General features: G+C 36.0%; 2 protein-coding genes across 2 annotated transcripts; both read left to right on the top strand.

Moving 5' to 3' along the window:
• The first annotated feature begins 105 nt into the window (after positions 1–105).
• LOC133866702 (glutamate receptor 2.2-like) lies at positions 106–10,195 on the top strand. The gene is made up of 5 exons (XM_062303318.1): positions 106–453; positions 3,228–4,564; positions 4,686–4,998; positions 8,865–9,271; positions 9,354–10,195. Exons 1-5 carry the CDS (start codon positions 189–191, stop codon positions 9,954–9,956), a joined length of 2,925 nt encoding a protein of 974 aa, XP_062159302.1. The 5' UTR covers positions 106–188; the 3' UTR covers positions 9,957–10,195.
• Positions 10,196–54,315: 44,120 nt separating this feature from the next.
• Positions 54,316–69,679, top strand: LOC133865402 (glutamate receptor 2.7-like). Its single transcript, XM_062301802.1, has 5 exons — positions 54,316–54,667; positions 56,319–57,655; positions 57,741–58,053; positions 68,382–68,788; positions 68,887–69,679. The coding sequence occupies exons 1-5, from the start codon at positions 54,403–54,405 to the stop codon at positions 69,418–69,420; spliced, it is 2,856 nt and encodes a 951-aa protein (XP_062157786.1). The 5' UTR covers positions 54,316–54,402; the 3' UTR covers positions 69,421–69,679.
• Positions 69,680–72,089: the final 2,410 nt, after the last annotated feature.

Here is a 72,089-nt window from a genome sequence, read left to right as displayed (position 1 = left end):
AGCTGTTAGAGCCTGCCAGATCAGTTTTATATATATCTTAAGCGACAATAATTTAGTAGTTGGTCGCTTTCATCTTATACGCTTACGGCTTACGGCTTACTGTTCTTACTTTTCAAGTCCTACCTCTCTTAATAAGAGTTCGTCTGACTCAAGGCCATCCAAAGCTTCCAAGATATTCAAACATAATCATGAACATCAATACCAGATTCTCTTTTTCTCTTTTCCTCTTCATTATTATTTCTGAAAGCTTCTTTTTGGCCAAGGGACAAAACACGACGGTCCCAGTTAACGTTGGTGTGGTTCTTGACTTGGATACGTGGAATGGGAAGACGGGGTGGAGTTGCATCAATATGGCTCTTTCAGACTTCTACGCCTCTCATTCTTACTACAAAACTAGGCTGAGAATTACCGCCAGGGATTCCAAAAGCGATGTTGTTGGAGCAGCTGCTGCAGGTTCTCTCTCTCTCTCTCTCTCTCTCTCTGTGTGTGTGTGTGTGTGTGTGTGTGTGTGTGTGTGTGTGTATGTGTTTTGTTTTACGTAATCAATGACAGCTTTTTGTTTACATTTTTTCATTCATTTCCTCCAATATATTCTTAACGGGATGAAGCCACTATGTATTTAGATATCGTTAAAGCTTCTTCACCCCAATATAGAGATTAGATTTAATATATAATTCGTTTTGGTCGTTCGATCTCCTTTAAGAGAGTTTTGGTAAAGCCCCGATTATACAAAAAGTTCAACTATATGCCAAAACTCAATTCATATATATATGTTAGATCGATTCTTGTTGAAATTGATCTAATTAGAATTTTTATTATGTGGACGAAATCGGGAACATCTGACTGGGTTATTGTTATCATAGAAACAGAGAAGAAGACCAAAGTATAAAAAAGGCTTTTTTTTTTTTTTTTTTTTGACATGTCTACACGAGAGGGGGAGGGGAGATTCGAACTAGTGATCTCCGCTTCATGAGGTGTGCTCCCCAGGCAATTGAACTACTCCCAGGCGATTGAACTACCCCTCGAGGACAAAAGGCTTTGTTACTTACAAGTGATTCAAAATGTATATGGTGATAAGGCTTATTTATAATGCATATATATGACCTGAAAAATAAAAAAACATACAGTATATATATATATATACTAATCAACCACAAACAAACAATACTAATCAACCACAAACAAACAATCACCCAAAATATACAACATACAACATACTAATCAACTACAAACAAACAAAAAACAATAAAGCAATTGACATAAATATTTAGTGATGAAGTGAAAACTCTTTGAACTCAAAGACAAAAACTACTCCGGGGTAGCCATCCCAGGAAATCAATCTAGTAACAAAGAATCTACGAATTACAAGGTATTAATACTCACAAAACATTTACAGTCGCCACACTCTTAAATTACAATAGTTAAAGTCATTACGTAAGAAATGATAACTTTTGCTTTCATTTTTTTCATTCATTTCCTCCAATGTTCTTCTTAACGGATTAAAACTCTTTTGAGGGTTACAACAATGGATTAATGGGATATTGAAGCCGTTGCATGTGCATGTAGATACCGTTAAAGCTTCATCACCCCCAACACATAAGTGTTAAATTGCTAGTACTTGTTTTAAAAGTTATTTAATTGAAATGGGGTGAATAACTGACAAAGTAAAACTCTGATATCACGTTAAATCATCATTTGTTTCAAAAGCTTATGTTGATAGGAAGAAGTATATTTAATCATTTAATCAATACTTTAATAATAACAACTTCATAAAAATTAGATTTAATATATAATTCGTTTTGGTCATTCTATTTAGTATTTATAATGGTAAAGAGCTTTGGTGGTTCTACTCCAGAAGAACTAGCTAGTTTTATGTCTGATAAATCATAAAACTGGAATGTAGAAATTAAAAACTGCACTTGTTAATTACTTGTTAAAATTTATGACCAAGGAACCCCGCCATTTTCTTTTAAGAGAGTTTTGGTGAAGCCCGGATTATACAAAAAGTTCAACTATATGCCATCGGGAACATCTGACTGGGTTATTGTTAAGATAGAAACAGAAGACCAAAGTATGAAAAAGGTTTTGTTACTTCTAATTAAGTGATTCAAAGAAAAGGGTTTTTTTTTTTTTTTTGTTAAATTTATTTATTTTTTCTAATTGATAACTGAGAAGGGTTACAAAGGGGAGTGGTAAGGCTTAATTATAAAGCATATATATGACATGAAAATATACCGCATACAGTACATATAGCTAATAGCTGGTACAATGTATATATAGGCCAGATTTAGTAAATATATATGCATGGCAAGAAGATCTTGAGGATCCTTACATGTGATACAGACAAATATCGCAAGAGATGATGCTGACTTTATCACCTTGAATATGGCAAAATATAAGAATAGGAGGATATCTTAGTGAACATGTATATCTGCAAGCTGATTAGCAGATCGAGGCAATAGATTTAGGCGAACTAGCATCCTAGTATATAGATGAAGTCGTAGAAATTAATGATAGTTGATCTGTGTGTGTATAGTACACACGTGGAAGACTTAATTGTGGGTTATTTAAATGGATCTCTGACTGTCATAATAAATGGGTGAGCTGGTGGGGTCTGAGTGATACCCATGTGTTGCAAGATTACTCCTGTAGCCAAACAAGTTTTCTAGAGGTGGTGTCAACATTTGCGTAACAACTAATATATAATCACTTTTATATCAACTTTACCAAATGAGAAATGTTATAAATACTAAGAGTGTATGCGGTTGTAAAAATTGTCATTAGATTTAAAATTTAATAGTGATTAATCTAAAATCTAATATCGATTTTCATTGCATTTGAGAGTGTAAGAGTAGTATTTCTCTTACAAAATACTTATTTGTGAAGCTTTAAAATAGCCGCAAATACTATTTAATTTTTCTTTTTGTATGAAAATAACCTTTCAGAAACAGCTCATGCCAAGCTTAAGGTGAATACATATGAAAACTTTCATTTCCTGAAAACTAAATTAAGGGATAGGTTGTTATATATCATGAAGAGTTAATAAAAGATTGACTTGATGTTTTATATCATATATCATTACATTAAATCTCTAATCTTTTTGATTGCTTATCAAGACCACTGCACTTCGGCAATTATCCATTGATGTAAAGATGGTTACTAGATGGTCGATCATTTAGAGTTCGATTTGACATTTAATCAAATTTTTCTTTGTTTTCGAAACACAGCTCTGTACTTGATAAAAAATGTAGAACCGCAAGCCATCATAGGGCCACAAAACTCGATGGAGGCCAACTTTGTCATCGATCTAGGGAAGAAAGCCCAGGTGCCCATTATATCATTCTCAGCAACAAGCCCTTCTCTTACTTCCTTGCGGAGTCCATACTTTTTTCAAGTCGCTCAAAATGACTCATCTCAAGTGAAAGCTATAAGTGCAATTATTCAAGCTTTTGGATGGAGAGAAGCCGTGCCAATCTATGTAGACAATAGTTACGGGGAAGGTATAATACCCTTCTTGATTGATGCCTTGCAAGAGATTGATGCCCGTGTCCCCTATCGAAGTGTCATTCCTCCATTGGCCACGGACGACCAAATTGGTCAAGAACTTTACAAGTTGATGACGATGCAAACAAGAGTCTTCATTGTGCACATGTCACTCAATCTTAGTTCTTGGCTTTTCACCAAAGCAAATGAGATTGGAATGATGAAAGAAGATTATGTGTGGATCATTACCAATGGGATAGCCAATTCATTTAGTTCGATAGAAGCTTCAGTCATGGATTCAATGCAAGGGGTATTGGGTATAAAGACTTATGTTCCAAAAACAAAAAAGCTTAAAAATTTTACAATTCAATGGAAAAAGAAATTCCAACAAGACAATCCAAACTTTGTCAATGTTGAATTGGGTGTTGTCGGCCTATGGGCTTATGATGCTGCTTCCGCACTAGCCAGGGCAGTTGAGGAAGTTGGGATCACAAATCTTGGCTTTGAAAAGACAAATGTTTCAAGCAACTTAACTGATCTCGAAACTATTACGGTATCTCAAAATGGCCCGAAACTTCGTAAAGCATTATTGGGTGTAAGATTTACAGGCCTTACTGGAAATTTCAGTCTTGTCAATGGGCAACTACAATCATCAACTTTTGAGATAATTAATGTGAATGGTAATGGAGAAAGGGGGATTGCATTTTGGACTCCAGAAAAAGGATTGGTAAGAAAATTGAATTCGATGAATGCAAGCACATATTCCACTTCAAAGAACAATCTAGGACCTATTATATGGCCTGGTGATTCAAGCTCTGTCCCCAAAGGTTGGGAGATTCCAACAAACGGGAAGAAGCTGCAAATAGGAGTTCCAGTGAAGGATGGTTTTAGTGAATTTGTTAAGGTGACGCATGATCCTAGCACTAACACAACAAAGGTCACTGGGTATTGCATAGATGTCTTTACTGCTGTAATGGAAACATTGCCATACACTATTAGTTACGAGTTCATTCCCTTTGCAAAGCCTGATGGTGGAAGCGCCGGTAATTATAATGATTTGGTCTACCAAGTATTTATTGGGGTCGGTAAACATCATCTTACTATTTTTAGCAACTAAGATGACATTATTTTCCTTTGTTCTTTTCCCTCATAAATGCACTTATATTAATAAAAATGATGGAAGTAAATAATTTTCTTTACAGAAGTTCGACGCTGTAGTAGGAGATATAACAATCGTAGCAAATAGGTCTAACTTTGTGGACTTTGCATTGCCATACACGGAATCTGGAGTATCAATGGTTGTGCCAGTCAAAGACAGCAGGCCAAAAAATGCATGGGTGTTCTTGACGCCTTTAACTTGGGACCTTTGGATGACAAGCGGTTGTTTCTTTGTCTTCATTGGCTTTGTGGTATGGTTTCTTGAACACCGAATAAATGATGATTTTCGCGGGCCTCGCTCGCATCAGATTGGGACAAGCTTATGGTATGCCTTCTCCACCATGGTTTTTTCACATAGTAAGTTCCCTTTACCATATTCTAATTTATTCTTCTATGATAGTAACCAATGATTCAAATACTTAATACAAGGCCTATGCAATATATACCAGCATTACAAACTTGTATGCCTATTACAACTCTAAAAACTTATTTAATAGAAACTAGAAAGGTATGAAATTTCCATTCTTCTAGAATAATTTACTACTTATCCAGCCTACTGAACTTCCTGCTATTGGGTTGATGTATATATATTGCTCACACTCTCTGTTATAATCTCTCAAAGCAAATAATAGTTTTGTAATAGCCAACATGTTTTTGTGGTATGAGATTGGGTTAGAGAGGATTATAAGTAAATAAAATATGATTAATTAGGATATTAGAGTTATTAATACAAATTCTTAGGGTGAGTATATTGGGGATAAAAAGTCAATTAGCGTTTTAAAAGTGTTCAATCAAATATGGAGAGACCCATAAAAGATAACACGTATGATAAAATAAGAAATTTCTATTAAGAAGTCAGTAGTACACAAGAATGATACAAGTGTACTCAATTACCAGTACAAACTTTTTCTCTTAGGCTATGATGTACACACAACATCCTTTCTCTCTTGATTTGTGACACACAATACTCACAACCAACACACAGTAGACACTTTCTCTCGTAGTATGACACACACATCACAAACACTCACAAAGTACTCACACACTTACCACACCTCTTACCACTTATGCATTAATGGCATCACACTCTTTCTTAACCTTTCTTTTTCACACACAATAACATACATTGGTTGCACCTCCTTATATAGTCGATGTTAGTTGACTTTTATGGACATTCCAACTAGTACTTGATTCGACTTAAATGAGCTAGCCATGATCTATTAGGAAGAAACGTGAGAAAGAGTTGGAAAAGGCAGGTGGTTGAAGGCTGTAAGAGGTGAAAAAAAGGAAAGGAAGAACCGTGTAGAGAAAGAAGAGCAAGATCGAGAAGGAAAGCAAACTCATTAGAGGGGACGAGAGGTGTTGGTCAATGAGATCTGGTTGCTGGAGAAGAGATGGAGTGGAGGGAAAATTATGAAAGAGAGAGGCGAGGCGATGCTGCCGTTGTTCAATACTCCCCCTCATCACACAGCGACTCTCCTCAATGTAATAATTCATGTAGGAAAGCATTCTTCACATCAATTCTCTATAGCTTCTATAGTTTACTAGTTGCCAATATTGGAAAAACAAGTTGAAGTAATCTTAACCACAAGACTAAAGGTTTATCAAAACCCAATCCATATTGTTGAGAGGATCCCAAAGCCACTAGCAACACCTTATACCTCTTACTTAATCCATGTGGACAAGTCTTCACTTTATCAACCCTATCATATGAAATAGGTGTAACATCCTTTGATTTTGGAACTATACAGACTATGATTATCTTTAATGCAAATACTTCTTCTACTTTCCTCCATGTTGTGCTTTTAGCTTTTTCTTCAAATGCAACACTCTCTTCCTCTTTTTATTCTTCAATAGTATAAAGTACTGGATCTGGTGTTCTATGCACACCAATCTTCCATGGGCTATTCTCTCTTTCTATCTTTGACTCTAGCTTCATTTCACCAATTAATGGTATATGTCCCTCTATGGTTTTAGGATTGGATTGCATGATATTTTTTGGTTCCCTCTACTTTTACTCATGTGATTGGAGTTCACCTCAAAGTCAATGATCTAGCCTTCATCATAATTGACTACATTGAGTTTGGTCACTTCCAATGGTTTTTCCTCCAACTTAACTATAATAGCACCTGTTACTATTTCATCGATGATAAATTGTTGTTTAATAGCTTTCTAGTTGAACTCAACTTCTTCTTATGAGAAAATTCATCCTCAAATCTCGTTATGACAAAGGACGCTTGAAAATCCTATTAAGCTTCATTATAATACATGTCTTTGTGACAATTCGATCTCACTAAATTTCCTTCCGCTAAATCTTTCTTAAGTTGATACTCTCGAGGATAGTGTCATGTTTGACACATTTAAAGCATTTAATAATTTGATTCAGACGTTTAGTTTATCTTGAATGTTGATAATCTCTTTGCCAATTATTTTGAGTTTCCCTTGATTACGAACTCCTTTCCTTATGTTTTTCCTCGTCTTTTTCTTTCTTAAATGTGGCGCATCTTTGTCCTCTAGGTCGACGTATCCTGGTACCACTAAAAAGTGTCTCTTCCTCGTTATTCAGTGAGATCCAAACCAACTACTTGGCCAAAGTTTTTTGGTTAGCTAAAGATTTTTCATCTCCACAAGAAAACGGTTGGCCAACCTTGAACGACTATTATAAATCTTCAATATTCCGGACAACCCATGGATAATAATCCTTCTAATACGTTTTTCATTAATTTTAATAGTAGGATCTAATTCAAAAATTTCACAATAAAGAGACTTTGCCTTTGTAAAATGCCAATTAATTGTGAGCTCTTATTGGGTCGTAGATATTAACTCGCTCTCTAGAAGTTGAGGTTGCATACAATTTTTCTTCAAAAATAAAACAACCAAGTATATCCCACTCTTCGCTATATGTGGTGGCCTTTTTGAATCTGCTTCAGCATCTCCTTCTCAATTGTTATCTTAATCACAAGCATACATTGACATTCTCTATAGGAGGTGATACTACCACCAATAATCTCCGAAAGATCTTGTCCCTACAAATATGACTTCATGCATGTTTGCAACATGATATAATTCTAATTATTAAGCTTCTCCATTGCACTCAAAAAGTGGAGATTTTCCATAGTAACTTGGTGTGATCTAACACACTCCCATGTAAGCTTGGTCCCAAACTAACAAGCTTAACAATCCTAGATTGTGTACAAAAAGAATCTCCTGATGTGGTGCAATCTAATGGTCCCTGAATACGTAGCTTCACAATCTCTAAATATGCTTAAACGATCTCACGAATAGAATGTCAATGTGGTCCCTATCCATCTAGACCCTGCAATCCTTAACTGCGCTCAAATAAGAATCTTACAAACATAACTTTTAATGCAGTTCCTGGCTGTCTAGCCCTAATACCAGTTGAATCAAACATGAAAAGAACAAAAAAGGATAACACAATAAAATAAGAAATTTCTATTAAAAGCTCATCATTACAGAAAGATAATACAAGTGTATCACAAAAAACTTCTTAATTACAAGCACTCATTTTTTCTCACCTCTTATGACACACACACACACACACACACACACACACACACACACCTCTCACCACTCACTCATACATACATACAACACCAATCGTGTCCTGGACCATACAGTTTTTCTTGGGCTTTGTTTTTCATACACACTGTAAGACCCCAAATTTTATATAAGTTAACAAATGGAATACTCACATATTCCATGTAGTGCTACTACTTTTCTTAACACTTGTAGCAGAAGATTTCATGTTTTTTTCTTTTGGAACTACAAACTCAGTTTCACCAACAACGTAATATACTAGAACTTTTAAATGAAATAACATTCTATATATGAAACTTAATGCCATTATATAACTTACCTTAAATTTTGTGTACAAAAGTCAAAAGATGCCACATGTGACATTAATATCTAAAGTTGACATGACAGAAGTTAGCACATCAAAAGGGGAGGCCTCCTACTAATCTCATGGATTAATGTTGATCTATTTATTGTTACAATGGATTAATGTAGATATTTTGGTTGTTGAATTATTTTGCTTGATTAGTTGTCGATTGTCTAGAGAGGCCCAAGCTCTATAGGTGCAAGCCTTTCTCACATGCCTGGCTCATACGGTTGGGTTCATAGCTTGACAAGTATTCTTTGATTAGTTGCATTTGAAATGCATTTATGTTCTTTCCTAAAACCCTTTTGAGCTTAATTTACAGGGGAGCTAGTGTTAAGCAACTGCGCTAGGTTTGTGGTGATTGTATGGGTTTTTGTGGTACTCATACTCACTCAAAGTTATACTGCGAGTTTGACGTCACTCTTAACAGTTCAACAATTGCAACCAACTGTTACTGATGTCAAACAACTTATCAAGAATGGGGAGTATGTCGGATACCAAGAAGGTTCTTTTGTTTTAGGAATGCTAAAAGAAATGAACTTTGACACAAGTAAGCTTCGGCAATATAATTCTACAGATCAATGTAATGAACTTTTGTCCAATGGAAGTGCAAATGGTGGTATAGCTGCTGCTTTTGATGAAATCCCTTACATGAAGCTTTTTCTGGGTCAATATTGCTCAAATTACACCATGGTTGCATCGATATACAAAACTGATGGCTTTGGCTTTGTAAGCTCTCTTGTTTCTTTTGTGTGTGTGTGTACGCATGTAGTTACTCATGCAGATTCTTTATTATTTTAATGACTTGCAGGCCTTCCCAAGAGGTTCCCCTCTTGTTGCTGATGTTTCAAGGGCAATCTTAATTGTGACCGAAGGAGACAAAATGAAAGAGATTGAAAAGGCATGGCTGGGGACAGAAACCAATTGTCCAGACTCCAACACCCAGGCTTCTTCTAATAGTCTCAGCCTCGCTAGCTTTTGGGGCCTATTCCTCATTGCCGGTCTTGCTTCCTTATTAGCCCTAATAATCTCTGTAGGCAAGTTCCTTTACAAGGAGAGGGAGGAAATCTGTAGGCGTCTTAATGCAAAAGTCTCATTAGGAAGAAGAATTCGACATACATTGAAAATCTTTGACGAAAAGCGTACTTTTAGAGGGAGAGATCTTGAAGACAAAAGTGGCATTAATGTTGTTCGTAGTACATGCACAAGTGAAAGCCCACCAAACTCTAACTGCCCACCAACTCCATCAAGCCATTCAACACATGTCTTAGGAGATCAAGGAACGCCTTCTAGAGAATATGCTGATCTTAGTCCAATGGGTCAAGTGTCTCAACCACCAGCAGCTATTGAGCAAATTGTCGACCCAACTCAAGAGGGAACAAGAATCCCAGAAATAGTTCACGAAACCAGTTAATATATAAGTATTTTTAGTCTAATATGACAATGAAATAACATTTCCTGCTATTTCATCAATGATTAATTGTTATTTGATAGCTTCCTAGTTGAAATCCACTCATTCTGAGTAGACTTCATCTTAAAATTTGTTATGACAAAGGTTGCTTGAAAATCTTGTTTAACTTCTTTATAATACATGTTTTGGTGATCATTCGATGTCACCAAGTTTGCTTATGCTAAATCTTTCTTAAGTTGACAGTCTTAAGGATCATGTGCTTTTCTACCACAGTTAAAGCATTTAATGATTGGATTCATATGTTTTGTTTTCATTGAATGTTGTTAATCTCTTTCCTGACTATTTTGAGCTTCCTTTTATTGTGAAAGTTCTTTGTTTATCTTTTTCCTCATCTTTTTTCTTTCTTAAATATGGTGCATCTCTATCGTCTGGGTCGATGGGTCCTTTTACCACCAAAAAATGTCTCTTCCTCATTCTTCACTGAGACCCAAACCAACTACATGGTCAAATTTTTTTGGTAGGCTAATAAATTTTCCATCTCCTCAAGAGAAGTTTGGGTTGGCCAAACTTGAATGATTATTATAAGTCATTGATATTCGAGATAGCCCATGGCTAATAATCATTCAAATACGTTTTTCATTAATTTTATTAGTTGGATCAATTCAAATATTTCACAACAAACAGACTTTACCTTTTTACAATACCAATTAATTGTGAGGTCTCATTGAGTCATGGATATTAATATATTCTCAAGTAGGGACGGAGCCAGAAGTTCTTATGGGCAGGGGCCAATGGCCAAATTTTATTTTTTTGGTAGGGGCCAAACAAGCTAAATTTTTATTTTTACCCTATATTTTTTAAATTTTTTAGAATTTTTTTTTCTCCACCTAATAATTTTTTTTTTTTTTTAGGAAATTGGGCGGGGGGGGGGGGCATGGCCCCTGCCAGCCCCCCCTCCCTCCATCCCTATTCTCAAGAAGCTAAAGTCGCAAATCATTTCTCTTCAAAAAGAGACTGACCGGGTATATCCCAAGCTTCTTTGGGTGTGGTGGCTTGTACAATATGCTTCAACATCTCATTCTCAATTGTTATCATCTTAATCTCAAACATAAATTTACCATCATTAATCCTCCAATTCTTGAGCCCCTCAATATTTTCTGTAGGAGCTAGCTTAGTGTCATTACCACCAATAATCTCCGAAAGATCTTGCCCTTGCAAATTTGACTTCATGCATGTTTGCGACATACTATATTTCTAATTTTGCCTCCAGGACGGCAGGACATGGTAGGTGAGTGTACCAAGCTCTGATACCAATTGAAAAATAAATATATAACTTCTAATACCAAGTGTGTGTTCGTGTGCAACAAAATATCTTAAATGCGGAAAATAAAAGAGACAAGATATTTGTTAACGAAGTGGAAACTCTATGAAGAGAAAAATCACTCCGGGGCAGCCAAACCCAAAAAATCCACTATCCAAAGACAAAGCAAGTTACAAAGCACTCGTACTCACAAAACCTATTGCAGTAGTCATACGTTTAAGTATAACACGAAGCCCATCGTGAACGCTTTCCAACCAAATCTTCTACTTGAAAAAGGTCTTTGATGGAATCTTTTACCTTAGGACCGACCCCTAAGATAGACTTCACACGAACAAAGAGCAAACACCGACAACGGCTAGAGAGCTAGCGGATCTTCAATTCTCCCTAAACACCCTTTCTAAGCACTATGGAATTCTATATTGAATTCTTACAAATAACAAGCCTAGAGCCATCTATTTATAGGCTTCATAAAACATAATTCTAGACAAATTCAGACTCTGGCTATGGAGCGTCCGGACAGAATTTAGCCTCATCCGGATGGTTTTCTGTGACTGCCTTTCTAGAATAGCTCAATTCTTCCCATAACAGGACCACGTCCGGACGGCTTGGCCGAGTGTCCGGACGGTCTTCACTGTCACTCCTTTCTTCGTTCGTAAAGGAAAACCAGAATATTTTGGAACGCTGGGTAGCGTCTGGACATGTTGCCACATCATCCGGACGTCTTGTAGAAACTTCCCAAATAGTGTCGACTGAAATCCAACTACATATAGAAATTGGAGAAGCTTGACCTAGTGTTCGGATGATGTTGCTCTGACTTCCGGACATCTTCAACGCTGAAGCTTTTAGACACTGAGGGGCATCTGGTCGCCTTCAAAGGCTTGTTCGGATGGTTGCACAAGAACAGGTTGATCTGACTTGGAAAATGCATGGAGTCTTCATGGACATCTTCTAGAATTTTGTGACCAGTCACATGGCTTGAAACGAACACTGTCCATATAACTTGAAGACTTTGGATAAAAACCGACAAACCTGTTTAAAAAGCAACCGTTACATAAAGTGTTTTTGTCATCCAGAATGTTGCCAACATAAAATACTAACATGGTCCAAATAAAAATACTCCCTATTTTTGTCTCAAAAGGACAAAAAGGGTAAAGAGAGTATAGAAAAACCACAGCTACAAAATACCTCCCCTTGATGTCTCAAAAGGACAAGGGTAAATAGAGTACATAAAAACCACAGACAAAAAGTTTTAAAATCCAAAAACAATGGAGATAATAGAGAAGTGTCTGCAAGTAGCCCAAATAATTAGAAGTTTGTAAAACAACTGATAGAGAGAGGAACCAAAATCCTCCAAGTACCAAATCCTGCTTGTTAGTTTTTGTGTTGGCTGCATTCTATTTGACAAAATCACTATTATTTAATGTTGCTGTTTTCACAGGGATGCCATATATTTCAAAATCTTCACAATAATTAGAGTTTATGTTTCTAATATGAAAAGAGCCTCATTATGACAAGTTGCAAGTGTCACAAGCTTCAAGAAGGCTATTTCAAGTGTTCAAGGAAGATTCTGTACAGATTTCAACTCTGAGAAGTCGGATCCTATGTTTCCATCCGGACAACTCAGTAAAGCGTCCGGATGCTCATCAGTCAGTAACATCCCTCCCGAACGACGTGGCAATACCTTCTGGCCACCCATCAGTGTCAAGAAGCTTCGAACAGCTCAAGCTTGCATCTGTCCGGACGTCATGGCAACACATCCAGACGTTATTTAGCCCGTTGGTCTAGTCAATTGCTTGACGCCTTGGTACATAAACCTCAGTTCATCCGTTGTTCTCCTCAATTCACTGACGCCTTGGTACCTAAACCTCTAGTCCGTTATTTAACCCATTCATAACTCATAACTTTACCACAGTATAATCATGCAAACAACATCATATACATAATTCCAACCAATGCATGTTAAACATATCAAATGCAAAACCATATGCATACAATTAAATAAAACAACAATCACTAGTCATTAAAGATTAAACCACACGTATCATCCTCAGTGAGTAAGAAATACTCACAGTAATTCTTCTGGCTTCAGAAGAGCGTTCACAGATATAATTGCTGCAATATATACATATATAATACAAGCAAATAGTGAATTGGTATAATTCACTAAAAATGCATTTTAATCCTATTAAAATTGATGTAGTATTTTGTTTACCAAAATATATCAATAATAAATAATCACTCGCAATAGGACGAATCCTTGTAGGATAAGGCTATAGAGAGGGTGTCGAACCTCAAGGACTGCAGGGGTGTTGCTATCAAGTTTATGAAGATTAAAAATAACTAAGAAAAGATTGTTGAATTTGTAATTAACTAAAGTGCATAAAATAAACGTAAAAGAGAATTGAAATATAAGAGAGAGAGAAAGAGTAGAGTATTGACTTCACCACTATCCACACATCAATGGTTACTCATATTTAATTAGAGAAATTCAATCTATGCATGTTATAAATAAACAAGAAATTACCTTATTAAAGCATAAATATAATCCATCTTCAGTTGGCACGGATCGTCCACCTAACCACTAAGATGCGGTACGACCCGTCTTCCCTAGGCATGGATTAGCTACGTCTTTAATAGGATACATACAATCAATAGAAAAGTATAACCCATCTTCGGTTGGTACGAATTGTCTACCTAAATTACACTAAACTAGGGTGTAGTACGATTCCTCTTGCCTAGGCATGGCCTATCTAATCCTCTCGATCATATGTCAATTGAATCCGTTGTATAATCATGATTCTCATAATCAAAGAAAATAAGAATGATTTGAGTTTGATAAAGGTAAAAAGCTTTCTAAGACAAGAGAAGAATTCTACCAATATTGATTATGAATTGAAGAACAATTGCATTAAAAGATGAAGAATAATATCAAATTGTAGCAATTCTCATAATTATACAACCAACATGCATAAACCAAAATTCTCTAAATTAAAATACAATCAAACCATTGTGCTTGGATAGGGCTACATCAATACCCTGCAAAGGTTTTTAGCCGCTCATGAAGTTGCTGCAATGGCCTCCTGCCATGATTACTTCTCTTCAACTCTTCAAGCCTTCAAGAAGTTTTTCTCTGAATTTGCTCCAGGTATCAGTGTGTCTTTCTTCAATGTTTAGAGGTCTATTTATAGAGATTAGGAGAGGCCTAGAAGCTCTTGTAGTTCCAGAAAAATCATCTCTTGAGTCTTCTTGTCCAAGTAGGAGATTGAAACTTCAATCCAAGTAGGAAAAGGATTCCAAATTCAGCCAGAATTGCGGTCCTTTATTGCGAGGCGATTTTGATATAGTAAACTTCCGAATTTGGGAAAGCCTATTTCTAGGGGTGTAAATCCGGACCGGATATAACCGGCCGGGAAATCGGATCCGGGCATTAACCGGCTCCGGGAAACCGGGAAATCCGGTTGGAACCCGGGTACCCGGAGCCGAAGCCGGGTATTTATTTCAAAAAATTCCGGTTATACCTGGGTACCCGGCTCCGGGTAGGTTAATTAATTAAAAAAAACAAATTACCCCCTGCCCTTTTATCCTAAAACTACATGCATAGGAAGAGGGGGAGGACTGGAGGAGCATTTCATCATTCCTCTGTTGACTGTTGCCCTAGGCTATCATCCAATTCAAGTGAATCAAGTATCAAAAGATTCAAAACCCTTCAATTGCTCACTGCCGCTGCTCCATTTCTCTTCACCTTCAGACAAAAATTTCAAATCATCTCATCTCATCTCATCTCATCTCTTTCTCCATTTCATTCTCCAATCTCCATCACGGCATCACTGATTCACGGCATCACATTGTTCAGCCGCAGAGCCGCTCGCCACTCCTCGCCGACTGCTCGCCGACCGTCGCCAACTCCTCGCCGACTCGCCGCCGGCGCCTACCAGGTAACCAGACGTCTTTGCTTAGTTTCTTTTGTGCATTGATATGGTTGCTTAATTTTTTTTTTCCCCTGAGTTGGAAGACCTTAACCAAGGAATCAGCCTTATCTAAGCCGATTTAACATTTAAAAGGGAATTTTTTTGTTGATGACAGTTGGTGGCAGAGGTTTTGGGTACCTACTTCTTGGTCTTTGCCGGTTGTGGAGCGGTGGTGGTGAATTTGGACAATGACAAGGTGGTGACTCTGCCGGGAATATCAATAGTATGGGGGCTGGCTGTGATGGTTCTGGTTTACTCTGTTGGCCACATCTCCGGCGCCCATTTTAATCCTGCGGTCACCATTGCCTTTGCCACTTGTAGAAGATTTCCGTGGAAGCAGGTAAACCACACCAGAGAAAATTTGTCATTCTTGTTTGGGTGCACTGCAAGAAAGCGCGTTAATTAACAAGTTTATTTTTGCAGTTTCCAAACAACCCACGTTCCTTTCAAACAAACATTCTCCAACTTGTTTTAAAAAGGCATGTTATTAATTGTTATTAACACCCAAATGGGTATGTAAAAAATTCATGTATTTTCAACTAATTTACCAAAAAAAATTACTTCAATTTTGATGAATTTTCCAGCTGTGACAAAAACCCATGATTCATATGCCTTAGGAAAATGCTAATCACATTTGCGATATCACTTTAAAGAGATTAATAGAGCTATATTTGGAACTTCCTGAAATCACTTATAAAGCTTATCATTGCCTAGTAAGAAACCAATATGGACTTTTGATCTTCTTGAGCTTCTTGAGGTATCACATTCGGTCAATGCTATTTTGATCTTCGCATTGATTAAGGTGTCTGAAAACCTTATGGTTTGAATGATTTTACTCTCCATCTCAAAGGGAATTCGCTAACTCCAAAATTTAGTGCTTTGGATGAGATATATATATATTAGAATTTATATTTTGCAGCTGTATCATATATAAATACTCCAAAAACCACAAGTAGAATCCAAACACGAATTTTTACTCTCCAGGAAATACTATAAAACAACTGTACAACAAGTCATCACGCCTAAAGCACTCACACAAAAATCACTAATAAACAAGGGACTGAACAGGAAGAAGAGGATTAATGACTCACCCAACTGAATGACCCTTCCATTGATTAATATCAATTAGACCTTCTTGTAAGCACAATCTGTTATGCTCCATGGTCTGCTCCTCTAAATATCTCTTCAATGATCTCTCTTCAATGATCTATTCTCTCAATCTCCAAACAACTTATAACCCCATCTATATAACCATCGAAATTCCGAAGGGTAAGTGAAGTTCCCACAAATAAATTTGAAGAGACTTGAGGTAGGAAGTCTGTTTTTTTTTTTTCTTTCATAAATGCCTTTACCGGCCTTTATATAAAGGGCAAACAAAGCACCATTTAATAGAACAATTTAAAAAATAAAAATAAATCTCTCTATGCTCAACATTGCCAATAGCTTTAGTTGACTTACAATCTTCACTCGTTTGCCGATCTAAATCTTTCTTTCTTTCTTTCTTTTCTTTTCTTTTCTTTTTTTTTTTTTTTTTTTTTTTTTTTTTTTTTTAAAAAAAAAGAACAATTAAATTTATGCATGTTTTATTGTTTTTCATATTATCGATGAATATGACTGCAATAAACTTTGTATTATTATGTTGTTAATGTTGTTTTATATTATTATGGATCTTCATTGGATGGTCAGTACTATTAAGTGTAATATTGTTTTTATGCTCCAACTAGGCCTATTATGGAAAATGTCAACAATGAGTCACATGACAAGCCTCCAACTACACATGATGAAACCCCTTCGCCTTCCTTGCAAACTGAATTGGATCCCTCCAAAAACAAATCACAAGCTATGAATCGGTCAAAAGTATGGTTGCACTTTACAAAAGTGACACCAATTGACAAGGAAAAGCCTAAGGCAGCATGCAATCATTGCCATAAGATGTTAGGGTGTCACTGGAGACATGACACTACTGCTTTGAAGAACCACCTTACCTATAACTGTCCAACCTCTCCACTTAGAGATTTGGAAAAATCCAGTGTACCCAAAGGTCAAACTCTCTTGCAACAGTCATTTAAAAAAATGTCAGAGAGCGGTAGTTGCCATACCACTACCACCCAACTAGGATTTGTGAAGTACGATCCGATTAAAATAAGGAAGTTGGTTGTTCAATATTTCATCATGGAGGAATTACCTTTTAGGCATGTGGAGAGTTATGGGTTTAGAGAATTGATAAATGGAATTGAACCAAGGTTCAATTTACCATGTCGCATTACTCTACAAAAAGATTGCATGAAACTTTATGAGGAAGAAAAACTTAAATTGAAGGCTTCTTTGAGGGGTAAAAGAATTTGCATCACTACTGATACATGGACATCTCTTCAAAATTTGAACTACATGGTTGTCACCGCTAGCTACATAGATTCTAGTTGGAGAATGCATAAAAAAATAATCAAGTTTAACTTGATTTCAAGTCATAGGGGTGAAAATATTGGAAGAATGTTGGAAAATACATTGATAGAATGGGAGATTGAATCCGTGTTCACTGTTACAGCTGATAATGCGACAGTCAATGATGTGGCGATTGATTATATGAAAAGGAAGTTGAAGGACAAGAAAGGTTCTATTTTGGGAGGTGAATTCATTCACATGAGGTGTGCCGCTCATATATTAAATCTTATTGTAAATGAAGGCTTGAAAGGATTGGGTGATTGTGTTTCTAATATTAGGAACGCAGTGAAATTTGTGAGGTCTTCACCGCAGAGAATGGCAAGGTTTAAAGAATGCATAAAGTGTGAAAAAATTCAAAGTACGAAGACAGTGTGTCTAGATGTTCAAACAAGATGGAATTCTACGTACTTAATGTTGAGTGTGGCTGAGAAGTACGAAAAAGCTTTTACTCGACTTGGGGAGGAAGATGGTAATCCTTTTGTTGTTCCTAGCTATGATGAGTGGAAAAATGCTAGGGAATTTGTGAAGTTTTTGAAACCTTTTTATGAAGCCACATTGAAGTTTTCTAGTTCAACTCATGTCACCTCCAACTCATATTTCATTCAACTTTGTATTATTATAAAGACATTGGCCGATGGGTGTATGAGTTGTAATCCTATCATTAGTGTAGTGAGTTGGGATATGAAAAAAAAATATGAAAAGTATTGGGGGACTATGGAAAGGATTAACTTATTGTTGTATATTGCTCATGTTCTTGACCCGCGTACCAAGTTGAAGGCGTTAAAATATTATTTGGAAAAATGTAGTGGCTCTGATTGGGCGAAACAAATCGAGACAAATGTGAAAGACCTCTTGAACCGTTTGTGGGAGCAATATGATAAGTTATATGAGAGGCATTTGTCTAACCTTGATGCGGGTGTGGAAAGTTCAAGTGTTGCTTCTATAGATGTTAGTGTTGTTGATGATGATGATGATGATGCACTTACAGAGACGAAATATATGAAGTTTTTCATGAAACACCTTGAGGAAGAGAGCAACTCGGAGTGTATGTCGGAGGTGGATCGTTATTTTTTGGATGGATGTGAAGCATCAACAAATGAATTTGACATCTTACTTTGGTGGAAGGTTAATGCACCTAAATATCCTATCCTCGCAGAGATAGCCCGTGATATATTGGCCATTCCTATTTCTACAGTTGCATCTGAGTCTGCATTCAGCAATGGAGGACGCATATTGGATCCCTTTAGGAGTTCTTTATCTCCATTGACAGTTGAGGCCTTGGTTTGCACACAAGATTGGTTAAAGTGCAATGAAGGCTTGGAGTATGAGAATTTTATTGAAATGTTTGATGAGCATGGTAAATGTTTATAAATTCATTTTAGTTTTCATTATTATTAATTCATTTTAGTTATTTATTCATTTAACTAATTCTCTTCTATTTTTTTTTTTTTTTTTTTCCTTCTATTGTAGTTGTAGATGATTGAGAGCAAAGCTACAAAAAGCCAGAAACCGGACCATGCTGGAAACTTTTGGTTATGAACTTTTTTAATATGTTTATGGACTTTTGGTTATGAACTTTTTTAATATGTTTATGGACTTTTAGTTATGGACTTTTGGTCATGAACTTTTTTAATATGTTTATGGACTTTTGGTTATAAACTTTTTTAATATGTTTATGGACTTTTGGGTTTGAACTTTTTTAATATGTTTATGGACTTTTGGTTATGAACTTTTTTAATACGTTTATGGACTTTTAGTTATGAACTTTTTTAATATGTTTATGGACTTTTGGGTTTGAAGTTTGAACTTTTTTAATATGTAATATGTTTATGAGAATTAATGCATTTTGGTGGATTGCATCTTTTCTCTCTGTACACATTCAGGGGTGGTTCAATTCATTTATTTTATATCAGTAATATAATGCCTATTGCATTGTTCTTTTTCCCTCTTCAATGACATTATGAGATTTCTGTAAATCAGATAAGTTAGATAACAATCTTGATTCTGGGCATTACTACTAAGTTTTTGGCTAAGAAAAAATCAAGGATAATGGGACTTTATTACTCTATTGGCTACTGATCTAGTTAGACAATTACAAGAGTTCGGTTGAAACTATTTACAGCATTCAGTTTCAAAAATTTGGGCAAATTTTTTTTTTTTTTTTAATATGTAACCCGGATCGGATACCCGGTTTTACCCGGGTACCCGGACACCCCGGATACCCGGGATACCCGGGTCCGGGCCCGGGTGTTTAAAGCCTAAAACCCGGGGACCCGGAGTCGGTTCCCGGGTTTCACCCAATACCCGGGAACCCGCTCCGGATTTACGCCCCTACCTATTTCTGACATATTTGTTGAATTTTGTATTAGCTTTCCAACGCCACCAATTTTATTGCAATCAGATATCTGACACAAAAGTTATGATTCAAACACTGAGACATATGCAGAATCCAAATTTGAATCCAATCCGATTTTTGACTCTTAGTAGAGAAATTCCGATTTAATCCTTCACTTGATTTGATTAAACTTAACCACATCATATAGGTATTCTATTATGATTGGTTAAGCTTAAACATATCTTCTAAGTCTTCTCAAAGTGTGCTTTAAGCTCAAAATTAATGGAATTAATTGCATCTTTATTTAAAACCTGAAAACAATAAAACAATACAAAATCAAACAAATAACAATGATAAGGAATTAACATATATAAGTTAAGGGGCTTGAATGTGTAACATTCAACGCTTATCAATAATTTATGACCTATTTAAATATTATCTCTTATTTTCGCTTGAACATTTCCACGACATATAAAATTGGTCCAATTACATTTTATTACTAATCTTTTATGCGGAATTTATTACGGCATTTATTAAGATCCTTAAGCATAATATTTCTTTTTCCATTTTTGATCTTTAACAAATATAATGTCATTTGGACATTATAACGGTATATAAAATTGATTAATTATAATGCCACATATTTCACACGGGCATTATAATAGCATTTATAAATAATAACCAAAATACCAATTTTAGTTAAAATGACATTATAAAAGCTTTAACATTAAAAAAAAAACATATATATATATATATATATATCAAATAAACATAATAACTTACCAAATATAAATAATGAGCTTTATGTTTCAAAACAAGTGAATAGAATAATAACCTTATTTTATTCTTATAGAATCCGGGCAGAATAACGGCAATAGTATTAGTAACGCCTAAAAATACTTTAAAATATTTGAGCGGCGTAAGGGCGCTTTTGTAAAATATTGACTTTTCACTTGGGCATCACAACGGCGTGTTTTATAAATTATTACTCCGCTTTGAAAAGCTCTGTTTAAAACATCACTTAAAACGTTAGATAACTTATAATAAAACTTATAAAATCACAAATATTAAAGCAACACTTTATTTAAAAACCAAGTATCCTCTCCTTATCCCTTTTATCCATTATTTCTTTTCTTTCATCAATTAGTTAAACACACACACACACACACACACACACACACACACACACACACACATATATATATATATAGAGAGAGAGAGAGAGAGAGAGAGAGAGAGAGAGAGAGAGAGAGAGAGAGAGAGAGAGAGAGAGAGAGAGAGAGAGAGAGAGAGAGAGAGAGGTCCTTTGTCTTATTTTTGCTTCATTTTTCCCTTAGTTGACCGATTCTCCTCCTCTTTTATCTTTTTATTTCATTTCTTTTACCATTATTCTTCTAGAGAGTTCTCAGTCCTTTCTTCTTATCTTTTGCTTTTCTCATCTTTTCTTTTACTTACAAAACACACTCACACGTGAGAGAGTCGAGGAAAGAGAGAGCCTACCTGAGATAGAAAGGATCCCTTTTTCCTATTTTTTTCTTCAACTAGATCGAGAGAGAGGAGAAGAAGACAGCTGCTGGATGAGTGGGGAGAAACAGAGAGCTCTTCATGCTCTGTTTTTCTGTTGCGAGTGGGGAGAAACAGAGAGCTCTTTATTCTCTGTTTTTCTGTTGCTGGCCGGAACTACACAGAGAAGAAGAAGAGATCTGCTGCTGGTCTAGAACAGAATTATAGAGATGATTCTTCCTTTGTTTTCTGTTCTGACCAAAGGTGGGAGAAAGAGAGGTTTGAGGCTACTTTCTTCTTCTATTAGTTTAACGGAGAGAGAGAGATGGAAATTCTATTGTGTAATCTCTCTAAGAACAGTATTAAGTTGCTGTCCAGAGAGATGAGTAGAGGGAGAAGGAGTTTCTGCAAAGAGAAGAAGGGAAGAATGCGTGAAAGTGAAGAGGGGAGCTTTCCTTTTATAGAACCCATGAACGGATTGGATCCAATTGGGCTAAAAATGATCCAATGGCTGAGGGTCATGCTTGGGCAGCAAGTTGATGTGCTGGAGGGAATGAATCACGCGGGTGGAAGAAGGTTCTCAGCTTGGTAGAAATATCTCTTATCTTTAACAAACGAACACTTTGTTTCTAACTTGATAGCTAACTTGAACTGAACTGGCCGAATTTTTCCTCATTATTTTTGAACATGTGGGCTGGGCTAGGCTTACGTGTAAGAGCTGGGCTGCCATGTGGATTGGGTTTGTGGACAAAATAACAAATGGGCTGGGCTGAGTTCAAAATGGGCCCATTAATTATTCATGCTATATTTTCGTCCAAATCAGAGGTAGTATTTTTCGTGTGTGTTTTCGTGCCTCAAATGGAGTTCAAAAATTATAAAATTCAGAGGGTAGCTAGAGGACTTTGAGAAAAGCGTTCTGGCTTTTGAATCAATCAAAACGGAGTTCGTTTGACCCTATTTTCGCTATTTCAAAGTTTAAGGTTCGTTTAAACTTTTATTAAACAAAAACTATAAACACTTCTTAATAAATGAATATTTATTTTCATAAATATTCATATTTACTCTTTTGCCTTATTATTAGGTCTTAAATCATATTTTAAGATATTTTATTTAATATCTTAAAATACGGGGTATTACATCCCTTCCTTCTTAACGGAATTTCGTCCTCGAAATTCATAAACCTTATATCACACAAAGTTTATATTAAGGGATGGTTTAGATTACTAAATTCTAAGTCTAGTGATACGAATTTTCAGTGTAACATTTTAATTACTAATCATGGGTTATCCTAACCTTGATCATTACGAGAGAGAAACGACATAAGAATATAATGTATATTTTCTTTCTATCAATTCTCTCATTAATGGTCTTTTATCTTATTCTCCTATTTTTGAAATTCCATCTACCATTTTAAGAAACAAACTTATCATAGACGAAAATTCCGACTATGATAAGCGGTTGTTCTTAATCTTTTAAAAAGGGTGTAAGAAAATAATATTTTATATAGTACCATGATCTAATTTATGGGTCGGTCTACCGACTACGGTGGGGGTACTAACCTTCATATGGCATCTATCTCCGCATCATTAAAGACAAGAGAATACACTCGTGCTTGTTGTGGGGATTCACCTTTACGTGGTCTTGATCCTCCAGCTAGATTCAAAGGGCATGTTCTTTGGTAATGACCAAACTTACCACACTTTCGGGCTCCCCTTTCTACAATCTCTCATGTGCAGTTTCCCACACGTGTTACAAGTAGGTATCTGTTTTCCTGGTACGGGCGGGAAACTTTTGCCAACAACTGGCTTAGAATCGTGCTATAACTCTGGCCTATTCTTTGAATGCGATGTCTGTTGCTTCTGTTTTCTTTTTAGATTGTAGGTTGCTGTTGTTTCACGAATTCCTCTCTCCGCAAGAGTTGCTACTTCAATTAACCTGGCGTAGGCCTTGATCTCGAGGCATATGACTCTTTCCTTGATGCGAGGGTTGAAGCCGTTTTCGAAGCGCTCTGCTTTTGATTCTTTGTCGGGGATTAGGTTAGCGGCGAACCTAGCGAGTTCTATGAATTTTGCGGAATATTGTTCCACTGTCATGTCGCCTTGGACTAGATTTTGAAACTCGATAGCTCTCAGTTGCCTTTGAGCTCTGGGAAAGAAACGCCTGTTGTATTCAATTTAAACAGATCCCAAGTGATTACCGTTTCATTTGGGGGGTTTTGTTAGCAATACCTTCTTGGAGGTCCACCATCTTCCAGCTTCGCCTGTCAGCTTTAGTTCGATGTATCGATCCCTCTGTTCATTCATTCAGCCAAGGATATCGAACAGTACCTCGATGTCAGTGAGCCATGCTTCAGTTGCGCTTGGTCCCTCTACACCTTTGAATGATCGGAAGTTGTGACTAGAAAAGTCACAGAGTGAACAACCTAAAGGTTCGACTTGGTTGTTGGGTTGTGGCACACGTGCTATCGCTTCAGTGAATTGTCTAGAGATGTCAGCCATGAATTGGATCAAGGCTTCATAGAATTGTGGAGGTGGAGGTGGAATCCTTCCATTACTGTTTTCATAGTGATGTTCATCCTGATTCTTACGATGTTGATAAGGCGGCATCTTCTGCGTCAAGCTATTATGTTAACAAAATAAAGATAACACAATTTGTTCGGACCCAATGAAGATCACGTGGATATTTCCTATCCAAATTATTATTCAGAAGGGGATTTTCCAGTACTATTTCAGCTAACTTATTAAACTTAGTAAAGAGCCTTTATTCAATCTTTCCTAAATGATAATCTTGTCATTTACCTAGTGACTCTAAAAGAGTAAATGAACACAATCATTCACAATATTACAACACTAGAAACATAATCTAAAGTAATGTTATGTGCTAAGTGTACATACACATGCATAGCACACATACTCAAAAAGTTTTTCATAAAGAATTTTCTTTGTTTCAAAACTTTTTCAAAACATACAATAATAATACAAGAATGAGTAGTCTCATTCCGGAATAAGAGTTTAACTCCATCTATTCAGTGGGAGAAATCAGAGTTTAACTCCCTCTTATTTAATGGATTGTTTTACACGAATGGGTATTCCCATCCTGGAACAAGAGTTTTACTCCTCGCATTCAAAGGAGAACAACAGTTTTACTCCTTGCGTTCAGAGGAGAAATAAGAGTTTCCTCGCTCTTATTTAATGGAGTGTCTTAGTTGCTATTAGAGACATGTACAAAACAAAAATATGTCTATAGATATATTATTTTCATAAAACTTTTGTTTTAACTACATTTTCATCGCGTCTAAACCTCATTTCATCGCGTCAGAAAACCATTTCACAATCAAAGTAACAATGTTTAAAAGATATACTCAATATACTTAAAACATTTTCTTGGGTCCAAAACCAAAACAGTTTTTATTGTAAACCCTTTATTTATATATATATATAAGAGACCTAATTAATAGGTTAAGTGGATCTGTGATCTTTTCTAAGTTTGACATGAAGAGTGGATTTTGGCAGATCCAAATCCATGAGAAGGATAAGTATAAGATTGCTTTTGTCACGCCCTTTGGATAATACGAATGGAATATAATGCCCTTTGGTCTTAAGAATGCCCCAAGTGAGTTCCAAAATATCATGAATGATATTCTAAGTCCCCTAAGCAAGCACTCCATAGTCTACATAGATGATGTTCTAATCTTCTCTAAGTCCATTGAAGAACACTGGAAACATTTGAATTCATTTCTAGAAGTTATCAAGGTAAATGGTTTAGTAGTCTCTGCTACTAAGATCAAGTTGTTCCAAACCAATATCCGATTTCTTGGATTCAATATCCATCAATCGAAAATAAGCCCAATCAGCCGAGTCATTCAATTTGCTGATAAGTTTCCTGATGAAATCCTTGAAAAAAACCAACTTCAGCGGTTCCTTGGATCTCTCAACTATGTTGCTGATTTCTATCAAAATCTTTGGAAGAAGTGTAAGCCATTATTTGATAGACTTCAAGCAAACCCTCCTCCATGGACAAGTACTCATACTTCCATTGTAAAAGAAGTTAAGCTCCATGTACAAACATTGCCTTGTCTTGGAATCCCGACCCTTGAGTCTTTTAAGATTGTTGAAACTGATGCCTCAGACATTAGTTACAGTGGTATTCTTAAACAGCAAATTCATTCCAACCAACTTGAACATATTGTTCATTTTCATTCAGGTGTTTGGAATTCAGCACAATGGAACTATAGTACTATTAAGAAAGAGATCTTATCTATAGTACTATGTATTTCTAAGTTTCAAGATGATCTTTTAAATCAAAAGTTTTTAATAAGAGTTGATTGCATGAGTGCAAAGCATGTTTTAGAAAAAGATGTTCAAAATATTGCATCTAAACAGATTTTTGCAAGATGGCAAGAAAGAGATCTTATCTATAGTACTATGTATTTCTAAGTTTCAAGATGATCTTTTAAATCAAAAGTTTTTAATAAGAGTTGATTGCATGAGTGCAAAGCATGTTTTAGAAAAAAGATGTTCAAAATATTACATCTAAACAGATTTTTGCAAGAAGGCAAGCAATCTTAAGTATTTTTGATTTTGACATTGAGTATATTAAGGGAAGTCAGAATTCAATCCCTGACTTTTTAACCCGTGAATTCTTGCAGGGAAAAAATGGCTGACAAGAAGAAAGACAAGGCTCCAGCCACTAAGCCCAAACTAAGACCAGAAGCCAAGCCTTTTGCGCTTGTCACCCCAAGCCAATTAGGTTCCAAGGACCTCACCCTAAGCAATTCACCTCTTCAAATGGTGAATTGATTTACTACCCTAGGTAGTACCATAAGTCCAAGGCCATCTTTCCAGTCTGCCTTAGTAAGTCCACCAAGTCCTTATGATCCTTTTGAAGGTACCATAATCTTTTCATCATTGAGCCAGATTTTAGCCACCTAAAATCTCCTGAAGTCATTGCCAAAGCTTACTTTCCCCCTCGATGGCACTTTCAAGCTATCCACCCAGATAAATCCATTGAGTTTTACAAGGATATTCTCCTTGAAACTAAGTCAATCCAAATCAACCCTATTCAATGTCAGAGGACCCTTGGAAGAGTTGCTTTCCATTCTCTATTCATTATGAAGTTTATTTCCCAGAAGGATTGGGAAGCTCCCCTTATGTTTTAAAAAGCCTTTCCAACAGGAGAGTCCAATTTAGTTACCATGACTATGTTGAAGCCTAGTACAAAATTCTTTTGCATCAGAATGAGACTTATTCCCATTCCTGGCTCATTAATTTTGACAGACACTTTAAGGGACCAATCCCCTTTTGGTTCCATAGGTGGTGGCAAGTTCATGGACCTGTTCATGAGATCCTCCTTGAGGAAGTAAGAGAAGCCATACGGTATTTCTCTACCGTTAAGGTAGGGAGATCAGAACAAACTTCACTTTTGACCCTATCTTCAAAGAGTTGAATTCTTTATTGAAGGGAATTTTGACCCAATTGTTCTTCAATTCTTTTGACCTTAATTTCTTCTTGTAAGAACTCAATCTGTTGAGTCTTTGACTTAATCAAGCTAACAGACTTAGAAATAGCATTGCTTTTGAAGGCATCCAATTGATTTTTCTCTGGTTTTGCTAGAAATTTAAACTTAACCTTTTCATCCATGGGGCAGGTAATTAAACCATCATGGTCCGTTGTAAAGGGATACAACAGAGTGATGAAAGGTAAACCTAGTATGACTTTGTCAGTCATATTCTTAACCAAGACAAATGTTGTCTTGAGTCTGAAAGTGAAAGTTATTGCTCTTGTAGCAGTACTAAGTCAGGTCCTGATATAAGTCTTGGTTGTAATGATACTTGTTGTAAAACAATTAGTGTTATGACTAAAGAAGAAGAGCAAGAAGAATTGCTTCTTGATCTTATAAGTAAAATTGAGAATCCTGAGTTAAACAGACTCTTAACAAAGAAAAAAGTTTCTAAGTCTAAAAGCCAGGAGATAAGCTTAAGTAATACTTAAAAGATTTGATAAGCCCAACGAACAAATCACAATAAAAGATTTGCAACTTGAAGTTAATCAAATTAAGTCCGAAATTAGAATACTCAAGGAAGAAAATCAAGATTTGAGACAAGATGTTCTAATCTTCTCTAAGTCCATTGAAGAACATTGGAAACATTTGAATTCTTTTCTAGAAGTTATCACGGTAAATGGTTTAATAGTCTCTGCTACTAAGATCAAGTTGTTCCAAACCAACATCCGATTTCTTGGATTCAATATCCATCAATCGAAAATAAGCCTAATCAGCCGAGTCATTCAATTTGCTGATAAGTTTCCTGATGAAATCCTTGAAAAAACCCAACTTCAGCGGTTCCTTGGATCTCTCAACTATGTTGCTGATTTCTATCAAAATCTTCGGAAGAAGTGTAAGCCATTATTTGATAGACTTCAAGCAAACCCTCCTCCACGGACAAGTACTCATACTTCCATTGTAAAGGAAGTTAAGCTCCATGTACAAACATTGCCTTGTCTTGGAATCCCGACCCTTGAGTCTTTTAAGATTGTTGAAACTGATGCCTCAGACATTGGTTACGGTGGTATTCTTAAACAGTAAATTCATTCCAACCAACCTGAACATATTGTTCGTTTCCATTCAGGTGTTTGGAATTCAGCACAACGGAACTATAGTACTAACACACAAAGGATATTGATATGCTTACTAACATAATTAGCAAGAAACATATATCTGTAAAGATCATACAATGCATATATGATCACGTTTAGCAATGCAATAAATAAACATCAAAGTCAAATCAAGCATACATTATTATAATTATCACAGAAACATATCATCATTAGAACAACACAATGCAAGTATAGATGACCATATTTAAGAAATCCTAACTGTAGACAACAGTTATTAATCTCATCAACCATAACATTTCACAAAAAAACTTTTATAAAAAGTTGTTTATTTTACCTATAGCTCTTGTGTCATTTGTAGACTTCTATGGTCAAATCTAATGGTCACCAGAGCAAACTACTCTGATACCAACTTGTAACTTACCCAAGTTACAGTTTGACACTAAGCTGTAACTGGTCCTTGGAGCTAACTGCTCTGATACCACTCTGTAATGCCCTGCTTTTACAAAAAGCGTAAGTGAAAATTTTTCAATTTCCACGTGACATTACTAACTCATCAGAGTTATAAATTAGCAGCGGAATATAATTTTTCTTTAACAATGACACTTTAGAGCTGACTGAACAACCTTAAAAATAATAACCATTTGTTTTGATATTACAATCCAAAATAATACAATATGTGCCACATGAGGCACTTATTAATTACATAACTACTGTTTTCTCCAAATATTGATTATATGTTAAAAGTCTCATCCTTAAGCTACTTCCTTTATTCCTGCAAAAACTCGCATGTAATTGTGGTTAACACCACAATCTTATGTTGTGGTCGAGTAAGTCAACTATCCTCAACCACAGTGACACACTGATTTATTTAACCATATACAATGCAATCAAATGATGACAGTTATATTCACATACATTTAATCACATTTATTTATCTACTTTAACTCTTTATTTACCTAAGTCATATACTTGCATTCATTCTTGCTAAAGCCTTGTGCTTAGCTAAGGGATTTTTTATGAGCCTTGTGCTCTTTAAACAATAAAGCTTGTTGGTTCTTAGGGCCTTGTGCCTCGACTGTGAGCCTTGTGCTCGCCAGTCTACTACGGGGCCTTGTGCTCCCACTGTGGGCCTTGTGCCCGCCAGCTTATTACCATTAATCCTTCAACCTTTGGTTTATTCGTCGGTCTTATCAGTGTATTGATGCCTTGGTACCTAAACTTTTGGTTTACCCGTTGGTCTAGTTAATTGCTTGACGCCTTGGTACCTAAACTTCTAGTCTTTTTATTAACCCATTCATAACTCATAACTTTACCACAGTATAATCATGCAAACAACATCATATACATAATTCAAACCAAAGCATGTTAAACATATCAAATGCCAAACCATATGCATACAATTAAATAAAACAACAATCACTAGTCATTAGACTAAACCACACGTATCATCCTCAGTGAGTAAGAAATACTCACAGTAATTCTTCTGGCTTCAGGAAAGCGTTCACAGATATAATCGCTGCAATATATACATATATAATACAAACAAATAGTGAATTAGTATAATTCACTAAAAATGCATTTTAATCCTATTATAATTTATGACCTATTTAAATATTATCTCCTATTTTAGCTTGAACATTACCACGACATATAAAATTGGTCAAATTACATTTTATTACTAATCTTTTATGCGAAATTTATTACGGCATTTATTAAGATCCTTAAGCATAATATTTCTTCTTCCATTTTTGATCTTTAATAAATATAATGTCATTTGGACATTATAACGGCATATAAAATTGATTAATTATAATGCCACATATTTCATGCGAGCATTATAATAGCATTTATAAATAATAACCAAAATAACAATTTTAGTTAAAATGGCATTATAAAAGCTTTAACATTAATATATATATATATATATATATATATATATATATATATATATATATATATATATATATATATATTTTACATCAAATAAACATAATAACTTACCAAATATAAATAATGAACTTCATGTTTCAAAACAAGTGAATAGAATAATAACCTTATTTTATTCATATAAAATCCTGGCAGAATAACGACATTAGTATTAGTAACGCCTAAAAATACTTTAAAATATTTGAGCAGCGTAAGAGCGCTTTTGTAAAATATTGACTTTTCACTTGGGCATCACAACGGCATGTTTTATAAATTATTACTCCGCTTTGAAAAGCTCTGTTTAAAACACCACTTAAAACGTTAGATAACTTATAATAAAACTCATAAAATCACAAATATTAAAGCAACAGTTTATTTAAAAACCAAGTATCATTTCCTTATCCTTTTATCCATTATTTCTTTTCTTTCATCAATTAGTTAAATACACACACACACACACACACACACACACACACACATATATATATATATATATATATTTAGAGAGAGAGAGAGAGGTCCTTTGTCTTATTTTTGCTTCCTTTTTTCCCTTAGTTGACCGATTCTCCTCCTCTTTTATCTTTTTATTTCATTTCTTTTGCCATTATTCTTCTAGAGAGTTCTCGGTCCTCTCTTCTTATCTTTTTGCTTTTCTCATCTTTTCTTTTACTCACAAAACACACTCACACGTGAGAGAGTCGGGGAAAGAGAGAGACTACCTGAGATGGAGAGAATCTTTTTTTCCTATTTTTTTCTTCAACTAGACCGAGAGAGAGGAGAAGAAGACAGTTGCTGGACGAGTGGGGAGAAACAGAGAGCTCTTTATGATCTTTTTTTTGTTGCTGGCCAGAACTGCATAGGGAAGAAGAAGAAATCTGCTGCTGGTCTAGAACAGAATTACAGAGAGGATTCTTCCTCTGTTTTATTTTCTGACCGAAGGTGGGAGAAAGAGACGTTTGAGGCTACTTTCTTCTACTATTAGTTTAACCGAGAGAGAGAGAGATGGAAATTCTGCTGTGTAATCTCTCTAAGAACAGTATTAAGTTGCTGTCCATAGAGATGAGCAGAGGGAGAAGGAGTTTCTACAGAGAGAAGAAGAGAAGAATGCGTGAAAGTGAAGAGGGGAGCTTTTCTTTTATAGAACCCATGAATGGATTGGATCCAATTGGGCTAAAACTAATCAAATGGCTGAGGGTCGTGCTTGGGCAGCAAGTTGATGTGTTGGAGGTGATGAATCACGCGGGTGGAAGAAGGTTCTCAGCTTGGTAAAAATATCTCTTATCTTTAACAAACTAACACTTAGTTTCTAACTTGATAGCTAACTTGAACTGAACTGGCCGAGTTTTTCCTCATTATTTTTGAACATGTGGGATGGGCTAGGCTTACGTGTGAGAGCTGGGCTGCCATGTGGATTGGGTTTGTGGACAAAATAACAAATGGGCTGGGTTAAGTTCAAAATGGGCCCATTAATTATTCATGCTAAGTTTTTGTCCAAATCAAAGGTAGTATTTTTTCGCTGGTGTTTTTGCACCTCAAATGGAGTCCAAAAATTATAAAATTCAGAGGGTAGCTAGAGGACTTCGAGAAGAACGTTTTGGCTTTTGAATCGATCAAAACGGAGTTTGTTTGACCCTATTTTCTCTATTCCAAATTTTAAGGTCCATTTGAACTTTTATTTAACTAAAACCATAAACACTTCTTAATAAATGAATATTTATTTTCATAAATATTCATCTTTACTCTTTTGCCTTTTTATTAGGTCTTAAATCATATTTTAAGATATTTTATTTAATATCTTAAAATACGGGGTATTACACTCTACTTCACATACTTTTGATTCTGAATTAGATTCTATTGATATTAAACCTGTGATAATAGATATAGCTTGTTTAGAAAATTCTTGCTTAAATAATCATGTGATGCCTAAATCTAAGGAATCAGGAACACAAGGTAAGTTTGTTCATAATTGTAATAATTGTGAGAAGATTGGTCATATTAGACCAAATTATTATTTGTTGAAATCCCACAGGCCTTGGATTAAGCAGGATTCTCCAAGGAAAGGTAAAGTTGAAGATTCTTTTTCATCTAAATATGTCCCTCCTCATAGGAGACATATAAAAGGTAAGGGCAATGTTATTTGTAAGAATGCTAACCATAATTCTGCAGAGAATGTCAAGAAGTATTCAAACAAAAGAAGATTGCCCACCTGTCATCACTGTGGCATCACCAGTCACATCTGACCCAAATGTCCACAGCTCCAGGCCCAGAAGTCGAAGGTTCAAAATGAGCTGCCAACAAAAGCTACATCGGGCACTCTACCTCCGATGGCACATCAGGCTCCATGGCATTAGCAGAAGTTTGTTCCTGCCAATTAGAGTGGCAAACCAAAGAAGAACAAATCAAGGCGCTACAAGAGAAAGCTGCAGAAGCCCAATAGTTACTATGACTATGAAAGGTTTTTGAGCCTAATGCAAGGTATGCTAATAAGAATGGCCAACATGAACAAGACTTGCAAACCACCTCCACGGGTCAAGCAGGTATGAGTCAAGAATGATGAAACCATTCACCCCTTGAGGGGGAGTGGACTCACCTAGTAAAGGTGAAGTCTCACCATGCCTAAGATTTTGGTTCCTAAATCCTAGTGCATGTCAGGTATGTTTGCATTGCATTGTTTATCATGTTATATCTTATTCATGCCTTGCATTCTATTTGAGGAACCATTTATTCTATCCCTTTATTTTCTCTTGTTATCTTGAGAAACTTCTGCAAATATTTTTTGTAGAGATGACAGTTAAAAGCACATCAGGTGACTGCTTTTATGTCTTGGTATTTCTAAGCCTCTCTCTCTAAGGACATGTTTAATTTTACCTTACATGCTGGGACTAGATGTTATTTCCTTTTCCATAACCATGTCCTGTATAATTTTTTTTTTAGCTTTTCAAATATTGCATGTGTTTTTGCCTGATATCTCAGTTCACTGTGCATTAATTGAATATGTTTATATATGATTGAGAGTTTATGCCTGATATCTACTAAGTTTCCCTGTTCATCTTAATGCTAGATAGTTGCTTTTCTCATGCGATGAAAAATTGTGCACTATCCAAAGCTCCCCTAAGGTACATTTTTTTTTTTACTCTTTGATTTTTAGCTTTTGGAAATTCTGATAAGAGAGAGATTTTTTGCTAAGATGGTCAAATTGACCAACTTGTTAGTTGAACCTAGAGCCTAAAAATTATAGCATTCTCTCTAGGTTGCAGCACCAAGTGATTCAAAGCATTCAAATGAATTGAAAAATTAAAATGACTTCTAATTTATCAAGTGTGTGCAATAGTGTCCAACAAAATATCACAATGCGGAAAATAAAGAGACATATTTTGTGGACGAAGTGGAAACTCAATTAAGAGAAAAACCACTTCGGGGCAGCAAAACCCAAGATATCCACTATTCAGAAGACGAAGCTAGTTACAAAGCAGTAGCACTCACATACCCTTATGCAGTGGTTGTACCTTGAACTCTAACATGTAACCCAACACGAACACCTCCCAACCAAGTCTCCTACTTGAAGGGGTCTTTAATAGAATCGTTTACCTTAGGGCCAACCCTTAAGATAGACTTCAGTTTCAGCACAGCAACAACACTTGGCAACTGCTTGAGAGTGAGCAGATCAGCACAATAACTCTAAAATATAACTCTCTAAGCACTATGGAATTCGTCACCGAATTCTTGCAGTTATTAAGCCTAGGGACCTCTATTTATCGGCTGTAGGTTCAAATGAGCGTCTGGCTTGATAAACCTAGGCACCGTCATAAATACCACATTATTTTTTGAACTAACAGGATCTGACTTTTCTTGGTAATAGTATTTTTGGAGATGTAGTGCCCCAGATTTTAAGTAATTAAACAAAATGTCTTAAATTAGAATTTAAGACTGAATAAAATAGAAAAGTCTAGAATTGACGTTCGATTCTCAAGACTCGACGCTCGAACGGCTTAATATTATTGGAAATAATATTCACATCGATCAGTTAATAAAATACGTGGCTTTAAACACGGTATTTTAATCCCCGATAATTAATAAGGAATACATGAATGTTTATGAAAATAAATATTCATTGGTCTTATTATTTATAAACCGTAATTTTATAAATAAAGGATAATATTATTAAACTCTAATATTGCAGGATTATTAAATAGACAGACTGAATTAATCAGTGGATTAATTGATATAATAATATTGATTGTTAATATTATTGTGTAATATTTACTATGTGCAATATTACCGTGTAATATATATGAATATATATTTGGTATATATTTATGGTGTTATAATATTATTGAGGTAATAATATTATCGATTAAACGAACTAAACTCAAAATGCATAATGGTAAAGACCAAATGTAAAAAATATCTGCAGATATAATATTTAAAGATATTTTATGAAAACTTAGTAGGCAAAAATATTTGGTGATATTTTACTAAAGTTAGTGATTACAAAAAAAAAAAAAAAAAAAATCCTAATAATTTTATAAAATCAAACCCTCTCTGCTATTTTAATTCTCACGCAGCCTTCCTCTTCTTCCTTATTTTCTTCATCTTTCTTCTTTCTTCTTCGTTCATCCGTGTGCTTCCCGGAGCACAGACCGAGTGAGATAGAGAGAGAGTTGAGAGCAGAGATTGAGAGGAAAATAGAGAGATGAGACCGAGAGATCGGGAGAGGGAGAGTCAGAGATAGGGAGAGAGGGAGCTGAACCCGGAACCTAGAGGGCCCGATCCTCTGTGGACAGTGGCCAGAATCGAAATCCGGCGGTTCCAGTGGCGATTCCGGCGAGCCAGTGACCGCAGCCCGCAAGACCCGAGAGAGAAAACCCGGGCGATTCGAGAACCCGTGACCCGTTTGTGTGAAACCCGAACGACCCACCGAACCAGAGACGATCCGGCGGCCTGAGATGCGATTTCCGGCGGTTGGAGGCTGTTCTCCAGTGGTTTCCATCGGTGCCCAGTAACCCGATGCAGCCGAGAGACCCGTGACCAGAAAACCCAGAAACTCGGTTCTCCATGTGCGTTTTCCGGCAGAATCTGTGGTGAATTCCAGTGGATTTGCTATGAAAATCCTTGGGGTAATTTCTTATAACCTATAATGATTTATTTTGGGGATTGATTTGATTATGGTTGAATTAGGGTTTGATGATTTTGGGGGATTCTCTATTGATTAGTTAGGGGATTTGTATTGATTAATGATGGGGTATTTTTGGATGTTGATCCCCTGTTTTGTGTTCTCTGTTCCAGTCGGTTGTGTGTGTGTGTGTCGGCTGTTTTGTGGGTTTTGGCCAGATGGGTGTATATGGATTTTGGATCGGGTGTGCTGTGAAATTGTTGATGGGTATTTTGATTTGGGCTTTGTTGAGCTGAGTTGTGTGTTAGTGATGCCCTGTTCTGATTGTGTTCTTCCCTGTTGGTGGCTGTGTCCCCTATTTTGGCAGTGTTGGTGTTTGCTTGTGGGTAGTGTCCTGACTAGTGTACCCGTGTGGGTGATTTGTTGATGAACTCCCTGTTTTATGTGGAGTAGCCGATTATTGATGAGTTTCCGTGTGAGTGTTTTGAGACATGCTTTGGAGATTCTAAGAATTATAGATGATGTTGGTGCTGTTTGGTTAAACCAATATTGGACATGTTTCCCTGTTTCGGTTAAAGTTAAGTGAATTAGAGATTATGTTTAGTTGATAAATAATATGTGTGATATTTTATATTTGGGTGCTTGTGATTCCTAGAGTTGGGTATTGACCATGGTTATAGGTTTGATTATAAGCTCGGTTATTGTGGGGTGATTATTGGTTTTATTTCAATTATCAAATGTTTGCTATGTGGTGATTTACCCGAATAATGTTAATAAATTGACATTGATATTTTAAAGGGAATTCTTTTAAAATGAAAAGGGTTGAATATATGAGTATTATTATTGAGTTGTTATATGGTTTAAATATGAAAACATGTTCATATGTTGAGTTCTCTTTAATTATAATTATGTTCAAACATCTTTTCTGTTTGGTTGTGTATCATGGTTGAAAGCTTTCAAAATTAGCGGTGTGATATTAATATCTTGCTAGAAATATACATAGGTTTCTTGTTGGCTGATTTATCTATGCTATAGAAAATGATCTTAAGAATTTTAGATTGTACTCAAGTGCTACTTGAGACCTAGATTAGATATTATTCTCAGGTATTGATTTACTAATTGATTAAGTAAATATTAAGACTTAACCATGTTATGTTAAGTAATAATTAATATAGATGATTGTTCCTATGTACATATATATAATATGTGTGATTAAGATTCATGTTTAGGCATGAATTTCTAAAAGAAATGATATTGACCTTCTATGCACATGTAAATGTATTTGATGCAGATGATGAACTAAGACTGCACAAAAGGACTGTCAGTAAAAATTACTTCCTGAGGGTAGTACTGGATTTCAATAGTGTTGTATTTATGTTTTATTTTAATTGGATGCGTGTGAATGATCATTGCATACAGTTAATAATCAACCTATAAATATTGGGAAGGACGTCTCCCAAAGGTGCAGGATGGGAATAGTGCCTGGAACCGAAAACACAATAATTCATATTGATTGGGACGGCTTTGAAAGTGCTAGTAGAGTGACGTGTGACGTACTCTGCTAGTGCGAAAATAAGTTAATCAAAATGTAATGGTGAGGGATTGATTCCTAGAAAGACGCTGATCAGGGGGACGACTCTTATAACAGAGGAGTGTAATGACTATATTGAACTGTTAAACTTTGCATAGAATACTATCACTACATCATTATGTTATCTCTGTTCCTTAAATAATGCATAAATCATGATGTTATTATTGACAGTTAGCTCACTTATGGAACTATGGGGTTGTGGTTATAACCACATTCTCATAGATGTTTGCGCAGGTTCTGAAGATTATGGAATGGATTAACTGCTAGCTTAAGAGATTTAAAGCTATTGTAGTTAGAATTTTAGTGTTTTGTACTTAACAATATTTATACTATTTTGTATGTAACATGTTTAGGAATTTACTTGTATTTAGTAAGTTTTCATGTATGCTTTGGTGTCATATGTGACACATGTTTCTTTGTAATTAGTGTAAAGGATATTAAAGGATTTTTAATGTATGTCTAGAGGAATTTCAGTTAAAGCTCTGAATGTAATGTAAGGGAATTGTCCCTGACGTTTGTAAAGAAAAAAAAAGAAATTCGTATTTTCCCCTGCTAGATTTATCATCTTTGAATGGTTAATGACACGTAATTATCCAAATATAATTACTTACGCTTTTTTGTAAAAAGCGGGTCGTTACAGGAGATATTTCTATTTAATTTTGTTTCAGGAATGTCATCCAGTGGCTCCCAGCAAAGTGTTCGACAGATGGATTCTTTGGAAAATTAATTTTGTTTAAGGTCATATGTTCAATATTTCCAAAGGTCTCAGGATTTAAGATGAGCTTTTTCCCCCAGCTCATGCATAGCCTTTCGTAGCATCTTCCTCATATCTGTATCAGTTAAAGGTTCAGTAATGAATTTTCTCATTTATCTTGCAGACCAGTTGCTTAGAGGATGTCATTCTGCGGATAGCCAGTTTCAGGCTTTGCAAAAGCCAGCAACTCAAGGTTTTTCAGTCCATGGTTCCCGGCTTCAAGAGTTAGTAGTTAAAGTAGCACAAATCCGGCTTACTGTACGGATCTCTCTCCGTCACTTGCTTTCAGTGGATCAGCAGGATTTGGTACTTGAAGGATTTTTGTATCTTCCTCTATCAGTTCTTTAAACTTCTGATTATTTAGGCTACTTGCAGACACTTCTCTTTATCCTTGTTATTTTTGGATTATTAGAACTTTCTATCTAGGATTTTATTTACTTCGTTTACTCTTGTCCTGTGAGACATCAAGGGGAAGTATTTTATAGTTGTGGTTTTCATACTCTATTTAACCCTTTGTCATTTTGAGATAAAAATGGGGAGTATGTTAGATTTTGGACCGGGATTGTATTTTTAAACCGGTTAAGTGATTTTTGTCCCTGAATGGCCAAATGGGGAGTTTGTTAGTTTTTGTGTTGGCTACATTCTGTTTGACAAAATCACTATTATTTAATGTTGCTGTTTTCACAGGGATGTATATTTTAGAATCTTCACAATAATTAGAGTATATGTCTCTAATACGGAAAGAGCTTCATTATGACAAGTTGCAAGTGTCACAAGCTTCAAGAAGGTTATTTCAAGTGTTCAAGGAATATTCTGTGCAGATTCTAACTCAGAGAAGTCAGATCCCATGTTTCCATCTGGATGACTCAGTAAAACGTCCGGACGCTCATCAGTTAGCAACATCAGTCCGAACAACGTGGTAATACCGTCTGGACACCCATCAGTGTCTAGAAGCTTCTAATAGCTCAAGCTTGCATCTATCTGGACGTCATGGCAACATGTCCGGACGTTATTTAGAGTTTAAGAAGATTTCAGCGTTCCAGCGCATTCATCCGGATGAAGTGGTTATACTGTCCAGATGCCAGTTAGAACTCGAGGAGAATTATGTTTTCCTTCGTAGATATAGATATGGGAAGACAGATGCAACCGTCTGGACGACATAATTATTCCGTCTGGATGCTATCCTTGATAAGGCACGACGTGCAAAAGAGTTGCAACCGTCTGGACATCAGTCTACACTGTCTGGACGCTTAGTCCTTCTTATGGGAATTTTGTGCAGCAGAAGTGCAAATATCTGGACGATAGGGCAACACCGTCCAGACGCGGCCTTATTCAGGAAAAAAAATCAGTGCTTTATGGAAAGTCGGTTGCATAGTTCACCGTTCGGACGGCTTCAGCTTGCGTTCGGATTCCGCCTAGAGAAAACCGAATCATAGTCGATTTAGGTCTTCTGTAGCGTATAAATAGAGGTCTCTAGACATGTATTATTTACAGAATTCGGTATTGAATTCTTTGTAGCTTAGAGAGGGTGTTTAGGGAAATATTGAAGATCTGCTAGCTCTCTAGTTATTGCCAGTGTGTGATTTGATCAGCTGTGAAGTCTATCTTAGGGAGGAGTCCTAAGGTAAAAGATTCCATTGAAGATCCCTTCAAGTAAAGTAAGTGACTTGGTTGAGAGGCGTTCGTGTTGGGTTACACGTCAGAGTTCAAGGTACGACCATTTCATACGGGTATGTGAGTGCTACTGCTTTGTAACTAGCTTTGTCTTCTGAATAGTGGATATCCTGCGTTTGGCTGCCTCGGGATGGTTTTTCTCTTAATTGAGCTTTCACTTCGTCAACAAAATATTTGTCTCCTTTAAATTCTGCATTTAATATTTTTTTGCACATTGTTCACACACATAGTTAAATAGAAGTCATCTATTTTTCACATTGCTGATCCACTAAAATCAAGTGACGGAGAGAGATCCCTACATTGAGATGGATTTGTGCTACTTCAGCTTCTAGCTCTTGAAGTCGGCTACCATAGACTGAAAACCTTCAGTCGCTTGAGTCTGCAAATCCTGAAACTAATCATCCGCAGATTGAAATCCTCTAGTCAACTGGTCTACAAGACGAATGAGAAGATTCACCATTGAGCCTCTAACTGGTGCAGATCTAGAAGAAGATGCTACGGAAGGCTCTGCATGAGCTGGGGGAACAAGCTCATCTAAATCCTGAGACCTTTAGAAATTGAATATATAACTTGAACAACAGTCTATTTTCCAAAGGATCCATTTGTCGGATGTTGTGCTGGAAGCCACTAGCTAACATATTCCTAAAAAGATTGAAGCAGAAATATTTTCAAAAATACCACTACCAAGAAGGATTAGATCCCGTTAGTTCTAAAAACATTGTGGTATTATAACAGTTGTCAATTGGATGCAAAAATTACATAAGCAAACATAGCAAACCAAAAGACCCAGATATATCAATATCAATCCAACACACAAACAGAATAGAATTTTCATTCACAATATCTCAAGAACATATTCCAATCAACAAATATTCAAATATTATAAAAAGCACAAAAACTAAAAAGAACAAAGGAAGACACAGAGAATATCAAGGAATGAGAAGAGATGTGCAGAGAATGCCAAAATCACGGGAGAAATCCGTAAGAAAAACACACAACATGACATGATAAATCAATTAAAATGCAGTGGTGCGCGGTTGGTTGAGAAAGAAAGTGGCGGAAAAATACCTGTAAGGATCGCTTCCGAATGTGTTATCAACTTGTTCAGACGGTCCACTGCCAGATTAGCAATCGGCAGGGCCACTTGCGTCCGGACTGTAAGCCAAGTCCGTCCGGACGCTTCACACTAAAACGCTGACAATTAGAGAAAAATTTGTAGAAAAATAATTTTTCCTAAAGTTAGCTTCAAAATACACATGTATAACTAACTGATAAGACAATCAAATAGTATTTCAAAAATATGCAAATATATAATTGAAAGTTAAGTATTCAATAAGCACAAATTTCCCTGCAGATAGAAAATTTAAATAGATTACTCAACTCATGCAATGCGTGTGTGTGCGAAAGCTTTCTCAATAAGGTATGATGTTTGCTGATATAATTTAAATTAACTAAATTTTCTAAACAAAAGAGAAAATCAAAGTTACATTAGTCAAAAATCAAACCTTATTTTACTTGGGTCTAGCCACCCTCATCTGATATATTTCTCCTAAGATGCAACACTTTCTTTTACTTAGTCATTTAGTGACCGTCTATTTCTGCAATGATTTGGTCACTGACTGTTTCTATAGGGACAAGTTTAAGAACAGATTTATAGCACAATAAGCAGTGGATCTTTTTAATTATCTATATTTACTGAAATTTAAATGCTTTTTATCACTTGGTTCTGCAACCTAGAAAGAATGTCAGAATTTATGGGTTTTAGGTTCAACTAGCGAGTTGGTCAATTTGACCATCTTAGCAAAAAAAATCTCTCTTATCAGAATTTTCAAATAAAAATTAGAGTGTAAAAAAAATGTACCTTAGGAGAGCCTTGGATAGTGTATAATTTTTCATCGCATGAGAAAAGTAACTGTCTAGCATTTAGATGCATATATAAACTTAGCAGAGATCAGGTATAAACTCTCAATCATATATAAGCATATTTAATCAATGCACAATGAACTCAGATATCAGGCAAAAATATATGCAATATCTGAAAAGCTATCAAAAGAAAAAAGAAAAAAAAAAAAAATTCTGCATCTTCTCCCCCAATTTTTTTTTTGTTGAAAAAAAAAAGATAGAAAAACAACAAAAACATGCTTATGGAGATAAGAAATAATATCTAGTCCTAGCATCTAAGGTTAGAGCAAATCTGACCTCAGGGAGAGAAGTTTGGAATTACCAAGACAGAAAAGCAGCCGCCCAGCGTGTTTTTTCTGTCATCCTCAAAAAGTATCTGCAGAAGTTTCTTAAGACAACAAGAGAAAATATGGGCATAGAATAAATGGTTTCCTCAAACAGAATACAATGCATGAATAAAATATGACATAAGAAATAATGCAATGCAAACGTACTTGACATGCACTAGGATTTAGGAACCAAAATCCTAGGCATGGTGAGACTACACCTCTATTAGGTGAGTCCATTCCCTCTCAATGGGTCAATGGTCTCATCCTTCCTTATCCATACCTTCTTTTCTTGAGAGGTAGAGTTGTAAGCCATGTCCAATTTGTCCAAACTGACTAGGACATTCTTCATCATGTAGACAAGCCCTTCATAGATCTGAATCCTTGGGCTTGTGAGGCTTCTCTATGAAGTATTTGGCCTTGGTGTGGCCATTCTTGCCACTGTGACAGCATGGGGGAGAAGCCCTTTGAGGGTATTGCTGCTTTTGCTGAGAAGCATGATGAGGCTTGGAAGGTTTAGAGCTAGACTTATCTGTCTTTGGCTCTTGCTTCTTGATTTGAGGCTTCTGATGCTGGATTTGATGCCAGTGTGGCCTGATGTGCCCTGTGACACCACAGTGATGGCAGGCAGGCTGTCTTTGTTTGCTGAAATGCTTCTTTATAGGCTTTGCAATTTTAAGGTTAGCATTCTTACACAAAACAAAGTTCTTACCTTCTTGAGATAAATGTCTCCTATGAGGCGGGACATATTTATCAGAAGAAGGTTTCATAATATTTTCCTTTTTAGGAGCAACCTGCTTATTCCAAGGCCTATGAGATTTCAACAAATAACAATTTGGTCTAATATGACCAATCTTCCCACAATTATGACAAGTAGGAACAAACTTACCTTGTATTCCTGATTCATGGGACTTAGGCTTCTCATCGTCAATTAAGCAAGAATTTTCAGAATTATCTAAACATGTTGTATCTACTATCACAGGCTTAATAACAATAGAACCTAATTTAGAATCAGAAGCATGTGAAGTAGAAGCACTACAATCATCAATAATTAAGTGAGGCTTGTTAGAAATATCTATATAAATACTAAGCATGCCTTTTAAATTATCACTAGAAATATTTTCAAAGATATCTTCAAATTCTTTTAATTCATTCTCAAGTGTATCAATAGTGTTAAATAGTATGGTATTCTCAGATTTCAAAGAGTCAATCAGAGCATATGATTTAAACAGTTTAATGATTAAAGACTCTTTTTCTTGCTTAACCTTTTTGAGCTCTTTATTGGAATTTTTAAAAATTCTACTCAATTTAAGAAAATCCTCAAGAAGCTCATTATCAGAATTCTCTTCAGATAACATAGAAGAATTCATGATAAAAAAAGTCAAAAAATATGAATCACACACAGGAAATTAATCCAAACATGAGTGTACCCGCTCTAATACCAATTGAAAAATATAAAGACTTCTAATTTACTCTGTGTGTGTGAACAACGTGTAACAAAATATCAAAAGTGCGGAATTTAAAGAGACATATATTTTGTTAACGAAGTGGAAACTCAAATAAGAGAAAAACCACTCCAGGACAGCCAAACCCAGGAACTCCACTATTCAGAAGACAAAGCTAGTACAAAGACAGTAACACTCACATACCCTTATACAGCGATTGTATCTTGCACTCTGACATATAACCCAACGTGAACACCTTTCAATCAAGTCTCCTACTTGAAGGGGTCTTCAATGGATTCCTTTACATTAGGACTCCTCCCTAAGATAGACTTCACACAAACACAGTAACAGCTCACCGGCAACCCTTAGAGAGCTAGCAGATCTTCACAATTTCTACCTAAACACCCTCTCTAAGTACAAAAGAATTCAATACTGAATTCATAATTTTTACATGCCTAGAGGCCTCTATTTATAGGCTTAGAAGACCTAAAACGAGCTTGCCTCTGATTTCTCTAGGCCGCGTCTGGACGGAAGCTGAGTGTGTCCGGACGGTGAACTGTGCAATCGCCTTTCCATAATGTGCTTCACGCTCTCCATATTAAGGCCGCGTCCGAACGATGTTGCCATAGCGTCTAGACGGTTGCAAATTGTCTGCATGTAATTTCCTTATCAAGGATTGCATCCAGACGGTGTTGCCCTGTCGTCCAGATGAATGCAGTTGTCTTCCCAATCCGTGTTTGCGAAGGAAAACTGGAATCTTCTCGAACTTTGAAGATCGTCTGGAGGTGTTGCCATGACGTTCGGATGGATGCAACCTAGATCTGTTCAGAAGCTTCTCGATATTGATGGGCGTCTGGACGCATCACTGGGCCGTCTGGACGGAAACAAAGGATCAAACTTTTCTGAGTTGGAATCTGCACAGAATCTTCCTGGAACTTCGGAAATAGCCTTCTTGAAACTTTTGACATTGCAACTTGTCATAATAAGGCTTTTTCCGTATTAGAGAAATAAACTCTAAATACTTTGAAGATTCTGAAATATACGACATCTCTGTTTACGACAACAACATTACATGCTAGTGATTTTGTCAACAGAATGAAGCCAACAAAACTAACAACTTTGTTGAAACAGACAGGAAATAACTTTAGTGCCAATAATAAAGAGAAAAAAGGGATAGTGGATCACTTTGACGAAGACCCCGAGATGGGGAAAACAGACCAAAGGGGCTGCCATTTAAGAGTGCTGAAATGAGGAGGTTAAAATGCAGAGCCTGATTTAACTGATCCAAGTTGGGTGAAATCCAAGTTTTGTGAGAATTGCTAGCAGGAAGGACCATTCCATTTTGTCAAAAGCTTTCTCCATATCAATGTTGACAGCCATTAGGCCCCATCTACCCTGCTTTGATTTAAGAGTGTGGAGTCTCATGGGCCTGTAACACCCTGTATTTTAAGATATTAAATAAAATATCTTAAAATCGAATTTATGGTCTAATAAACTAAATATGAATATTTATTCATAAATATTCATCAAGGTATGTTCAAAGAGATTAAATGTTTATTGAAAATATATGTATAAGTGTATCGACATGTTAAAACGGACCTTAAACTTTGGAATAACAAAAATAAGGTCAAGCGAACTCCGTTTTGGTCGATTCAAAAGCCAGAACGCTTATCTTGGAGTCCTCTATCTACCTATAAAGTTTCATAGAAATCAAATTTTTGTAGGTCTGCTGAAACTATCTGTGAACCTACTGCCCTTAGACAGGACAGCATGCATGCATGCATGGCAGCCCAAGATTTTGCCACCCGCCATGTCACCTTATTGATTTTCTGTTGTTTTCTTGAGTTGACAAGTGTCCATTCTTGTCTTGTGTGGTAGTTTAATAGTTACTATGAGGTCAAGTAAATATTTAAGGATAAAATTACCTAACTATAGGATAAGATTAGATTGAAGATAAGATAAAAAGTTATTTTGATAATGTAATGATTACTAGAATTACTCATCATGATATACTAAATGCATTCACACTTGAATGTATTGTTTTGAAAGCTTAATCCTTGATATCTTTACAAAGTTATCATTGATTGATGACTCATGGCAACACCTCACCTACCTGTGTGCAAAACTCTCAACCATTGATCCAAACTTAATGCTTAAGAAACTCTCCCAACCATTAGATGAAAATAAGATAAGGGATATTTTTGAAGCGTAATGATTATTTTAGATGAATCACTCCTTTTATATTAAACGTGTAAACTCTTTATTTCTCTTCTCTTTGATTCTTTTCTAACAAATCATCATTGCTTAATGACTCATAGCAATTAATCATAAACTTGTTCTCCAAGTTGGTTTCTAATCCATTAGATACTGTGGTGTGATAAAAGTCTTGATAAAAAGACTGGAGGTTTAGGTACCAAGGCATTAGTGAATTGAGGAGACCAATGGATAAACGAAAGTTTAGGTACCAATAAATATAAGGAACAAAATTACTTTTTGCTTCTCTATCAAAATACACCTAACAATAGCTTTCCTTTATATTTCCTTATAACATTAAATTATTATTTTTGTACTTTTACTGTTGTTTTTTTTTTTTTTTTTTATTCTCTCTCTCTCTCTCTCTCTCTCTCTCTCTCTCTCTTTCTCTCTCTCTCTCTCTCTCTTTGTCAAGCAAGCCTCACATCCTTCTTTTTCTCCTTCTGAACACCACTCACCAGGGATGAGAGGTGTAACGCCCCGCCTTTTCTAAAAAGGCGTAAGTAAAATATTTTCAATTTTCACGTAACATTACGACATTATCAGAGTTAAATATTAGTAATGGAATATATTTATAATTATCTAATAGACTTGGAAATAAATAACACATCAGAGCTTATAACTAAAAATACCTCAAAATAGATATAAAATATTACAGAATAATTACACATAAAGATAGCGTTTGTGCCATACAAGGCACATATAATTGTACAAGCCAAAATAACTAGAGTTTAATTATTACATACCAGAAGAAATATAAACACTGTTTCTGAAAATTAAGCTAATGAACTACATCATAGTAGTTCGCAAAAAGGAGGTCGTCTAGCCTCAAATACTAATATCAGGATCCATCTAAGGGTTTGAATAATCCTGATACTCCTTTTCTTCATAACCTATATTAGTAAATAATACTGAGAGAAAACAACAATACAAAATACCTAAGTGAGTCCACTGTTTCCCATAATATAATGAATGCTGATTTATTTAATAAATGAAACATAATGCAGTTACGGTTTTATAATCACATGTACACGCAATATATGATCCATGGTAGCTAGTCATAGTCATAGATTGAATATAAACATTACCATAAAGCAGTAATATGACAGTTTTAAATACAGAGTTTTAAGCATTACTCTTTTTCCACTCCTCTGTTGGCCTAGGCACGGTTAACGTCTTGTTTGAAGCCTAGGTTTCCTCACATTTAACTTTTAATTATATTATTTGGGAGCCTAGGCTCCTGGAAACCTGGGCCTTCCCTGGTTATCTAGATGCACCAGTTTTTGTATTTATTATTATCTTTTTCGGTACTTTTACATTCACTGCACCTAGGCAACCAGTGAATCGTCATGTACCACTGGTATCTAGATTCCTAGCTTGTTATTAAATAGATTATTAAAATAATAAAAATATGCAAAGTCACATGCGTAAAAAAATAATTAAAGCAATAATCACAATATTATAAGAAAAATCCACCAGCTTCACCCTCAGTAAGTATAAAGATACTTATTGTTTTAACTTCAAAGCTTATCTTCAGAAACTGCATAATTTAAGCCATGCAATAATAATAAATTAGTGAAAAGGCACTACGAAAATATTTATTATTATTACTATACTTATTCTAAAAAAATTATTTTCCATTACAACGACTACAGATTTAAATATAATAAATATAATTAATATAACATTATACTCATTTTATTCCAATTTAATTCTATTTTATGAAAATAGATGGCATAAGATCAGACAAAATATCAGCATTAATATTTTAAATATCTATTAACATTTTAAGAATATTTGGGCCAGGTAACGGTGCTACTAAAAATAATGTTTTCTTTTCTAACAAAATATCCTTTATTAGATATGTACATTCGTACAATGAGTTATATATATATATATATATATTAAGTATATATATACATACTTAAAAACTCACACACAACTTACTGACCACTCACGTGCACAACACATTCACTCTTATATCTTAATCAAACACACACACACACACACACACACACACACACACACACACACACACATATATATACTCTTCACTTTTTCTCTCCACACACAAACTTCTTCACTTAAAAACATCCACCTTTCTTACCAAACACACACACTTTACACATTTAACACACACATATACCTCATTTTTTGACACACTGTCTAACTACAAACCGTAACCCCACGCACACACGCACGCACACACGCACGCGCACACACACACACACACACACACACACACACACATCTATATATATATATATATATATCACAAGTCAACAATTCCATACACTTCCATTTATACATCTTTTACAAGCCTCATCCTTACAGATTGGTTGTTGATTTTTGGCTTGAAAATTTTCTATTAACAAACAAAAAGAGGTCCACAAATATATATATATATATATATATACACACACACATATACATAAACGATAATTGCTTCTTCAAAGGAGATGAAGAATAATCATGGCCTTAAAAGAAGGAATTCAGTGTTTAGAGGAAGAAAATACTCATTTAAGCTACTCCAACGTAACCCAAAAGAAAGGAAGCGTTGCTGTCCAAAAAAGAAAGAGCACCAATGAAGAAAATGATGCGCTGTTTTTTGGTCTTAAAACAGGGATAGTTTCTATTTTAATTTTCAGTTGGGTTAGTGAGGAAATAGGAAGTAATTAAAGGCCATCTACTAGTTTCTAAGCATTGGAATGTAAAAGAAATAAATGGGTTCTTTCTACTGGAGTTTCGACACTAAAAACAGGGAGTATACTTGCTGAATTTTTCTTGTTTCTTCACGCAAACTGATCGTCCAAGCCTTCCTTATATAATGATCTTGAATGGTTGAGATTATACCAGTACATATTCCTTCAATGGCCAGATTTATGACAGCTAGATTGAGAAAATCTTCAATAAGATTACATAATATATTATGTAAGATTACATATCATATCTTACGTAATAATTAAACTGTACAACCAAATCTAGTTCCTATTGAACCAAGTTGAGTTAACTAAATTAATTAGATAGATTTTACTCATTTGGAACCGATTACATGAAACGGGTTCAAAAATTAAAGGATACTTGTAGCTTTAACGTAAACTGTATCGCACTGAATAATAAAGTCGCTCGATCGACTCTAAAGTCGCTTGATCGATTTTGGCTGAATTAATAATGCTTAAACGACTTATATATATATATATATATATATATATTGGATTCTATTTAATCTATAACTAAAATAATTAAATCCTATACTCATTTACACATATACATTATTAATCTAGGTATGCTATTCCTGGGTGTTACAAGAGGCAAGAGCGTCAAAGAGGGATGGAGCTGAGAGAGAAAGGACAGGCAGAAAGCTCAAAGCTCTGCAAATCTGCAAATCTGGGTGCTGTGCAAATCTGCCATCAAAGCTCAAAAACCCCATAAGTAGCGATCACAACCGAAGAGGATGACCAGCCTCAATCTCAAATACCTTACCACAACCACTCGCACCCACCGAAACCCTTCGATCCGTGAAACCCCTCTTTTGCCCAGTTTATTGACCAATTCATGTACAAACACAAGAAAATCGAAAAGCATAGCAATAGAATGAAAATCAAACCTGAACTTTTCATCCTACAAACAAGGTATCCTCTAACGAAGACAAAAACTATAGTTCTTCAGCTTTAAAAAAAAAAAAAAAAAAAAAAAAAAAAAACCCATTTGGAACTCAGCCTCAGAAAACATGGGTAGTCAATAAATTTCAAAATTAAACCAAAACTTGGAACGATTTCCCGTAAAATGACTCTGATTGTGTCAAATTTGCCTTGCACAGATGGAGAAGCCCAGACCCAGTGGATAACCAAGGATTTGCGCTCTACAGCTTAGATTTCAACAGAGAATGGGATGCTGGTTGAACGAAGAAAAAGAAAAGAGATGCGAGTTGCACCAGAATCGGATTCTCTCCATTTCGTTTGAAATGGAGAGGAGCCGGTTGATGGTCCAGATGATCTAGATAAAAATCTAAGGCTATACATTTGACACGTCATTTAAAAGCTAACTCACAGTAACTGAAGAAAATTTTCAACGTTATCGTCAAATCCCCTCCTCTTCCATCCAAGTTCCATCTCCATGTCTGCTGGTGCTAGAGAAGCACAGAAGTTGTCGAAGAAGGAGATACAGTCATCAATGACGGGATTGATGTCGGGGATGTGAGCGACGAGGCCGTTGGAGACGCCGTGGCCCCTGGCATTGATGATGTACTTAGAGAGGATCGGATTCCTGAACAAGGGTTGTAGGGGTGTCTTCCTTGCACCACAATTGGGTCTCTTGGGGTTGGAGGGTTGGAATCAATTGGGTTTCCTGGGATTTGGCTTAGGAAAGGAGAATGGGAGTGAAAAGTGATAAGTGCCAAAAAGTGTATATTTTGACCCCTTAATTTACATTAGTTAGAACTTTAACTTTGTTATTTTCTGATGTTTTGGCTAGTTTTGGTGTTTTTGAAGGACAATAAGAGAAAAATGGCAATTTTCAAGTCAAAATATGTAGGAAGCTGGGAAATCCAGAATTACTGGGACTTCGATCGATCGCATCTCAAGTCGATCGAGCAACTTTTTCCCAAAGTTGATCGATCGCATCAAAAGTTGATCGAGCTACTTTTCCCCGACGTCGATCGATCGAATCTAAAATCGATCGATCGACTTTGTGTTGACCTGGAGTCGCAGAAACCCTAGATAACTCTATAAATACCATTATTTTCTCATTTTTTTCAAAGAGAGGCCGCTTGGGAGCGCCCTAGGCGCCGTTCTCACTGTAGTTTAGGGCTTTTGGGTTGATTTAGACCTAGAACTTCAATCCTTTGTAAGTTTCTTTGATTTTAATGCATTCTTGTTGTTTATTTATGCTTTCTTTAGTTATGTGAAACTGAAATTTCGTTTAGGGTTGAGGATGAAACCTCACCAGTGAAGAAAAACTAAGTTTCCATGCTTGTTTATGCTATTTGAGTTTATGGTTTTGATTTCTCATTGTTCTACTTCGATTATTGAGATTATTGTTGGATATCTCTTGTGATTTCCGGATACAAGTGATGATTTGATATAGTTTCATTAAATTGATTGCTTGGGTTTTCATTTATTAAAATGTTGGATATTCGTTGTGTTTCATTCCATGGATACATTTGATGATTTAGTCAAAAATAGATATCTTTTGTGATTTGTGCAAGTATGAATTCATCGAATGATTTAAACAACTTTTGAAGCAAAGTAGGGCATACCTAAGATTTGTATGAGAGAATTCGAAATATGTGTGATGAGCATGAGACTATGTTGTTGTGATTTGGTGGGTGTGGATTCCAAAACCCTAGACCCCTTTATTTTAATTAATTTTGTTTATGTTTTCTTTTGTTAAAAATCTCTAAATTTGGAACTAGGTTAAAATAGGATTAGTTTAAATAGAGATTAATTTTCACAACACAATTCCCTGTGGGATCGACCTCGCACTTGAAAAACGCTATATTGCAAACGATTCGTGCACTTGCGAGTATTATAATTTGCACAACAAAAATGGTTTGTTGGAAATTGGCTAGGGATTGGAGGGTTGGAGCAAGTTGGGTCTTTTCGGCTAGGGATTGGAGGATTGAATTGTGGATGGAGAGGAAGTGGTCCTCCAGGTCCTGCCATTGAGTAATGAAATTGGCAATGGCAGCAACGTGAGTTTTGAGGTGGTTGAAGGCTTTGCGGAGGTTCTGTTTCTTAGGCTTTCTGGGGATTTAGGTTTGAAACATTGAATAAGTGGGTATAAAACTTTTCTAATTTACATAACTTTTATAAAAACACAGAGAGCCTTCTTCCTTGTTTTTTGATCATTGATGAGGAACACCAAAAGCCAGCAACAACAGAGGGTATAGTGGTGGAGAAACCCAACATGGACAAAGAGCTGCCAGGTGAAGAAGTGGGTATAAAACACCCCTCTTTCCAAATTCTTCCAGCGCCCAATTCCAATTTCTTTTCTGGATTTGCTATTCTCGAATCGCTTCCTTTAAATTGAACAGAGCAAACCCTAGATTATCTTTCCACTGTAGAAAAGGTCTGATCTCTCTCATTCTCTCCTTCTCCACCCAAATCCTTTCCAAATACTAGCTATTTACTTCAATTTTCTCCGTCTTATGACCCGATTATACTCTCTTAGCCGACCACTTATACATCATATTTATATCAAACAATATTATTAGCTTTTTTTTTTGGAATCCTAGCTGTCGTCCACGGCTTAATCGGCGAGTCCAGCTGGTTGATTCATCTCACCGCCGTTTTCTTCGCCAAAGCCGGCATCGCCACCTACGCCTTCAACCAACAGGGCCACGGCTTCTCCAACGGCCTCGTCGACGTGGAGATGGAACTTGGGTGAAAGAGGAGGAAGCTCCTCTCCTTGCAGTTGTAGACATGGGAATGGAAGACGAGAGGGACTATTTTTTTTTTTTTTTTTTTTGCCATTCTGAGCTCGTACTGTAAAATAGTCTAACGTGGTTGAAAAAAAAAAAAAAAAACTTAACGTTAAAATCTGGCGTTAACTTTTTCATCATTTAGTCTGATGACGTGGTAATTTTTTGGCCTTGGATTTCTTTAAAGAAATCCAGGTCGTGAACCGGCTCTTCTCCAGTTCTTTTGAACTGGAGAGGATCCAGATCCAGTTGCACCGTGCTTCAACGAAGAAGAAGAGGAAGAAGTGACGTCACCGATTTGAGATGTTGCGTGTACAAAATGTTGAGCGTACAGGGAGTTGTGAGATAACAGATTTTTTTTTTTTTTTTTTTTGTAATATGCACTAGGTATGCTACAGTTTTACTTAATGCATTAGATAGAGCTGTAGCATTCCTAATGTTTAGGGAATAAGTAAAAAATTTGTAGCAGAATCATTTTTATAGTTTTTTTTTGAATTTTTTTTTACGTATGAGAAACAAAAATAATTTTAAAATAACTGTTATGAATGCTCTTAAAGTTATTTCGATCCTTCTAGATAATTCTTGATTATGAGAGTTATGAAATTCTTGATGACCATCTCGATTCTTGGAAAGTCATGTACTCTATGTTAGTGAAATTAGTGTATCTCATTCATTGGATACAAAAGTTTCCAAAATAGTAAATAAGGCTGTCTTTAATATTGCACCGTACTCTGATTTTTAGGGGAAAAGATATTCAATTCAAACCTTGCAGCTGAAAATTTCAATAAGGTTCTTTGGTGTTCACATCCATATCTAATAAGGCATCGACTTTTCTAGTCTTGGGTGAACCTTTGAATTAATAAAGTCAATCTTTTATTTATTTTTTGAACAGAAAAAGTCAATCTTTTATATTAACACACTGACTGAAGTATTTTTGGCTCGTTTTGTTTTGTCACCAACGAGCATTGACAATTACCCCCAATTTCCGGTACGACAAAAAGAAAAAGAAAGAAATCACTGGATTTTACAAAACACTATCATTATCCACAGATACAGGGTGGCACTTCTAGTTTTGTAGTTTTAAATTAAACGATGACGACTATAAGTATATACTTTCATTCGGTCAAGGTGAACGAAGGGGCAGACAAATAGTATCTTTACGTCATGCTCGTCCTTGACACGTGGAAAGATTAGAATTAGATTAATAATGATGCCGTAGTTCCATGCTATTACGACTTTAAATAAATTAGTCAGTATGAACATTTGTTCGATACCCGCTCATTAAAATCTTTTTCAAACTCGAATTTGATATTGTGAAAATACATGCACATCTTAATATTGCAAACTCCGATTCCTACACATCTTTTGTTGCAAGACAACTCCATAGACTATGACTATTTGTTTCCTCGTCCAAAGCACATACAGAGCGTGCATAATGAATAAGAAATTATTTCTCTCAGACAAGTTTGCTTTCATTGGGAAAAGATTATTACATGCCCTCCACATAGACACTTTAACTGTATTTTTAACTCGCATTAACTCCATAACCCTTGCATCTTTAGCTAAAATTCTTTTAGGTGCCTGAACTTCATAGGATGTGGGCATTGCCATTTATTTATCCAAATTTTTATAGATGCTCCAATCCATCTTCCATTCTCCAATTTAGTCACGCTTTGAGGAGATCACGTGTCGACCAAATGCTCCTCCAAACATAAGAGCTCAACTTTCCATCCAAAATGTTACGGTTGGAATGGTATTTTTCTTTTATAATCCTCGCAACTAAAGAATCTATATGATGTAGCATTCTTCAACATTGTTTCGCCAACATTGCCTCATTAAAACATTCAAGATCTCTGAATGCTAATCCCCCCTATCCTTTGAATAATTAACTCATTCTTGACCAACTCGTCGAGTGGATTTTGGACTTTCTCTTGTTGCTCCCGCCAAAATTTTTGACTTATGACATTAATATCCCAGTAAAATTTCTTGGATAGCTAAAAAGATACTCATACTATAAGTTGGTATGGCTTAGATGACAGCTTTCAATGATTTCTTTCCTCTTGTGAATTTTACCTTCCAGTTATTTACCCTATTTCAAATTCTGTCTTTAGTGCTCTCAAATGTTCGTACTCTGGATTTTCCAATCAGCACAAGTAAACTCAAATACTTGTTGTAGCTTTGGGTAAATTGCATTCCAGCAATAGCAATACCTTTTAATAAAGAACCGACTCTTCTCTATTTCAAACGAAATAGAGAGGACCATTCTCGCTTTCGTACTCATGTCAAGCATTAAAGACAATTAAAAATCCCACCTTTCCCATCATGTTGATATATATGCATTGTGTATAAAGTTTCATAAACGTACAGCTAGCTGTTATTATATTGTCCGTATTGAGCCTGCCAAATATGAACGCACATTGGTCATGAAAGGCGGTCCCCACCGGCCGTATAAACATATATTAAGGTCCAGTACTTCGACTGAAATCTTAGATTTGAATCTTCTGACGCCACTTGATCTTCCATCTATTTTGCACAAATTCCTAAAAGACAGCAGCGTCAACTGTCAACTAGTGTTTACTGTGGTTCATTGCATTTTGTATTTTTGTTAATCGCATAAAGTTCGTCTACAACCGTTGTCATTGTAGCATTCTACCTCCTTCTAGTGTTGACAATGATTTAGTGCTAGTCTTTTTTAAATAAGCGACAATAATTTAATAGTTGGTTCCTTTCATCATCGGAACGCTTACGGCTTACTGTTCTTACTTTTCTTACTTTTCAAGTCCTACCTCTCTTATTTATATATAAATAAGAGTTCGTCTGACTTTAGGCCATCCAAGCTTCCAAGATATTCAAACATAATCATGAACATCAATACCAGATTCTATTTTTCTCTTTTCCTCTTCATTATTATTTCTGAAAGCTTCTTTTTGGCCAAGGGACAAAACACGACGGTCCCGGTTAACGTTGGTGTGGTTCTTGACTTGGATACATGGAATGGGAAGATGGGGTGGAGTTGCATCAACATGGCTCTTTCAGACTTCTATGCCTCTCATTCTTACTACAAAACTAGGCTGAGACTTACCGCCAGGGACTCCAAAAGCGATGTTGTTGGAGCAGCTGCTGCAGGTTCTCTCCCTCTCTCTCTCTGTTTTTTATTTATTTTTTATTTTTTTTTTATCATTACGTAAGAAATGACAGCTTTTGTTTTCATTTCACTTCCTCGAATATGTTCTTCCTGAGGGATTAAAACTCTCTGCGGTTATAGCAATGGATTAATGGGATGAAGCCCACTATCATGCATGTAGATATCGTTAAAGAGCTTCATCACCGGCCATGACATGTCATACATTAGAGAGATTAGATTTAATAATTCGTTTTGGTTATTCTATTTAGTATTTAATAATTCTCAAATTCAATTGTTTACTTAATTATTCCACTTATTCATGACTGAATTTTCAAGTTCAACAAACCCATTTTCAAAATCTCATGCGATGAACAAAAAACTTGAAAAAGTCTTTCATTTGACTATATTTCATTATATATAGACAAATACCATCCATATTATCTATTGAATTGAAGTCGGAACTGTATTTATGATTCATTTTCTCTAAACAAATAATCACTAAAAATCTGTCAAGTATAAGTAAGATATCTATAAACAAATCCAAATTAAACTTTTGTTATCAAAAGTATTCTGCTACATCAAAAATACTTCTTAATATCAATTACAATTTATGATCAAATACGTTATAAGATATTTTTTCCCAGTAGCAAAATCTAGATCCATCACACTCAGAGTTTACAAAACAAGACAATATATAATTAACTAACAATAGAAATAAATTAGATATTTTTTTACTTAACAGCAGCTAACTAATACAACACACCAGGAAAAACCAGAGCCGATACAAGAGAAGCACCCCTTCCTTCCATTTTGCTTCTGCAGAACACATAAAACACTTCTCCCTTGAATGCCCATTTCAGCATCCTCTCAACTTTTGATAAACTATCCCTTACAACCAGCCACAAAATAAAATCATGCATAGGAAACCAAACTAATTTCCACCAATTAACTAATGGGGAGTTTGGATTGAATAACATCCAAAGTTTTGGCAGTACTAGATAATTATACTTCTCTTTAAGATATAATCCTAATATATAGGTTGATCTACAGCCCTCATTGTCACACTACCATGTGACCATATCTTGTATATAAAATTACATCTGGATGCCACCCATCCAACCAAAAAAGTATATTTTTCTACCATCTCGTACCTTGAACTTGATAAAGTCCATTGTGGTATCACGAAGCTTCAAAATTTTTCTCCAACTCCAAGAAGCATACTGTGGAATTTTTATTTGTGAAAAGCTTTCTCAATTAACATATTACAAACATCTGCTGTCAATCTCTTCGATATCAATGGAACCCCCAAGTATCTAACTGGAAACTTCCCTTCTTGGATTTGGAAACAATCAATTAGTGGCTCTCCATTATCAATTGAGAAACCCCTACACAGTAAAGTGAACTTTTTCTTGGGTTTGTTGTCAACCAGATCCATGGAATAACTCCAAGACTAATTATTCTCCAATGATCAGCAAGTTATAAACCTTTCCAAGAAAACTAAAACTTCTATTTTAGCACCTAGTAAGTATCGTATATAATCTTTTTGAATACTTGTCAATACCACTGTACTTGCACAATTATGCCCGATGGCCAATCATTTTGGGTTCGATTGGACATCTAATCAAATTTCTCTTTCTTTTGACAAACGTACAGCTCTATACCTGATAAAAAATGCAGAAGCGCAAGCTATCATAGGGCCACAAAACTCTATGCAGGCCAACTTTGTCATCGATCTAGGGGAGAAAGCTCAAGTGCCCATTATATCATTCTCAGCAACAAGCTCTTCTCTTACTTCCCTTCGAAGTCCGTACTTTTTTCGAGTCGCTCAAAATGACTCATCTCAAGTGAAAGCTATAAGTGCAATTATTCAAGCTTTTGGATGGAGAGAAGTTGTGACAATCTATGTAGACAATAGTTACGGGGAAGGTATAATACCTGACTTGATTGATTCCTTGCAAGAGATTGACGCCCGTATCCCATATCGAAGTGTCATTCCTACATCGGCCACAGAAGACCAAATTGGTCAAGAACTTTACAAGTTGATGACAATGCAAACAAGAGTCTTCATTGTGCACATGCCACACAATCTTAGTGCTCGGCTTTTCACCAAGGCAAAAGAAATTGGAATGATGAGAGAAGGTTATGTTTGGATCATTACCAAAGGGATAGCCAACTCATTTACTTCCATAGAACCTTCAGTCATGGACTCAATGCAAGGGGTACTTGGTATAAAGACTTATGTTACAAAAACAAAAGAGCTTGAAGATTTTACAATTCGATGGAAAAGAAAATTCCGAAAAGACAATCCAAACTTTATTGATGCTAAACTGGATGTTATTAGCTTATGGGCTTATGATGCTGCTTCCGCACTAGCCAGGGCAGTTGAGAAAGCTGGGATCACAAATATTGTATTTGAAAAGACATATTCTTCAAGCAATTTAACTGATTTGGAAACTATTGAGGTCTCTCAAAATGGCCCGAAACTTTGTGAAGCATTATTGGGTGTAAGATTTACAGGCCTTGCTGGAGATTTCAGTCTTGTTAATGGGCAACTACAATCATCAACTTTTGAGATAATTAATGTGAATGGTAATGGAGAAAGGGGGATTGCATTCTGGACACCAGAAAAAGGATTGGTAAGAAAATTGAATTCGAAGAATACAAGCACATATTCCACTTCAAAGAACAATCTAGGACCTATTATATGGCCGGGTGATTCAAGCTCTGTCCCCAAAGGTTGGGAGATTCCAACAAATGGGAAGAAGCTGCGAATAGGAGTTCCAGTGAAGGATGGTTTTAGTGAATTTGTTAAGGTGACGCATGATCCTAGCACTAACAAAACAAAGGTCACTGGGTATTGCATAGATGTCTTTAATGCTGTAATGGGAACATTGCCATACACTGTTAGCTACGAGTTCATTCCTTTTGCAAAGCCAAATGGTACAAGCAGCGATACTTATAATGATCTGGTCTATCAAGTATATCTTAAGGTCGGTAAAAATATTCTTACTATTTTTAACAACTAAAATAAATATTATTTATAGAAATGATGGAAGTAAATAATTTTCTTAACAGAACTTCGACGCTGTGGTAGGAGATATAACAATTATAGCAAACAGGTCTAAATTTGTGGACTTCACATTGCCATACACGGAATCTGGAGTATCAATGGTCGTGCCAGTCAAAGACAACAGGTCGAAAAACGCATGGGTGTTCTTGAAGCCTTTAACTTGGGACCTTTGGATGACAAGCGGTTGTTTCTTTATCTTCATAGGCTTTGTGGTATGGGTTCTTGAACACAGAATAAATGATGATTTTCGCGGGCCTCCCTTGCATCAGATTGGGACAAGCTTATGGTACACCTTCTCCACCATGGTTTTTGCACATCGTAAGTTCCCTTTACCATGTTCTAATTTATTCTTATATAATAGTAACAAGCAATTCAAATACACAATACAAGGCCTATGCACAATACAGCACGTTCAGACACTTGTATGCCTATAACAGTTTTAAAAAATTCTTTCATAGAAACTAGAAAGTATGGAATTTGCATTCTTCTAGACTAATTTTCTACTTATCCAACCTACTTAATTGCTTGCTACTGTGCTGATTTGTGTGTGTATATATATATATATATTACTTATTACATCCTTTATCATCGTTAGTCAACATAAATAATAGTTTTATAATAGCCAACATGTTCTTCTGGTATGAGATAAAGTAAAAGAAGATTATTAGTAAATAAAGTATGATTAATTAGGAAATTAGAGTTATTATTGTTGGTCAACACAAATAATAGTTTTATAATAGCCAGCATGTTCTGGTGGTATATGATTAAGTCAAAGAAGATTATAAGTAAATAAAGTATGGTTAATTAGGAAATTAGAGTTACTAATATAAATTCTTAAGGTGAGTATATAAGGGATAAAAGTCAATTAGCGGTTTAATAGTGTTGAATCAAACGTGGAGAGACCCAAAAATGTAATGCCTCGAGAAATTAATTAACTTGTGATTAACTTCACAGTTTGCCTCCCAGTGCCATTCCACAAGAAATAAGACTTTGGGATCTCTACTCCTTAAAAAGAGAATACTACGCTACATGAACATAAAATATTCTATAAACATAAATTACAACCAGAACTTCTACCAAGAGTCATTACATTAATTGAAAATCATACTATACAAATCATCGATATAAAAGATCCAAACTAAATCCTTAATACACAATCAAGCCTTAAATGCTAAGCCTACAACATCACCCAAAAGTTCTAGTTACCATGAGCGATCTTGACAATCCTGGAATCAGTCCTCAAGTATAACCGGGTCAATATCACTACACCAAACAACCGCATCAGCCTCAAGGTCTATCTTGAATCCAACATTTAAAGGTGGTCCAACTGTAAAAACAAAACATGTTTCATAGGTGTAAAAGATACAAGCATAAGTCCATGACTTAGTGAGTAATAATACACATGGTGTATAGGTTATCATGTAGTGAACTGAGTTATGTATAAATCACATGACAATGCCATCATGGATGCAATATATGTCGTAATAAGATAATTATGTCATAGCTCAGCATCATAAAGTCTACTCAGGATATTAATCCTTTTCCAGCAAGGTTGGCGCTATCCTGAGGGACTTGTAATACAACACCGGTGCCCTGGATATGTACGCTACATCCATCATTAGCAGCTCGACCGAGTCCAATCTCGGGTGGCCCACACTACTAATGACGTCCGTCTATAGTTACCACCACTCAAGCATGCTTATGCCGGTCACAAAAACAATTGCATTCAAGGCCAAAATATTAAAATAAACCTTTGAACATAAGGTTAACCTATATAGTAAGCCCATGGTCGTTATCCCGCACGTACTGGTGTACCATGTCATACGATAAAATTTAATCTTCACCGTCTTTTACATGCATACTCTTACAAACTCATCATTTTTATTATCTTGTCATTAATCACTTATTTTCACAAAATAGAGTTCACATTAATCAAAATTATATTTCATGTGAGTTGTAAACATGCATGTTTGGTACACAAAATAATCATGCTATATGGGAAAAATATAATAACATGTTTTTCGTGTGAGTTTATTTCATAAAGCTCCACCATAAAGTCCTCTTAAGGTTCCACAACCTCGAAATCTAAGAAAAGACCTATCATAACTTCATCAATTCTAATCCCAAGCCAAACAAGCCCTAAATCCTAAATAAGCTCGAAATAGGCTTTCTGTCCGTTGGTCAAACGTTCAGCCTCAACATTGAACGTTCGTCCAGTGTAGGGTCAAACATTTGGTGTTGTGGCAAATTCTCATTTCTAAACCTAAAAGCCACAAAACCACTTCTAAGCAAGTCCTAAAGTCTGAATAAGATCACTAACAGAGTCCTAAGCTTCAATAACACCTTCATGCCGAACTTGGCACGTCAAACCTAACCAAAATATTAATCAAACACTAATATATTATTAAAATAAAAAACCAACTAGAGATAGTAAACCAAAAGTTTGGGCACGAAAACTAACTAAACAACATAATAATAACTTAAGAAAAAAGTAGGGCTATGAATGTTACCTCCTTAGAAGAACAAGAACCAAGAGAGCTCATTCTCTCTCTCCAAAACAATCTCTCACTCTCACTCTCACTCTCACTCTCACTCTCACTTGTGGATCACATTGAAGGAAGGGGCAAAAATGAGGTGAAAAGGGCGACAGTGGTGTTATTTATAGGCTTGAGGTGTCTGAAGATAAGAATGAGTTGTTCTTACACATTACTGCCAAACGTCGAAAGTTCGGTCACTTTGTCAAATGTTTGGTGTACTGTTTTATCCAACGGTTTTTTTGTCAAATCAAACGTTCAGTGGTCCTTAGTCGGAAGGTTGGTCGTCCCAGGTCGAAAGTTCGGTGTACCTTTAGACACAAAGTGGATGCTTGAATAGTGACATATGTCAAGTCGTCGAATGTTTATTGATTGAGGATTCAAACTTTCAGTGTATTGTAATATCGAACGTTCAGTAACCCTAGTCGAACATTCAGTCATAACAAAAAATTAAAAATTACCTCTTTTTCCAATCCCAAACCCACTTCAACTCTGATTAAGGCTTATTTAACCCTAATAAATATTCAGGGTATTAAAAAAAAGGACAACGGGTATGATAAAATAAGAAATATATATTATAAATCACTAGTATACATGAATGATACAAAAAAAAAAAAAAATCTCAATTACTAGTACAAACTTTTTCTCTCTTAGTTTTTGACACACATAATACTCTCTCTCTTGAGTTGTGAGACAGACAATACTTATGACTGACACACAATAGACACAATTTCTCTCGTACTATGACATATACAACACAAACATTCATAAACTACTCGCACACTGACAACACATCTCACCACTCACCCATACACACATACAACACCACTCATGCATTAATTGCAACACACTCTTTCTTGAGATTTGTTTTTCACACACTAACATAAATAGCCCATTCTGTTTTATATGTAAATATTATACGAATTTTGTGCACTTTCCAACTAGTCCTTGAGTCGATTTAGTGAGCTAGCCATGATCTGGTAGGAAGAGACATGAGAAGGAGGGAAAGAAATAGATTGGGTAAGGAAGGCAGTGGAAGGCGGCAAGAGGTGAAAAAAAGCAGTGGAAGAACATTCTAGAGATATAAAAGCAAGATGGAGAAGGAAAGCAAACTAATTGGAAGGGAAGCATGGTGCTGAGCGCTAAGATGTGGTTGCTTGAGCAGATAGGCAATGGACTGAAATTATAGAGAGAGAGGCGATGGAGAGAGAGGCAATGAATTCGTTTTTCAACACTCTCCCTCAGCACTATCTCTCTCTGATTTAACAATTCATGTAGGAAAGCATTCTTCACATCCACTCTCCATAACTTCTATAATTTACTAGCTGTCAATACTTAAAAAAATGAATAAATAAATGAAATTGTAGTAATCTTGGCCATAAGACTAAAGGTTTCATGATTATCTAATCCATACTATTGAGTGAATTCCAAAGCCACTAGCATTACCTTATACTTTTACTCAATCCATGTTGACAAGTAATGTAGCATGACGTAGTGGGTTCATAAAGACAAATAAAACTAGAATCACAACTCTTTTCAAAACCAAGAGTCACTCAAGGATTCGAGCCTTTCGAGGTATAGTATGATAGAAAAGAAAAACACTCTCATAGTGTTTCTTATTGATAATCAACCAAAATAAATCAAAAGTGTTGTGTTCTTAGGTCACCAATAACACGTATTTCTAGTAAACAAAACCTTAAACCTAGCAGAACACTAAAATAAGCCGATTACAAAAATTTGCAGTAGCCATTTCTCAGTTTGAACTTGTAAAATTGCACTTCGTTCTGTGTGCAGTTTGAACTATAACTAAGGATGCCAGCTTTTGTCTGGCTTTTCAATTTCCTCTTCGTAGCCTGTTTTCACCCAGCAAACGTTTGAATTAATGAAACATCATCAAACATGACTTTGTATGCATTTAAATTAGCTTTTTAATGACATAAAGTTTACCTCCATTTGATGTCAGAAACTTGAGATATGACCTATTTATTAAGGCTAGTATGGATGAAAACCACCCTACATCAAAAAGTCTTCACTTTATCAACCCATTCGTAGGAAATGGGTTTAACATCCTTTGATTTTGGAACTATATCCCAAATATGGTCATCTTTAATGCAAATACTTCTTCTTCCATTACTTTCCTCGATGTTGTGCTTACAACTTTTTCTTCAATTGCAATGGCACTTCCTCTTTTTATTCTTCAATACTAAAATGTACTACATCTAGCACACCAATCTTTCATGGGCTTTTCACTCTTTCAGACTTTGGCTCTTGCTCCATTTCACTAATTAATGTTATGTATCCCTCGATGGTTTTAGGACATGATTGCATGCTATCCTTTGGTTCCCCCAAATTACTTTTACTTATACGATTGGAGCTCACCTTAAAGTTAATTATCCACTTCATCATAATTGACTACTTTGGGTTTCGTTACTGCCAATGGTGTTGCCTCTTACTTAAATACAATAACACTCGTTGCTATTTCATCGATGATAAATTGTTGTTTGATAGCTTTATTGTTGAAATCCATTCCTTCTTATGAGCTTCATTATAATACATGCTCTTGATCATCATTCAATGTCACTGTGTTTCGTTATGCTAAATCTCCTAAGTTGACAATCTCGAGGATAGTGTCATTTTGGACCACAGTTAAAGAATTTAATATTTTGACTCAAATGTTTATTTTTCCTTTAATGTTGGTCATCTCTTTGCTAACTCTTTGGAGCTCCCCTTGATTGCAAACTCCTTTATAGAGCTTTTTCCTCGTGTTTTTTTTTTTTTTTTTTTTTTTCCTTTAAATATTATGCATCTCTGTCCTTTGGGGTGAGCTGTCTTGTTACTAGCAAATAATGTATCTTCCTTGTGCTTTAATGAGACCCAAACCAATTGCTTGGCCAAAGGTTATTGGTTGGCAAATACATTTTCGATTCCACAAGAGAAGGTTGGGTTGGCCAACTTTGAAGCACGGTTATAAGTCCTCAATATTTGGACAACTCATGGATAATAATTCTTCTAATATGTTTCTCATTAAATTTAATATTTGGATCTAATTTGGCGATTTCATAAAAAGAGACTTTACCTTTGCAAAATACCAATTAATTGTTAGCTCTCATTGGGCCACCATTGATATTATCTAGCTCTCAAGAATTTGAAGCTTGTAAATCATTTTGTTCGAAAAGAGAATGATCAAGAATATGCCATGCTTCTCTAGGTGTGGTGGTATTTTGAATATACTCCAGCATTTCCTTCTCAGTCGTTATCTTAATCGCAAACATAAATTTACCCGCTTTAATCCTCTACTTCTAGAGCCCCTCGACATTCTCTGTACAAGGTGTAGTGCAACTATTGCCAATAATCTCCCAAAGATCTTGCTTAAACAAATATGACTTCATGCATGTTTGTGACATGCTATGATTCTAATTATGAACCTTCTCCATTGTGCCCAAACATTGCAGATCTGCCATAATAATTTAGTGTGATCCTACAAAATGCAAAGTAAGTTTCGTCCCAAACTAACAAGCTTCACAATCCTAGATTGTGCACGAAAAGAATCTATTCACATGGTGCATTTTAATGGCCCCTGACTACTTAGCTTCACAATCTCTGACCGTGCTCAAACAATTTCACGAACAGAACTTCAGTGTGGTCCATCTAACTTCAACAATACCTGACTGTGCTCAAACAAAAATTTTATGCATATAACTTAGTGAAATCTGATTTAAGGAGGAAATTTGCAAAATGACTTAGTGAAATCTGGACAAGATCATTCTAATAGTGGAGCGAAACCGTTCGAACGGTATGCGTAGGATTCCATGTAGGATAAAGGGGAAATCCTACCATTTGAATGAGATGGAAACCATTCAACCGGTTTGGCAGGATGCCACGTGGGGGGAAAGGAAAATCCTACTATTCAGATGATATAAAGTAACTGTTTGAACAGTATGGCAGGAAGCCTCATAAATCAGCCAGCATTTATGAAGGATCGTTGTTTACTTCCCTGAGGCATTTTCCTTTTTGCAAAGAAATTCAAGAAAATGGTGTTTATTTTCTTCATGGGCTATTTTGAGAAGAGAAATCTTCATAGGCGGGCCAAAGACAACACTTTTCAGAAGCCATATAGGATTTTGGTGCCGTCTAGGCCGAACGAAATCAATAAGCCCACTCTTACCTTCCTCGGTGAACTTATGGATTTTCCTAATGGGCCTAACCCCCTGACCTTCTTGCCCATCCAATAATTTATCTCATACCAGCCCAACCATTCAGATATCCCAACCTAACCTAATAAACACCCTTATAGATATTAAATCCACTGTGAGCTTACCAACTTTCATATCCCCTTAATCGTCATCCCCTTCCTCTCCTCACCCTCCCAATTACAAATGCTGCCCCCCCTTCAAAAACTACTACCTACCCCACATGCTCACCCACACATCTACTTCACCCTAGTTCCCCCCTTTCCCCTCGGATGTGTACACTTATAGTATGGATCCCACTTTCAAATCTCTCCAACAAATCAAGAAATTCAGAACAAATTTCAGCTCAAACCTTTCAAGTATCTCCAATCATGAGAAGGCAACAGTTGAGGAGGCGGCCAACCTTACCATGCCCCCAAAGGCACCATGAGGATCATAGCATCGAACTACCAAGGCTTATTTTGACCCTCGACAACTAGACCACTTCAAGCAATGATCTATTTGTAAAATCCGGATGGCATATTTTTTAGCGAGTCCAAGGTATAGGAAAATAAGGTAACTTTTGTACTTAATAGACTTGGCTGTTATGAAATTCTCTAGTTTCCCTCTATTGGTCTCAAATGAGCATTGATTTTGATTGGAGACCTTTCCTAGAAATAGAACCCTTTTTGTTGAATAAACATATCACTAGTATAATGAACTCTGACTTTCCCACTGACCTTTGGCTTCAATCTCTTATTTATGGACACACTCAAACTTTTGAAGAAAAAAAAAGTGGTTCCTTTTGGAAAGCCCTTGGTTCCGTTGGCAATTTTGCTAGACCCTGATTTTGCCCAGCAATTTCAATGACCTAAAATCTCCCTTGGGAAAAAAGAGAAGGAAACTACGTCTCCTCTTCCTTCAAGGGAGATCTAAAAGGTTGCCTCAAAACTAATGGACTAGTTGACCTCGGGTTTTTTGGTAACTTTTTCATGTGGTCAAATGGTCTCCAAGGCCTAGCCAACATTAAGGAAAGGCTAGACCGAGGTCCAGAAAATGAGAATTGGGCCATTCTTTTCCTAAAGCATTTGTCACATACCTCCCAGCCTTTTCCATTGACCATAATTCTATCCTCCTTAAATACCTCTGACAACAACCACCTCATTGCCAAACCTTTCCGTTTCAAAGCCTTTTGGATTTGAGATAAAACGAGTTCCTTCATCATTAGAGAATCATGATCAAAGCAATTTACGGGTACTCTTGGTTTTATACTCTGCAAGAAACTTAAAGGTGTGAAAAAAGACATCACAAATTGGAACATGGACTGTTTTGGACCTATCCAACATTCCATCTAAAAATTAAAGCCTCTATTAACGCCATTCAAAAACAAACCCCATTACAGAAACCACTTTCATTCAACACCAACTAAAAGCCTCCCTAAATGAACGCCAACTCAGAGAAGAAATTCTTTGGAAACAAAAATCTAAGGAGAATTTGTTGGTTAGTAGGGATCTCAACATATAACACTTCCACATGTCTACTATCACGTGCAGAAAACAAAACATAATTGATACGATCATGGACCACTCAAATAACTTGTTCTAACATTAATAACCTATTTGTCTCTCATTTAGAGCTCATTTTCAATTCGGACAATCCCACACACTCTTCTGAACTTGACCAAATCTTCACCTTGGACAAAAAATCAAAATCTCCGCCACTCCCACTAAAGAAGAGATCTTTTTATCCCTCTCTAGCCTGAGACATCTTGAAGCCCCAGGAAATAATGGGATGACTAGTCTTTTCTCTAAGCACTATTGGCACATAGTTAAAGAGGATGTTATTTACTTTGTACAAAACTTCTTTAGAAAGGGTTAAACTCCTCATGTGAAAAAACTTTTGGAAGCTTAAGATTCATCAGAGACAAAAACTCATGTGAAAAATTATTTAGAATTGCCTTTCCACTAGATATACTCTAGCTCTTTTCCTAACATTTGAGGATGAGAGTTGCTCAAATTTTCGTCTATGTGATTCTTCTATTGAAACATGTGAGCATCTTTTCCTCACATGTCAGTTTGCTATAGTAATCTGGAGGATGTCTCCACGGCCTTTGGACACCTATAGTTTTGCTGGCCTAAACATTATTGATTGGATCAAAATCATTTTTAGGCCCACTAAACTAATCCTCAATATTAAGATTGAATCCTAACATCATTTTCAGCACTTTGCAACCACATCAATGGACCTCATTTGGATGCTTAGAAATCACAAATTTCACAATAAATTCATCCTAATTGCCTTGATCTTCTCAAAAAAAGAAAAGAAAAAGAACACTAGCTACCAGCATCACTCACCACAAAGCCTAGAAAGCCCTCACTCCCAATCCCATTCCCTAGTGTCCCCCTTACCAAGCTTCATCAATGTTAACTTTGATGTAGACAACCCAAACTCCTTCTCAACCTTAGCCGCCATTGGTACCAACTGTGATGGGTCTATTCTCTTTGCTTTAGCTACATTGGGTCCTTTTTTGGGCTTCATAGTAGGAGACACACATGTTTTCATCCATGTAGTCAGAACTGCCTGAGCTCATCACTATCAACATATTGTCCTTGACATAGATTCTTTATCTGTCATACTTAGCCTTCGTAAACCCCACCTCACATCTGATTGGAGAATTCCAACTATTATTTCTTATGCACTTGGTTTTCTTAGTTCCTTTGATAGATGGATTGCCACCAAGATCGACAAGAGTGCAAACCGTCATGCACACAACATAGTTCACTGGGCCGCTACCACCAATTCCACTCGCAGCTTTCTCAAAGACATGTTACCATTGTTGGATCTCCCATTAGATAGTGGAAAGGATTCCCATTGGTACTTTTGTGGCCTCCTTTTCTTATAGCCTGCTTATCTACTCGTATTTTGTTGTTTTCTTTTGTTCTATTCTTTGTTTATTGCTTGTTGTGAACTTTCTCATCTATTATAAAATAATAAAATAAAATAAAATGTTGGCTGATACTGCTCGTGATAGTAACTGACCAGTTGATTTTGAAGTCTTATAAATCCATGTAGAAAAATAGTTAAGACCTGAAATTTCGAGTTGCTTCATTTGTTAATTGTTAATGCTTTTTAGATGGTACATTTTTAGTTTTCGTTTGAAAATACGATTTGCTATGATATAAAAGTGAAAGTAGTTTTGAATGTTTTGGAGCATTTGTTAATGTTTTTGTTTTCAAAATAGAAAATAAAAGGGAGAATAAAAAAGTTATATAATATGAAGCCTACGGTGTGATATCGCTGCAAGACTTTATTTAACAAATTAAGTGCTAAAGTAGACAATGTTATATTATTTATGAAAACGTGCCATTGAGTCATTGTATCATAGATTTTAGTTTGCATTTGGGAAGCCTAAAAGAAGAGTTTGAGAGAAAATACTAAAAACGTTTTCAAGACTACAAAAGTTTATTTATTGAAGTAGAATTGTTTAGTTGTTACGTACATGGTTCGACCTGTTGATGTGATTGGTTAGTAGGTGTTCGAGCTCATTCCTTTCTTTTCTCTTTTAGATTTTGAAGATTAGTTAGGATATAGAGGATTGCTTTTCATATTGAAGGGATTATGCTTGAGGACAGATAGAATTAAATAGAATTGTAGTAATAAAATTTGAGCACTTAGTTGTTATTATTAACTCTTGGGAGAATTAGTCGGAGTATATATTAATTGTTGTAATGGATTAATGTCGGTATTTTTGGTTGTTGAATTATTTTTCTTGATTAGTTGTTGATTGTCAAGTGAGGCCAAAGCTCTATAGGTATGGGCCTTTGTCACGCGCCTAGCTCATATGGTTGGGTTCGTGGTTTGACAAGTATACTTGAATTAGATGCGTCTTAAATTTCATACAAATGTAATTATGTTCTTTACTAATACCCTTTTGAATTTACAGGGGAGACAGTGTTAAGCAACTACGCTAGGTTTGTGGTGATTGTATGGGTTTTTGTGGTGCTCATACTCACTCAAAGCTATACTGCAAGTTTAACATCACTCTTAACTGTTCAACAGCTGCAACCAACTGTTACTGATGTCAACCAGCTTATTAAGAATGGGGAGTATGTCGGGTACCAACGAGGTTCCTTTTATTTAGGAATCTTAAAAGAAATGAACTTTGACCCAAGTAAGTTTAAGGTATATAATTCTATAGAAGAATGTGATGACCTTTTATCCAAAGGAAGTGCAAATGGCGGTATAGCTGCTGCTTTTGATGAAATCCCATACATGAAGCTTTTTCTGGGACAATATTGTTCAAAGTATACCATGGTTGGATCCTTATACAAAACTGATGGCTTTGGCTTTGTAAGCTCTCTCCTATTTCTTGTGTGTGTGTGTGTGTATTTGTGCATATATTTATGCATGCATGTAGATTTTTTTTTTTTTTTTCTTATGACTTGCAGGTCTTCCCAAGAGGTTCCCCTCTTGTTGCTGATGTTTCAAGGGCAATCTTGAAAGTGACTGAAGGAGAGAAAATGAAAGAGATTGAAAAGGCATGGCTTGGGAAGGAAAGCAATTGTCCAGACTCCAACACCCAGGTTTCTTCCAACAGTCTCAGCCTCGCTAGCTTTTGGGGCCTATTCCTCATTACTGGTGTTGCTTCCACATCAGCCCTCATCATCTCCGTGTGCATGTTCCTTTACAAGGAGAGGCGGCAAATCTTGATGCGTTTTGATAATTCAAAAGTTTCATTAAAGAGAAGAATTGGGCATACATTGAGAATCTTTGACAAAAAAGACCTCACCTCGCATACTTTCAGAAAGAGAGCAATTGAAGACAAAAGTGGCATTAATAGTGGCACAAGTGAACCCTCACCAAAATCTAACTGTCCCCTGAGTCCATCAAGCCATTCAGCACGCACAGAACCCCACTTGGTTTTCTTGGGAGATCCAAGAACGCCTTCTAGAGAGTACGCTGATCTTAGTCCACACAGATAAGTGTCTTAACCAGCAGCAGCAATTGAGCTAATTGTCCACCCAAATCAAGAGGGATCAAGAATTCATTTGACTATATCACGAAAGCCATTAATATGCATTTCCAATCTAACATGACAATGACAAATCCATCTGATATCATAATTTCATTTAAGGGTAGTATTCTTTGCATAGTTAAGGACTAAATTCGTTCATCAATGTGGTTTTTAAACGTATTAATTGTAAGTAATTGTAGCTCCAAGAAGTAATTGTATCTTCGACTTCCAACTAATTCTACGTATACGACATCTGTTCGGAATAAAACGTTGACAATTTCTTTAGCAATTTTTAATAGACCACTATGGCGTCACAAATCTTTCCAACTAATAGTAACTCTAAAGTGATGTTCTAGCATAATCCAGCAGTCAAGAGTTGATGTTTCTAAAAATTGCCCATTTTTCGTAATAGCAAAGGTCCATTAACTGATCATATGATGTTTACAGGTACTAATATGTGGAACAATGTCATGAACCATTTTTTTGTCTTCTTTTTATCCTCTTAAATTTGATGTGACTTTTAAAATCACCATAGACTTTAGGATGGACAACTATTGAATTTTGATCTAATGGTAATTTTAAAAGCCATATCAATTTTAGGAGGATAAAAAGAGGACAAAAAAATGGTTCCTAGCATTACTTCAAATCTGTGTGAAACAAGCTCCTTTCATAGTAGCTTATGTATGAAGCAAAAAAAAAAAAAGTTGTTAGTTTAGGGACAAATGCTTTATACTAATAAAAAATAAAGTTATACCATAGCATATTTTACTCGCGCTAAAAATAGTTTCCATTAGGATAACGCTATGTCCATGCCTTAATAAGCACTTAAATGGTTTCAAGAGGCTTCCATTTCTCTCTCTCTCTCTCTCTCTCTCTCTCTCTCTCTCTCTCTCTCTCTCTCTCTCTCTCTCTCTCTCAATGCTTCCATTTACTGAAGCTTCCATCGTCGCTGTCGATGGGCTGACGGCTGCTGCTCCCTTGCACTAATATCTTTGTCTCAAAAAGAAGCTATCTACAACTAGAAACGCCCTAATGTTATCTCTTTGTCCTTTGCTGGTCTCTGTGTCCTTCGTCGATCTCTCTCTTTTTGTAGAACAGGGGTTCCATTTCTTTGGTATTCACAATCAAAAAAATTTCTTGTGGGTTTGATTTTCACAATTAGAAAGGGGTTCCATTCGCTAGACTCAGTCATGAGTTCCTTTTCATCTCTCTCTAGATCGTGGTATGGTTGCTAGATAATTGGCAGTCATAATGGTTGATTTTGTTGTAAATCCAGTCCTTATTTACCATCATTTTGTGCATTCGATGGATTGAAAGGCAAATTTGTTAGAGAAATAATCCGCATAAAGGCTATTTAGACCCGAAGTCAAAGGATCAACCATGCCAGGTCACCTCGGTCACGAAACACCTCGGGGGCCGGGTAAATCCATCAAACACAAAACATCTTGGTGTTCCAGAGCTCAAGTCGGATCACTCCTAACATAACAAAATAAACCACGATCCTAAAAATCTCAGAGCCTCGGGAAACTCCGAGAGATCCCGGATATTTCGGCCCCAGATGCGTAATAGAGACAACACCATGAACCCCAGACATTCTGCATGTCTAAACTCATGTTTCCACTAACTGTAGATCCCCGGGAATTCAGGACGTGCGGAACCCCGAACCCACGTTGCCACTAACTGTAAATTCTTAGGAGTTCAAGACGTGCTGGGTATTTCAACCGCCATTAGAACCTCTATAAATACAAGGTTTTTACAGGTATAAACCACTTGCAATCTTCTATAAAATTACTCTGAGTATTCTCCTTCAAATCCAGTACTAACTTAAGCATCGAAGTAGGATTGTCGGCATCCCCTGACATAGTGTTTCATTTTCAGATTTCAAGAGAAGAAAAGGCTTAGATGAATCGCAGAGTGACACGTCAGCAATTTGAAAACTGTACCAACAGTTTGGCACCGTCTGTGGGAACGACTAATATCGTTTACCCTTTCAACAAATTCCGATATGGTGACTACAAGATCAGATGTGAAAAAAGGATCTCGAAATGCTCGTAATATTCGGGAAGAAGGCAACTCTAATGATCCTCAACTTACTCTCTTGAATGAGAGGATAGAGCAAATGCGAAAGAGCATTGAGGACCTGGCAAACATGAATGCCATCCTTCAAGCTCAGATTCCAAAACATTCCTGGACAGTTATGGAGAATCGAGAGGCTCACAATAGTGATGAGGGCGAGCGAGGGAAGAGGAAGTACATGAAAGTAGTCGAGTTGAAGGAACAGGGGAGAGGCTAGGTAACCAATGTTGGTTTGTAATTGGCTTCATTCTGTTGGACAAAATCATTTCCTTGTAATGATGCTTTTATACAGGCATTCAGTCTTTTTCAGAAGTCTTCTCCTTCAGAGAAATGTTCTAGAATATTCTGCACAGATTCCAAGACTGATAAATTGGATCCTTTGCATTCGCCTGGACGACGTAATATTCTGTTCGGAAGCTCGACTGTCCAAGCATCATCCATCCGGACGATGAGAACTTTCCGTCTAGACCTTCCTCTGTGTCAAGAAGCTTCGAACTGTTCCAAGTTGCATCTGTCCAGACGTCTCAACAACACGTCCGGATGTCGTTCAGTGTTCGATCA

The sequence above is a fragment of the Alnus glutinosa genome, chromosome 4, assembly GCF_958979055.1.
Source record: "Alnus glutinosa chromosome 4, dhAlnGlut1.1, whole genome shotgun sequence".
NCBI lineage: Eukaryota > Viridiplantae > Streptophyta > Magnoliopsida > Fagales > Betulaceae > Alnus > Alnus glutinosa.
The sequence above is the reverse complement of the archived record's forward strand: the minus strand, read 5'-3'. Positions and strand labels throughout refer to the sequence as shown.

Coding starts and splice junctions, on each gene's coding strand:
- LOC133866702 (XM_062303318.1), top strand. CDS start 189: ATGAACATCAATACCAGATTCTCTTTTTCTCTTTTCCTCTTCATTATT. Junction 454..3,227: donor TGTTGGAGCAGCTGCTGCAG/GTTCTCTCTCTC, acceptor TTCGAAACACAG/CTCTGTACTTGATAAAAAAT. Junction 4,565..4,685: donor TCTACCAAGTATTTATTGGG/GTCGGTAAACAT, acceptor TTTTCTTTACAG/AAGTTCGACGCTGTAGTAGG.
- LOC133865402 (XM_062301802.1), top strand. CDS start 54,403: ATGAACATCAATACCAGATTCTATTTTTCTCTTTTCCTCTTCATTATT. Junction 58,054..68,381: donor CACCATGGTTTTTGCACATC/GTAAGTTCCCTT, acceptor TTGAATTTACAG/GGGAGACAGTGTTAAGCAAC. Junction 68,789..68,886: donor AAACTGATGGCTTTGGCTTT/GTAAGCTCTCTC, acceptor TATGACTTGCAG/GTCTTCCCAAGAGGTTCCCC.